Here is a 71,771-nt window from a genome sequence, read left to right as displayed (position 1 = left end):
GGGGCGTAGCGAGCAAGCTGCAGAAAGCGATCACGATACTCCGTGACCGACATAGTCCCCTGAAGTGACAAAAACAGATAGATATCAAAAGATTAACTCAAGGTTCATAAGGATAGAACAAGGGGCATTAGCTCAAAAGAAACCGCTGAATGATTTTATTTAAGATTACCTGCTTCAGTGCAAGGAACTCCTTCTGCTTCATCTTCATAACGCCCACTGGGACGTTGTGGCTACGGAACCGCTCCCGGAACTGGAGCCAGGTGCGAGCCTCGCGGTCCTGGACTGGGTGGGACTCCCACCAGTCCAAAGCTGCCCCTCGCAGCTGTCCTGCTGCGTACAAGACGCGCTCACGATCATCGCACTGGGCGATGTCCAGCTGGCGCTCCACTGCACGGAGCCAGTCGTCAGCCTGAAGAGGGTCAGACGTATGAGAGAACGTCGGCGGGTGACCCCTCAGAAACTCAGCATGCCTGTCGCGAGGCTGCGGCGGTGGAGGAGGCGGAGGCTGAGTGTGAGCCTGCTGAAGAGCCTGAACCGTGTTGTTCAGGGTGGCCATCATCTGCATCTGGAGCTGGAAGTACTGCTCCAGAGTCAAAGGCGGAGGCATCGGGATCCCGGTCCCCTGGGTGTTCTGACCCTGGTTGTTCTGCCCCTGCTGGTCAGAACCACGCCTGGTGTTCACCATCTGATTTTGGACAAAAGATTTCACGAGTAAGGATATTGCAGGAATAAATTCAGATAGATATGATAACTCTTTGCGGAAAAAGACTCAGACCTGATAAAGTAGATAGGATAGAGTTGACTGTTTTACCCCCAACGATCTAACTCATTTTATTAATTAGTTAACTTTATCATGAGAGAAATTTTCTCTAAACAAATTTAAACTACTAAGCTATGCAATCATTCAAAAATCCAAATCAAACATGTAGCATAATAACAAGCAGACAATTTTCACGACTTAGCCGAGTTTAACATACGACTCGACTAACACAACGCGTCGCAAAACGTGCTATCGTATTATTATAAAAGGGTCACCTAGCTATTACTCATGGTGGTCAGATAACTGATTTAGGCCAAGATCCTCGAAAACTATTCTTCAGAGAGAGAAATCAAGACAAGAAGGGTAAAAGTCATAGAATTCAAGGGGTATAATAGTAAAATAGTTTCAGCAGACAAGGATTGGAGAGAAGAAGTCCTAAAACTCGGCCGGTTCTATCTAGGCTTCGTCCTACAGTCGATACGGCTCTGATACCACTCTGTAACACCCGGTTTATAAAAGAACATAAACCGAGCAATCATATACGTGCCAGGATCAAGTCACACGTATATACAACAGAATGAACAGTATATCACAGCACATATCACGAATAAGACATAATAAAGCGAATACGAATGTTATTTATTACATTAATGATAAAATGTCTGATACAGCGGAAGCGAAGTACAAATACGGTAAAAACTCTCCGAAGCTGAGCAGGGCGCCATAGGGACGTCGACTGGGAGACGAATGCCTAGAAGTCCTCGTAGTCCTGGTAGCGCTGAACGAACTCCCTCGTGTCGGCAATAACTGAGCAGCAGTTGCGTATCCAAGAGGAAAAAGTAGAGAAGAGGCAAGAGTGAGTACACAACTTGTACTCAACAAGTATAACACAAACTATGAGGCTCTAAGGTTGGCTGACTCAACTGCATTAGCTTTTAAGTCTTGGCAAAATTTTATTAAAGCTATTTACTACGAGTTGATAAATTACCATTAACCCAGTTACATAGTAATTAATCAGAATTAATTCAGAAACTACTGAGTACCAAACCAAACCAAGCCACCCGGGGAAACCTGCCTCGTCAAAGGAAGATAACCCCACTAATCAAAAGGAGGATCTGGGCCGCTCATAACCGTGAGCACGGCTAGTATACCAGTTTTATACTCTGTAGAGGTTGCACATCTTTACCCACAAGTCGTGAGCTACGCCAGTTGTTCATCACACTTCCTTAGGTGAGATGGCTAGCGACTCACTACGAGGCCGTTACAAAGGACACGTTGGTAAGGTGTAACCGCTAAGGATTCAGTCAATGCAATGATGGTGCCCACCTCGAGGGGGTACAAGACAACACAGACCACCCTCGTAGCCTGACCACCATTGAAGCTCGACTCCCCTCTTGCCCCGTCGGTAAGTTACTCCCGAACCAAAATGACCTAATTAGTAAGCCAAGACCGTCCCATTCCAGTCTTATGGTAGCGCTGTTGTCCCAGGTTGTCGCTCTATGAACCGGTCCTTATGGAGAGTGGCCAACCAAGCACTAAGCACCGTGCTGGCCCCCTAAACCAAGTTTCTAACAAAACATATTTTAACGAGACGTGAGCCACTCAAGCCACACAGAGGGCCACTCTCAGAATTAAGTTGCATATACCATTAATCAAATTAATTAAAAAGGACCAAGTGTGTTATAGCGCGGCACCTAGCACAACTAACCAAAATGCAACCCAAAGGGTATATATAAAGGATATAAAGTGGCTAGGAAAGTCCTTATAGGCATACAGTATTAAAATGCAGTATGAAATTGTATTTAAAAGTGATAGGTTGTTCATGTTATACTTGCCTTCCTCGTACTGCTCCTGCTACTGCTCAAAGTGCTCGGAAGATGGCTGCTCCGGGTACTGGTACTGGGGCTCCTCAGATGGATCAGCGTCTACTCACGAACACATGGCCAAAACAATGCACAATAATAAGCATACAAGCAAACACTATCATAAACTAAGAAACAGTACATCAATACATAAAAACAGCACACTAAACTAGTCTAAAACTATTCTACTCGTTACAACGATCGCGTGGACGTAAAGAACGCTTAAAATGGAGTTAAAACGCAAAATCTAGGCCTAAAACAAGTTCTAGGGGCTTATATGCGAGAAAAACTAAGTTCCAGGGGGTTTTCTGCAAAAACCGGGGACTAAAACATAAATAACCATTAAATCTAAGGGCTAACAGGCAAAACTGACGGCTCTGGACGGCGGGTTATATTCTGAGAAAAGCCAGGGGGTTTTGTGCAAAAATCTAGGCCTAACTGGAATTAGTTTTGAACTCAGCTGGACTGCGGGTTAATTTCAGTAAAACCCAGGGGCTCTTTAGCAAAACGTGCAAGGCGAACCGGTATGTTTGATTCAGGACGCTTGGATCTGGATCTAACGGTGCTAGGTGGCTTGATCCTAGATCTAATCTAGGCCGTTGCATACGGATCTGGCGGTCCAGGGCAAAGGAACGCGGGGGCGGCGGCGGGACGCTACCGCCGGTGACGAATCCCGCGGCGGCGCGGCTCAGGGCTCGCCGGAGTTCACCAAGAGCGGTGCTCCGGGGGTCGCTTCGACTCGTGCTTGGGTCGGGTGTGTCCAGCGCGTTACGCATGATGCACCTGGGCCAAAAACAGGGTACGGCGGGGCTCTGCTCGCCGGGCATGGCTGCCGCGGCGGCTCTGCGCGGCGGAGCTCGCCGGCGCGGCGCGTGCGGGCTGTGCCTGTGCTAGGTTGTGGGCGCAAAGGGGTCAGGGAGGCTCTACGTAGCAAACGCAAGACAACGCGGGGCTGTGTGGTGTTGCAGAGGCGTGGCCATGGCGGAGCGGCGGCGGGGGAACGCCGGCGGCGGTGTTCTGCCAACCGAGTGGCCTACGGCCCAAATGTCTTGGCGCAAAAGGAGGCACGGGGCTCCAGGGTGCTCACCGAGGGGTTGCGGTGGACGGAGTTGCGGCGCAGGGTAGTCGTCGGCGAAGTCCGGGCGGTGGTCGCGCGCGGCGCTCGCGGAGAAGGTCGCTGCAGAGGTTGGAGTGGAGTGCAGCGGGCCCGGGGAAGCTCCAGAAGTCGAGGCGGAGCCGGTGCGCTCCTCGGCCGGGACTCCGGTGTGGCGGAGCAGCGTAGCCGTGGCGGCGCAGAGCGGCGGCACGGCGGAGTGGGGCGGTGCGGCGGCAGCTAGGTTTAGGGGCGGTCGCAGAGGTGGAGATAGGGTTCCTGGGGTGCGGGCTGGGGCGTTTAAGATGGCGCCGGGGATCTTGGGGGGGCGCGCCCGTCGTGATCCTGGCGGGGATTGCGGTCGGGGCGGTGCTAACTCAGAATCGCCCTAAGGTATGTGTTCTCATTCTCCAAGTTGGCTTTCTCTACCGCAAGATTATCCAAATCAGAAATCAAACCAGGGCAAACAGAGCAATCAACAGGTGGGCTAGACTCAACGACCTTAGTCTTTCCAAAAGACTTGATCAAAGCGTTCTTCTCCTCTAGCTCCAACCTAAGCATGGGACAAAGCTTACAAGCGCCAAGCAAATCAGGCCTAGATCTAAGCTCCTCTAGTTCACACACAACAGTAGCAAACTTGGACTGCAAAGAAGCTAGATCAGACTTAAAGATAGGACACTCATCGTATTCAAGCACATCACTAACAACGGGAGCATCCTTGACAAGTTCAAGCTCATGCTTGGCCTTGGCTAGCTCGCGAGACACGTCAGAAAGCGAAGTCTTAGCAACATCTAAGTTCGCGACGTTCTCATCATGCTTGGCACGGAGAGCAACAAGATCATTCATGTGAGATATGCAACCAGCGCAATCATCCTCACTAGATTTCTCCCTAGCACAAGCCAGCTCAGCTCTAAGCTTTCTACGCTCTCTAGCTGCTTCCTTAAGCAGCCTCTTCTGGTTGTCGAGAGCGGCGTACAACTACCTAACCTCTGTATCAAGCAGGTCGATCATGGAGTTTACCTCTGAATCACTCTCGGATCCAGGAGAAGAGCCGGAGTGCGTCGGTGTAGCATGTCCACCTGAAGACGCATGAGCACCATCGGCTTCGCCCGCCATGGTGCAGAAGCTCTTGCGCCGACCGGCCGCCAAGCAAAGGCCAATGAAGCCGTTGGCTTCCATGTCCTGCTTCTTCTTCTTCTTGTCGTCGTCGTCGTTGGAGGTCGGTGAAGAAGAGCGGTCGGTGTCGGAGCTCTTGTCGAGGTCGCTGAGCTGCGCCAGGAAGGCCTTCTCCCGCTTCTTGGCCTTGTACTGGAAGCGCTTCTTGAGTGACTCCTTGTCGAAGCATCCTCCCCCATCACGACTGCGGTGCTTGTGGCACCGACGCTCCTTGTTAGAGCCTCCCTCATCGCGGTCGCGGTGACGGTAGTAGTCGAAAGAGTTGTTCTGACCACCGCCGGACTTCTTGTGGCAATCGGCGATGAAGTGGTTCAGATCGCCGCAGTTGTAGCACCCGGGGTTCTTCTTCCTCTGCCTGTTGCGGTTGACGCGCTGGAACTTGCTGATGAGGAGGCACAAGTCGTCGTCGCCCAGCGTCTCCAGCTGCTCATCTGAAACAGAAGGCAAAGAGGCAAGAGAAAAGCCAAGAGCAGAGTTAGCGTTAGAGCTCGATCCACCTGGGCCAGTCACAAGAGCGACGCTCTTGGAAGGAGGGGCACCATTGAGCTTGGCTCGTGTCTGGTTATCCACCTCCATGGCCTTGAGCTTGCTGAAAAGCTCGTTCACGGTCAGAGTCTCATATCCTGCAGACTCAATGATCGTGTTCACCTTGAGATCCCACACAGAGCGGTCAAGTGCGTAGAGCAACTTGAGAGCCTTCTCGTGCTCTGTGTACTCAAGGGCACCCGCAGATCTGTTCGCATCGACTTTATTCACAATCGACTGAAAACGACTGAACATCAAGTCAATGCTCTCACCCGGCTCCTGTGTGAAGTTCTCGTACTCACGCCGGTGAGTTTCGAACAGTCTGGCCTTCAACTGAGGTGTACCCTCGTGGTAGTTCTCAAGGCACGTCCAAATTTTGTGGGCTTCCTGAAAACCCTGGACGCGTGAGAACTCCGCATGAGAAACGCCAGCGAACAAGGCATTGACGGCCTTGGCATTAGCCTCGTGCTGGGTCACCTGAAGAGGTGTGGTCCGAACAGCAAGCACTTCGTAAAGCTGGTTCGTGGTAATTTCCCAGACATCGGCTCCCATGCTCTGCAGGAAAGCTCTCATGCGAACCTTCCAGTAGGCATAGTCTTCGCCGAAAAACACCGGGGTCTTACCAAGACTCGCCATGGTCGCCATGGTATTGAAAACCTCAACCGAGCTTTGATACCAATTGAGGGACCGAAGCCGGCGACCAGAAGGGGGTGAATGGGAGCCGATCAAAATTTCATCGAAATTCGAATCGTCGGCCTATGTCCCAAAATCACCCAAGCCCTCAAGCGTTCTGACCAAAGTTTGGAGTAGCTATTGAAAAGCTAAATCGGAAAGCAAATCGGAAGCGAATCGAGAGAAACCGCAGAACTGATCTGCTAGGACCGGTCTGGCCGGTGCACTGGACCGGTCTGACCGGTCTCGGCTGTTTAAAAACTAGCAGACCGGTCTGGCCGGTCTAACCTACCGGTCTGACCGGTCTTGCCTACCGGTCTGACCAGTGGCACCCAGAAAACCCTCGAAATCCAACCTTCAAACCGCGAATCTCGAGCAAATCGCGTTCAAATTCAATGAAACTCGGAGGAAAGCTTCGTTCCTACCCCAAGAACGTATCCCCAAGAGATCAAAAGGGATGGGATTTTCTCAAGAACTCAAGAAGTCGAATTCGAACGAGCTAGTGATTCCAGAGAGTTTGGGACAAGGCTAGAAGCACGGGAATCACAGCAAAGAACTTGTGAAACCATCGCAATCATGTGCACCAAAAACGAAACCAAAATCCACCACAAACGGGCACAAAAACGATGAGATTGAATCGATTCAAAAGCCCAGAGGGCACGAGGAGGATAGGGCCTCCTTTCCCAATCAAATCCCACACAAGGTCTCAACAATCCATCAACTAAATCTACCCTAAAGGGAAGAACGGGGGGGGGGGGGAGAGACACAGGGGCGGCGGCCTGGAAGAATAGAGAATTCACGGACAAGTTCTAAAAGCCGCTGTTAACCTAACACAAGTGAAGGGGTATTTATACCCGCGGGATCGGTCAGACCGGTACGATGGACCGGTCAGACCGGTTGGTTAGACCGGTCAGACCGGTGCCAGGGACCGGTCAGACCGGTTGGCCTGCAGCACCCCCTGTACACAATCTCATCCGACGGCGGAGCTTCTTTCTTCGACTCGAAGTCTTTGCTGCGATGCCGCCATCTTGATGAAGATCAGGTCCGCGGTTTTGAAGGGTCCGCGAAACCCGGGTAGGTGGCCGGTTTTGAGAAAACTGCCAAAACCTCACGCGCGGGAAGATTCCCGCCTCCACGCCGTGGCCCTAGACGCCGTTCCCGCCTCGGCCTTCTAACGGCCCTAGACTCCGCCTGACGCCCGTCACCTCCTCGCCCGCAGCGAGGCCCTAGACGCCGTCGACGCCCGTCGCCTCCGTCAGTCCCGAGACCGATGCGCGTGCCTCCACGACTTGGCGTCTTCAACCGCCGTCCGCCTCCTTGGTTTTGTGGCGCAAACCAAGATACCCGCCTTCCGTCGCCGCTTGCGCCCTCGATCCAGGAGTGGACGCCACAGCTGCCGCCCGGTCCGAGCTCCGGTCTCGGCTGCCCTTCACCGCCGTCCACCGCACGGTCCATCGGCCACAGCACCTCCACGGCAGCTCCCCGTCGACACTCGACGTCCGTGTACCTGCAATCCAAAGACCAAGCGCACGATCACACCGCACGGTTGACAATTCACTCATCACAAGCAGGATAGAGTACTCAACATTCCTCAGTTTGTGAAAATGGATGATGCTCACTTTCGGTGATAACAGAGGTAGCAGACTGTGCAGGATGTGTGTAACACTTGTTCTAAAGCACCACCTCCTCGCAGCAACTCTGAATGGCCGTGTTGCCCTCCACTTGCGGTGATTGGTGGACAGGTTTCACTATCCCTGCAGCCTCCTTTTCGTGCAGCCCAGAATCTACATCAGAACAGGATGCATGAGGTTGCGAACACAAATTTAAATCACCATAAATCCGAAAAAACAAAGGATGATCCAGAATCCGGTCTAAAACCCATTTTGGGTACAGTCACCGCAATCGGAGGCAACTTATCATCCTTTTTAAAAAATTCTAATGGTTTCGGCGGAGGGCACGGACGTCGTTTTCCCAACGGTGACACAGCAATGAGATGTTGCACTGGAGTAGGACCGGTACTCCCTGACTGAGGTGCTGAAGAATCCGTCTTGCTATCACGTTTAAGTTTCTTTGCCGCCACCTCACTTTCTGGATTCTCAGTGCCACCATTCCCAGCCCCGAAATCATCTTGATCCATGGGGTCAACATCCTCTACTGTAACCGCAGCTGGTACGAACAGCTCATCCTCCAAAGTATAAGTGATAAGGTAACCTTCAGTGCCAAAAACCAAGTCTGTAGTGAGTGGTAATTGAGATTTGTCTAGTAACCCCACTTTGACTCTAATTATTCCCATCTTCCTGTAGGTGTTCATATCCACCTCCCGTGTATTTCCAATTACTATATCAAGGGCCCAGAAAACAAGATAGTTCCTATAAGCATGTGGCACCCTGGTAATGTGTACCTAGGCTTCCTCCAATTCATAAGTCGGAGTGATATCCTGATTGTGATGCCATACTGAAACAGTAAGGGTGACACCATGATTCTTCAAATGGTAACCAATATCAACCATACTCAGCAACGCTTCCGCGCTCGGGAATGCGACCAGGTAAGAATCCGCCCCTTGTGGTATAGCTTCCCACCGCCAATCAGTCCTTGTAATCCTGGCAAGCTCACTTTGAACAACATCGGCAGTGATCTGTGCACCAGTGACAGTAACCAAACCCGTGGGCGCACTATCAGTTGCTTCTGATTTGTGATCCTCCTCAGCAATCTGAACAAAAGCCAATTCCTTTTTCCCAGACCCAAAAAAAGATGAACTGGGTTTTGGCATTTTTAGAATCGGACACTTGGAGGATAAATGCGGATTCTTCTTGTTGCACACAATACAGTCAAGGTTGGCTTTGCAAACTTCATTGACATGTCCACTTCATTTGCATCTGAAACAAAATGGCCTTTTTTTTTCTTTAGATTACCTTGTTCACTTTGCTGCTGGGACGTTTGCTGCTGTTGAACGTTCCGATCTGCCCCTTGCTGGCTGGATTCAGCGGCCTCTCGGCCATGAGGCACAGGTGCGAACTTGCGTTGTGGTTGCCAGCCTCGACCTGCACCCCTGTTGCGCCACTGTTGCTCACTCCTATCTCTGAAAGTCCCATCAGCATGATCACCATAGCCATAGCCCTGATCGCGCGCAACATCATGTCCTCGGTTGTGGACGTCGACGTGCCCGCTGCCGCGACCAAAGGTATCATCACGACCAGGGCCGTGGCGACCGGCACCAGCAACCGGAACCAGCATAGCCGGCGACGTTGATTGTCCCCCGGCTACGTTAAGAGGTGTTTTGGAATAGGGACTTAAAAAATCCCTTTTTAGTATTTAGAAGTATTAAATAAATATTAATTATAAAACTAACTGCAGAATCCTGAGGCTAAACTGCGAGACGAATCTAATGAGGTATATTAATTCATGATTAGCGAATAGTTACTTTAGCATCACTGTAGCAAATTATGAATTAATTAGGCTCATTAGATTCGTCTCGCAAAAAAGCACTCAGCTGTCAAAAAACATTTATAAACAGATTTTATTTAATACTATAAAATAGTAAGATTTTTTTTGATGTGATAGGGACTTCTGAAAAAAGTTGGAATCCAAACAGGCCTAAAACGGGGGTCGACTCAATGATTACTGTGGGGGCTACCCGATAGTACAGCCTTTCTACGGCCGTTTTGCGCCGTACTGTCGCAGCATACGGGGCCAGTAAAAAGGACCCGATTGATGCAGACCTGCAGCCGCCATAGATGGAGGCCCTGTTTGGTTTGTCCTAGCACAAATAGCACAAAAACTTTGACCAATAATTAGGGGTGCTAAATAAAGGTAATTTACAAAACTAACTCCACAGCGCTGTACTACTTCGCGAGACGAACCTAATGAGGTCTTTGACCGCACGATTAGAGGATAGTTACTGTAGCATCACTGTAGTCAATCATCGATTAATTACTATCATTAGATTCGTCGTGAAAAGTTATACCCATCCGTGAAAAGGTTTTGCAAATAAATTTCGTTTAGTACTCCATGCATCGAAGATTCTTTTCTCGGGAAATGTGTGCTAGTAGTACTACATGTAAACCAAACAGGGCCGGAGCTGGCCTCCTGCTGCACAGCTGCAGCCTGCCTGCAGACGTGCTCTGACTCCCGAGGCAGCCCCGCCCGGCCGTCCCCCCGGCGGACCCGACCCACGTGCGCCACCCGTTCGTCGTTCCCGTGCTATCTTCTAGATTTCACCGGTGTTTGTTCCATGAGGCCGTGTTTGTTTTCCAGCAGCATAGCATACCACACATTTCTCGAGAAAAGAATCTTCAATGCATGAAGTACTAAATAAAGTTTAGTTGCAAAACCTTTTCACGGATGGGTGTAACTTTTCACGACGAATCTAATGATAGTAATTAATCGATGATTGGCTACAGTGATGCTACAGTAACCATCCTCTAATCGTGTGGTCAAAGACCTCATTAGGTTCGTCTCGCGAAGTAGAACACGTCTGTGGAGTTAGTTTTGTAAATTACTTTTATTTAGTACCCCTAATTATTGGTCAAAATTTTTATGCTACTTGTGCTAACCTAAACCAAACAGGGCCTGAATTTCCCCCGCTGCCTCAGGATGAAAATCTTTCAAAAAAAAAGTATGAAAAACCTACCATAGCTTCGTTCCCAATACTCGGGCTCGGCGGATGTTTCCAAGCCAGCGTCACGCTCCCTTTTGCGCATGGACGGAGAGGGCCAGTAAAGACAAGCAGCGAAACGTGAGCGAGACGCGGCCTGCTCATCACATGAACGCCGAGATTCAATAGCCGTCACGGGCCCAACATTCATTCCTCTTCCACTTAGGCCGATGCCGTAAAGGTAAAACACAAAAATTTTATAAATCACTTTGCATGGTGTATTAAATATTGTTGAAAAATAAATCACATTATAAAAATAAACTGTAAATCGCGAGACTAATCTAATGAGACTAAATCGCCCGACTCAATATGCTCTAATGATGGATTAATTAGACTCATTAGATTCGTCTCGTAGTTTACATACGAGATTTGTAATTAATTTTGTGATTAGTCTACATTTAATATTTCAAATATTGAAATTTCCTGACAAAAACACAAAGTGATCTAAACACACCCTCACTCCGTGAGTGAAGGGAGGAAAGGAACCCGATGGAAGCGCTTTAGACGTACGCATATGCATACGGTGGGTGTGCCATCTCTTTCGCCATATGCGTTTTACTCCTTGCTTACTGTCAAGTGCTGCCACTGTTGGGTGGTGAGTTGGTGACGTACAGTAAAGAGCTCAGCTGGAAGCATGGTAAGTACAGTAAAGAGCACAGCGCTAAGTACTAGGCGGGCGCGGTCAAAGAGCACTTCCTCCGGTAATCACCTCCAATCGGCATCACTCGTCAGCATCCGAATCAAATACTCGTCTCGTCGCCGCCTAAACCCACCACACTCCTGCAGTGCTGCGCGGCGCATGCCGAGGAGAGCACGCTCTTAGGCAGGGGCACTCCCCACTGGGAGCGGCGGCAGTCGGCAGGAGCCGGAGCGAGAGGCAGGCAGGGCAGGGCAGGCGCCAGCGCCATGGGGGTCCGCTTGGCGGCGACGAAGCTGCACATCCCGCCCTCGGCCGCGCGGCGCCCCACCTTCCTGCCGTTCGTCGCCGTCCTCCTCCTCTGCTCCGCCTCCTACCTCCTCGGCGTCTGGCAGCACGGCGGCTTCGCCTCCCCGTCCGAGTCCCCCGCCGTCTCCATCGCCACCGCCGTCGCCTGCACCACCACCGCCGCCGCCGCCACGGGGAAGAAGGCCCCGTCCGCCCGCGCCAGGCCCCGCTCCTCCCCCTCCCAGCCATCCCGGGCCCTCGACTTCTCCGCGCACCACGCGGCGGCCACGGACGAGGCGCTCGCCTCCTCCTCCTCCTCCTCCGGCTCCTCCTCCTCGTCGTCGGCGTCGCCGCGGAGGTACCCCGCGTGCCCCGTCAAGTACTCCGAGTACACCCCGTGCGAGGACGTGGAGCGGTCGCTGCGGTACCCGCGGGAGCGGCTGGTGTACCGGGAGCGCCACTGCCCGGCGTCGGAGCGGGAGCGGCTGCGGTGCCTCGTCCCGGCGCCGCGCGGGTACCGGGTCCCGTTCCCGTGGCCCGCCAGCCGCGACGTCGCCTGGTTCGCCAACGTGCCGCACAAGGAGCTCACCGTCGAGAAGGCGGTGCAGAACTGGATCCGCGTCGACGGCGACAAGCTCAGGTTCCCCGGCGGCGGCACCATGTTCCCCAACGGCGCCGACGCCTACATCGACGACATTGCCAAGATCGTCCCGCTCCACGACGGCTCCATCCGCACCGCGCTCGACACCGGATGCGGGGTACGTACGTCCTCTTGCTCAAGCTCGAGTACTTGCAGCCAATAAGATCCGTAGAAATAAAGTGGATTGGGATGAACTGGTTCCAAATGGGCAAAGGCAAACTGACGAATGCTGACTGGATTGGAACGGTGAGGATTTCCCTAGGCGCGCGCAATCAATTTCTTTAACCAATTATACACAGTCCAATTAAGCAATGTCTGCACCACCAAACATAGGAGTAGTTGACTGTCTTGTTGGAATCGGGAAATTTTCCTTTCACCTAGTAGAGCACTGCTTCGAGATTCGTTAGTTTCTGAAATTTCTAGTAATTGTTTGGTAATTGTTTTCCCGCTTCGAGGCTGCATTGGTAAAGTAGAAAAAGGTGTTTGTCGCTTGTCAGTCGATTCTACCAAGTTCAACAAAACATCCTCCGAGTTTTTCAAGATTGCATCGCAAAGCTCTAGCTAATACACTAGTTCCCCGAGAACATTTGACTGCGGAAACATATTCACCATTTGCCTACACTTTCTAACACATTGCGCTTCTTGTCACTCCAGTTTCTACACCTTTTTTTTTTTGGCGAAAGTAGTTTATACACTTTTTACCCCAAAGGACAAATTTGTTCTTTATCGGTAGCGCGGATGCTCTGGTGTACTTTGCAAAATATTCTGTCTTCACGTGCAACCATATGGAGTAGTACATGGGTGAATTTGTTTTACTCGCGCTGATTGCGAGCAGAAATGTTGGTATGCTGCTAATTAGAATTGCACGTAGAAATGTTTTACTCTGCTTGTTTCTGACGAAGACTTTGGTGTTCCGGCGTGGGGCTAACGCGGGCGCTCGCCGTTTCGCAGGTGGCGAGCTGGGGCGCGTACCTGCTGTCGCGGGACATCCTGGCCATGTCGTTCGCGCCGCGGGACTCTCACGAGGCGCAGGTGCAGTTCGCGCTGGAGCGCGGCGTGCCGGCCATGATCGGCGTCCTCGCGTCCAACCGCCTCACCTACCCGGCGCGCGCCTTCGACATGGCGCACTGCTCCCGCTGTCTCATCCCCTGGCAACTGTACGGTACGCACGCCCAGCCGCGCTCCCCCTTCTCTGGATTCCGACCCTGTCCGAACGCTGATCCCCTCGAGTGCCGGTGCGGGCGCGCGTGCAGATGGACTGTACCTCATCGAGGTTGACCGCGTGCTGCGGCCGGGAGGGTACTGGATCCTGTCCGGCCCGCCGATCAACTGGAGGAAGTACTGGAAGGGGTGGGAGCGGACCAAGGAGGACCTCAACGCCGAGCAGCAGGCCATCGAGGCCGTCGCCAGGAGCCTCTGCTGGACCAAGCTCAAGGAGGCCGGCGACATCGCCGTCTGGCAGAAGCCCTACAACCACGCCGGCTGCAAGGCCTCCCGCAAGGCGGCGCCCAAGTCCCCGCCTTTCTGCTCCGGCAAGAACCCCGACGCGGCATGGTACGAAACCCACCCGATTGCGATGCAGCAAGTTGCGCATGCACGCGTAGCTGTGACTGTGAGCCTGTGACCGGCCGTGATCTCTTCTGATCTGCACCACGTTCGCAGGTACGACAAGATGGAGGCCTGCATCACGCCGCTCCCGGAGGTCTCCGGCGCGAACGACGTCGCGGGCGGCGCGGTGAAGAAGTGGCCGCAGCGGCTCACGGCGGTGCCGCCCAGGGTGTCCCGCGGCTTCGTCAGGGGCGTCACGGCCAAGTCGTTCGCGCAGGACACGGAGCTGTGGCGGAGGAGGGTCCGGCACTACAAGTCGGTGGTCAGCCAGTTCGAGCAGAAGGGCCGGTACCGCAACGTGCTGGACATGAACGCGCGCCTCGGCGGCTTCGCCGCGGCGCTGGCGGCGGCGGGCAACCCCCTGTGGGTCATGAACATGGTCCCGACGCTGGGAAACACGACCACGCTCGGGGCCATCTACGAGCGCGGCCTCATCGGGAGCTACCAGGACTGGTGAGTTCGCTGGCGCGCGCAGCTTGCCCGCGTCCGATGTCCTCCGTCGGCCAGTGGGCGGTGATTGAATGGCGACGGCGTGGTGTCGTGTCGTGTGTCGGTGGCGTGGTTGCGCGGCGGTCGGTTTCACGATCTGACTGATGCATTCACTGCAGGTGCGAGGGCATGTCCACCTACCCGAGGACCTACGATCTCATCCACGCGGACTCGGTGTTCACCCTGTACAAGAACAGGTAGATCGACAGCCCAACCTGCATCAGCAACTGGTGCATGATAGCGTGTTCCCTGCCCCTGGTACTGATCGTCACCTCTTGTTTGCATTGTGAAGGTGTGAGATGGACAGGATTCTGCTGGAGATGGACAGGATCCTGAGGCCCCGGGGCACGGTGATCATCAGGGACGACGTGGACATGCTGGTGAAGGTCAAGAGCGTAGCGGACGGGATGAGGTGGGACAGCCAGATCGTCGACCACGAGGACGGCCCGCTCGTCAGGGAGAAGATCCTCCTGGTTGTGAAGAAGTACTGGACTGCCCAGGACCAAGACCAGTAGCAGCAGGAACGTGAAGTGAACTCCTGTATGTTGATAAGCACATTTTTCGTCGTTGGGTCGCCATTTCTAGCTCCTTTGAGCTAGTGTTTTTTTCTTCTTTACGTTCTTATATGCTGTTCTTTTCGGACGGTAATTTCTTAGATAGGAAAATTGTCTCTTGAGGTGTAAAAGGGGGCAAATTGAAGGAAGGGTGAAACACCTGAGCCCCCTGCAAAGTTTTTACTCGAATTGTCAAATTGTACCAAGTGGTAAATAGTGAGTCATCCTGGAATCTTCTTAACCTGTGGCCCAGATCCCAGATCTATATATGAAAGATCGCAATTCTGGTCCCAGATTGTAAAGAGGAAGGCCCCAACCAACGTGACGGCCAAATGGGCCTCTGAATTCATTTAGGTGCAGACCATTGACGGGACAGCAGGCCATCCAACAGGTCTGATCCCAATCCCCAGACTGTACCAAGAACGGAAGAAGCGTCCAATAGCTTACAGCCAAACCCAGCTCTTCGTACTTTATGGAGGTAATTAGAACAGCAACAGATGATTCCAAGATCTACATAGGATTCTAGCAAGAGCAACTTCAAGAGACTATTTCTTTCTTTATTATTAGGAATAGAATTTTGATGGAAAAATATCCTCCAACAAGTTCTCTAGGTGGTTATAGAAAAATATATTGGAGAGTGCAAAATTTTCTCGCTAGCTAAAGAAAGATAACGATTTTTTTAGAGTACACAAGATATAGAAAATATATTGGAGAGTGAAAACATTTATAGAAAGCGAATTTTATGTAAAAAACTCTCCAAATGATAATTTAGAAAATGAAACTTAGAATGACTTTTGGAGATGCTTAAGCCCAGCAGTTTTACAGTACATAAACAAGGTATTTTATTCAGTTAGGCTGTTCGGCTGATCCAGTGAATAGTATTCGGCTGGTAGAATGAATAGTATTATGTGAGAGGAGATAAGCCGAGACAAGTCGAAATTGGATCAGCCGAACAGCCCCAAAAGGAGATGACACAAGTTGTCAGCTTGTTGGACCTCACGCTGCTAGGAAAATGTGCATCATTCCAGGAAGAGCTGCAATGAGATATTCAGTTATTTGTACTCGATCATGTTAACTAATAGGTTTACTTACTTGCACAGCATCCTGATTCATTAATGATGCTTAATTTTTTTAGGGACTTAATAATGCATGAAGGTGTTGAGCATCAGCAACCTCTGTAGATCACTTTCTCAAGATGTCTAATTGCTCGAGCATTGGTTGGTTTTTGACGCATCTCCCCTTTGCCTGCTCTATGGTGAGATGAATATGCAGTCCACACATCAGCATCTCCCCTTTTGCAACTACATTCTTGTCTTTTTGTGCTCTTCTCTTTTTATGGCGCTGGCATCAAGAAGATGGATCTACTGGACATTCCCCCTGTGATTTCAATTTCAGAGAGGATGGTCTTCATTGGGGAACCTGTAGTTGCAAAACAGTTGTGCCTGGATTAGTACCTTGCGGAGCCGATTCCTCCACGTCCAAAATGTGATGTATGGAAGGGTGAAGCGTCATGGGAAGTTGAGGCTCTAGCATGGAGGTCCTCACATATCCCCATCTTATAGCTCTGTCTTTTCCTTTCAAAAAAGAAAACTCTGTCTTTGCTTGAGATTCGGGAACTAAAAACTACTGCCACCAAGAGGAAGATATCTATGAAAAATGGCGTGATAGTTCCTTAATTTGCGATTTTTTTTCTACGTACCATGTCAGAATTTACATCACGGTCATGCTATGATGTCACAAGTTACAATAAGAGTAAATTACACAAGCAATCCCTAAACTTGTTCTAGTATGTCATCTAGATCCCTAAACTCTTAAAATACATTTTCAGATCCCTGAACTTGTTCCAAGATGTCACATAGGTCCCTAATCTCTCAAATTGCATTTTTAGATCCATAAACTTATCCTGCGGTGTCATGCAGGTACCTAAACTCTCGAGATGCTAATTTTAATTTAATATAGATGTTGTTTTACTACTTTAAGTTAATAAAAAAGTATTTTACTACTTTAAATTTAATAAATTTGCTATTTTAATTTTATTGGAAATGAGAACAAATTGTCTTAATTAATATCCACTGTTAACATCAAATGATCTGGATTAACCCATGATGTATGATTAATAAGTAGCTAATTTAGAATTAAAATGGTCTTAGTGGATTTAGTGGTAACATTTCTAAATGAATAGGCTGGAAAAAATAGTTTAATAAATGGTCTATTTTTAATACAATTAATTAGTAACAATTTCTAGGATATGAAAATTCACCTTGAGAGTTTAGGGATAAAAAAATACATTAAGATAAGTTTGGGGACCTGAAGATGCATCTTGAGAGTTTATGGACCCGAATGACACCTCCGAACAAGTTTAGAGATCTAAAAATGCATTTTGAGAATTTAGGGACCTAGAAGACATCTCAAGACAAGTTCAAGGATGACCCATGTATTTTACTCTTACAATAATTCTGAAATACTACATTGTTGTATGTTTAGTTTGAACGGAATGATGCACAATCGATGGTGAAGCTTAGTCAGATTCCTCAAACCATCACCTAAAGCGATAAGTAACCGTGTCCTAATTTTGTTAAGGCGAAATAGGCATTTTGATCCCTCAACATTATCCCGAGGGTCAAATTCGTCCCTCAACTTTTAGATTGGTCAATATAAAACCTCATCTTTTATTTTATTTTAAGGTCAAACTCGTCCTTATGCTAATATTATGCTTCATAATAACATGAGATAAATGCAAAAAGTTATTTTTTTTATCCTTGGTTCCTTTTTCCCCTCCTCAATTTAGTGTCACCATTCGCTCAACTTTGTGCAACATTTTATATGGTTGTACATAGTTATGCAAAGTAGCTATAATTTTACTCTCCATAAGTCTACAATACAATGATGCATGCGTAAACAAAACTCTATATTTCAAATTGAACACTTTGTGATGTTCAGCTGCTAAATGAATTTAGAAGGAGTCAATGGCAAAGAGGATTTTTTTTTGCGCAAATCTTGTGTTATGGAGTATAATATCAGCATAAAGATAGATTTGACCCAAAAATAAAAATTGAGAAACTATACTGGTCTATTTAAAAGGTGAAGGATGAACTTGAATCTCAAATCAAAGTTAAGCGACTAAAACACTTATTTTGTCTTTTGTTAATCGAAAACCATGCTCATGTCGGCAGTGTTGGATTGTCTTGTTGCTGTGGCGTAGTGCATTTACTGGGCCGTCTTTTGAAGCCCGTATAGCATCTTCATGTTTGGCCCAGGAAAAGAAGCCCAAATAAGCTGTAACTTCATGTTTGGCCCGTTTGTGTTTGCAACATTGAGGGCTGGCAAATAGCTCGTCAAATATGACTATTTTGGATAAGTAAGCACGGCCTGCAAATTCGGCAAAAACACCGGAGTGCCAAAGACCGACCGTTTTTAGGGTCAAACATACATCTACATCTGTTGGAGGTGCACATTAGATTTTCTAAGGCTAAGGATACTTTTTGTGTACATACAAAAGAGATCCGAAATAGGAGTTTAAGAGCTTGTTTATGAGATATATGGATTTTGTTGCAGCATCTAGGAATCTGTTTGTAAATCCCAGAGTCCTTCTTATAATATTCGACCCAAACTAATGGAATAAATGTAAACGACCGTCTCATCCTCCCTATAAATAAAGCTCCATGGGCTGAAGGGACCTTTTACTATTTACTCTCTCACTCATTTGGCTTGCTCTTTCTCTCACTCTAGGGTTACTACATTGAGCTTTGACACTCTCTTACTTTTTCTGTTTATGGTGTGTTTAGTTGGTGAAAAAGTTTGAGTTTTGACACTGTAGCACATTTCGTTGTTACTTGACAAATAATGTACAATCATAAACTAATTAGACTTAAAAGATTCATGTCGTGCTAATCAGTTAGATTGTATAATTAGTTATTTTTTCAACTGTATTTAATGCTTCATGTATGTGTCCGAAGATCCGATATGACAGATACTATGCAAATTTTTTTAGAAACTAAACAGAGCCTTAGTTTCGGCTCGTCCGAACCCAACAGCATCAAACGAACTTTAATTGGATGATCAATACTCAAAGAGCGGCTAGCTTGAAAATTGTTCAAAGTGAGTGACTTCACTAAGTGCTGCAAACCACTGCTGGCACAACTCACTTGCAAGTTGCATTTGTTCCTTCAAGGGAGTGAGACGAATGATGCGTCCGAGGTTTGAATTGACCAAGATCTCGACGAGCCCTGCCACGAGCCGTGATGGCCCTTGTGGTCAAGTCAATCTATCCCTTCAGGAGCATGCTACTTCGCAACTTGGACCCGCTGCCACTGAGCATCCAGAAAAAGGACAAAATAGGGGCAGTATCTTGACAGCGTGTTTACATGAAACGCAAAAAAATTTTGTGATGGAATCTTGCTAATTTGGAGTACTAAATGAAATCTATTTATAAATTTTTTGTACAGATGGGTTGTAAATCGCGTGACGAATCTAATGATGCTAATTAATCCATGATTTCATAATTAGCGGATGGTTACTGTAGCATCACTGTTGCAAATCATGGATTAAGTAGGCTCATTAGATTCGTCTCGCGATTTACAGCCCATCCATGCAAAAAGTTTTATAAATAGACTTCATGTAGTACTCCATGCATGTGTCCAAACATTTGATGTGATATTTTTTTCGTTTACGGGATTTACGGGTTGTGATCTAAACATGGCCTGAATATGGCCTGAATGGGATGCTTAGCTAACTTGTCACTTCAGATAATAAACTTTAAACGTTTTCACCATCAGGATCGACGGAATATGATCTGAATCAATGTCGATCTGTTGTTACAACTCTCTGTTCATGCTGACTGACTGATGGCAATGTCAACTGCCAAAAGCTATCCTGCTAGCTGTTCCGTTAGTCCATAACCGCAGATTATCTGGTAGGTAATACCTGTTTGAATGGGTGAAAGAGAATCCAAGGCACGAGGCATCTCTAAGTCAAAATGCCAATTGGGGTGAAAAAGAACAGCACATATGGGTGCCTGCAACTGCAAATTGTGTTAGTTTTCGTTCTCCCGAGGCTGTTCGATCATTGGCATGCACGTCCGAGGTTCGCTTTGACGAATCCTGCAACAATATGTGCCCCGAAACATATATAGAGTACTAGGTGATATCCCGCGCATTGCTGCGGAATTTCTTAAATAAAATTTTAACGTGAAATTTGAAAGTAGAAAAATTAAGATGCTTGCATGGCAACATTCACAAAAAAAAATCGGTGGACGGTGATATGGCATTTGATATAATGGGTTCCTATATGATGCGGATAACTTACATGTTAAGAGAAATAGAATTAATGACTTTAGTAGGTGTCATCTATATAGGCTATATAGATGATATGAATTTTACTTGCATATTATTTTTTATCAGGACCCAGCAGAAATCGATAAACTAATAGAATAAACATCAATAGAATATTTGATCACATTATAGAAGAATAGGTGCTCAAAAAATAGAGTATGTATATGACTTTACATTAAAGATTAAAAGTATTGCAAAAATAGAGTATGTCTATGACTTTACATTAATAGATTAAATATTAAAAGTATTGCACATAGTAGAGATGATATGGACATTTTTTGTTTATTGAATCTCGTAAAAATCGATAAGCTAATAGAAGAAACACCAATAGAATATTTGATCACGTTATAGAAGAATATGTGATGAAAAAATAGCATATGTATATGACTTTACTTTAGTTAATTAAAGATTAAAAGTATTGCATATTGTAGAGATGACATGGACATTTTTTGTAATTAATAAGGTAGTTGAAAGTTAGTGGGACACTTAGTGGAGAATGATGTGGACACTTTACATGAAGAGAGAAATAGTTAGTGGGTGCCATCTATATAGAATATACTAGTTGAATACCCCGCGCGTTGCTGCGGGATTTGTGGACAAAAATGTTGAAGTTGAGTGTATTGAAAAGATGGAGATATGAAGTTGTAGTCAATTTTAGCATTAGAGATATATGGCATTGTTGTATATAAGATATGCTTAAATACTAAAATTGAAGTACATATAAAAAAATTCAAGTTGATGAAACTGATAAAAAGAGAAATTGTAATTGGTATGGTAAGATCGCTTTAATTTTATTTTAGAAGAAAATGGAAAAAGTCTGCATCATTTTGTGAAGTGATTCGACTTTGTATCGACTCTTTGGCTAAGCGAAATTTATGCAAATATTTTTTTTAAATGAAATGTGAGGAATGCAGTTGTGTGTGAAATGTTGATAATTAGAAATATAGTTGTATCAAACAGTAAAATATTAAGGAGGAACCAAACATAGTATCCATATCAGAACATAATGAATGAATGTGTAACATTGAAGAGAAGAGACCTGGAACAATCCTTCACGGTGCTCTTCCTGCATGCCACAGTGATGCAAGACAAAATTTAAGAGTAGCAAAACAGCTGGGGAAGGCAAGGAGCTACCAGAACAGAATGGAATAATGGAGTCGAGAGTGTGTGTAACGCTACGATGGCTTCAACTAAGCAAAATATATAGAGTGTTGGGTTCTACAGATCATGAGAAAGTGGAAGGGGTGGTGGTGGTAGTGTATTGTTAGATAGAGAGACTTAAGGAAATGACAGTTTGGATGATCAAGTTACAAACATGAGAGAAATGAAGAGACATAGTAAGGTGGATGAAGGAGTGCTTCTTCCATTGTTTGTGGCTCAATGGGGATTGAGAGAAATATAAATTAACATTTTCTAGTGGGATACATCAATCTTAGAAGACAGAAATACAATAGGAGACTAATTGTTTTTCTTTTTGTTAACATTTCCTAGTGGGATGCATCAATTTTAGAAGACAGAAATACCATAGGAGACTAATTGTTTTTCTTTTTGAAACAAATGTGGATTTATTTATTAATATTAGATAGACTAATATTTAATTGATAAATGAAAATAATGTTCATGAGACAATAATAAAAGAAAATAAAGGGAGGGAATTTAACATATGTATATTGCATAGAGTAATATTTAATTGATAAATAAAAAATTTGGCTGTTGATCTTCTTTATTTATATTTTTGATGAACCACAACATATTGAAAAACATGACTGAGAGAAATAGAAATTATGACACTTAGTGGGTTGATGACATAGCAACATGGCACTTAGTGAATTAATGATGTGGCAGCACGAGGATTGAGAGAAATATAATTATGACACTTAGTGGGTTGCATCTATATAGAATATATAGATAGATATATATATCTCAATGTCTTGCAGCTGCACACTGATCGCGAGACCTACCACTAGAAAATAAAAATGGGGGCATCTCTTGTAAGCTGTTTCCTACTTTGGCCGTGTTTAGTTCTTTACGTGTAAAAATTTTGTGTTAGAATCTTGATAATTTGAAGTACTAAATGAAATCTATTTACAAATTTTTTTTTGCATAGATGGATTGTAAATAGCAAGACGAATCTAATGATGTTAATTAATCTATGATTAATCCATAATTAGCGGAAGGTTACTGTAGCATCACTGTTGCAAATCATAGATTAAGTAGGCTCATTAGATTCGTCTCGCGATTTACAGCCCATCCATACAAAAAGTTTTGTAAATAGACTTCATTTAGTACTCCATCATTTAGTACTCCATGCATGTGTCCTACCATTCGATGTGACGGGTAAAGATATAAACAGAGCCTTTATGAGTTGTCTGTCACTCGAAAGCTCAAATTCGGCGCTGCCAACAGCGCCCAATGCCATAGCGAAGAATACAACAAGTTGCATGGAGGCATGCACTGGAAGCATGGGCTTAACTTGCCACCGGACTGCTGGTGCATGGGGCAGCTAAATACAAGCCCGTTGGCATATTAACTTCGAATAGTGCATGTTGGCCAGTTGCAGTGTGGTCTGAAATTCTGAATCTGGTGGACTGCCGTACTAACCATTCAGCAGAGATCAGCAACTCCGTTGTCGACTTGTCTCTGCTAAGTCACAACTATGTTCTACTAGCATGGATCAGTCTGCTACGTGAGCTACTGCAAGCTCCAAAAGGTGCCAACGCAACAGTTTCAGAACTGCATTCAGAGATGTCGCCCTATCATTGAGTGCTTACCCCAGCGCCCCAGCCTGGCGTATCGACAAGCAGTGACCTTTTAGGTGAAGATGTACACCGAGCAGCCCACAGTGTCCCGGCCTGTTTGCTTGTCTTGCAACTCGCGGTTTCCCGCCAAGATTCTGTATCCGCTACAAGCCTGCAAGTGCATCATTAGTTGTTTCCTGATTTGGTTAGTTCTTTCGATCAAACAAGTGTAGTCAAACACAGACAGTCCTTCGATGCTGCACCTTTAGCTTGTAGTACTCCCTTCACGCCAAATCATCAGTTTTTTTGGTAAAAAAACGTTAAACCATTCGAAGAGTCCAGTAAGCTATCTATTGAGTCAAAAAGCTCCATGCAATGCTTGGAGAGTGCTGCGCCTGCGCAGCGCTTGCCTACAACAGAACCGAAAAGAAGCTTCGCACTTCTACATGCATTGTGCATGTTAACGTTTTCTTTTTTCCTTTTTGTGAAAGTTCGTTCCAATTCTGTTCTCCACTCTGATTTGGTTAGTATCCCTGCAATACGTTGTATTACTCTGGAACGTAGTTTTTTTTTTTGAAATGCTTGCAGGATTGCAGGAGCACTGCAATGTCATTTAAGAGAGGAGAAGCAAATACTGAGTTCTTACAAACTAAGTACGATATTACATAAAACGAAATGAGCTCAAACTCTAGAAAAGCAAACTTAAGCATTAAATAAAACTATAACTCCAGGCCACCGCAGGCTAACTTCCTATCATTGACTTCGCGCTTTACTCCCTGCAAAACCTCATGTGGTGTGCCAAACTTCTGATGAAACACCCGGCAATTTTCTCTTTCCAAATATTCCAAGTCATTAAATGCCCAAGACGAATTTGAAGGCATAAAACAGAGTTGTGGTATTTAGGATCTGTTTGGAACGTTCCACTCCAGGCGTACTACTCTCTAGTTCAAAAAAAAAGGAGGTGCCACTACTGTATGAAGTTGGCTTCTTCAGAAAAGGAGTCGGGGGTGTTTGAGACTGTTGCGGTAAATCCACGGTGGAATCTTGAGTTGGAACAGTCCCAAATAAACCCTTAGCAGCGGGGCTAATTTTAGGGTTTCGGAGTGGTTGGTCCACTGGCTAGAGTGGATGTGAATGATGCTAGCAGATTTATCACAAATGTTATTTTCATAAAAGTAATCATTTTAACATATATTAGGTCTCTTAGGTCCCGTTTGGATCCAAGAGTTAATAGGTGAAAAGTGCTAAACTTTAGCACGAGTTCATCAACAGAAGTGCAAATATGGTGGGCTAAACTTTAGCCAAGATTCAAAAATTTAACATGTGTATGAGTGCTAATATGTCTTAAAATTGAGCACTCAACTTTAGTTCCTCCAAACACAACTTTAGTAGTATACCTTCGTCAGGATGTCGGACCTTGATTTTTTATCTTTTATTCTTTTTGTACTAGAGTGTTGCTACCTTTGTATCCAAAGGTGTGTGCTGTAACCCTCCCTGGCATGCGGTTGTCGTATAAAGGGTTGTTTGAATTCATGTGCTAATATTCAAAAGTGCTAGTAAAATTAGCACTAGTCTATGTCCATCCAAACAGGAGTAGTAGGATGGGCTAAATTAAACTTTAGTCAAGACTTAAAAATCTAAGTAAATATATCTATACCTATATTTATATACTTATTTTTAAAGTGAGTAAGACTTTCACCTAAAATTTTAGTTTGGTCCATTTGGTTTTAGCTTTGTCTCGTGTCATTGACATGTGAGTCTTAGTCCATTACGTATGTGAGTCGGATCAGCTCCCTCCGTCCACGATTCGATCATATAGATCCCTATAAATTAATATACGGACACATATATGTATCCGATACTTATATCAATTTTGTTCGTAGCAACACATAGGTATAATTGCTAGTAAATGTTAAAATATTCTAAAATTTAGCACCCAACTTTAATCCGGACCTAACTGTACATGTAGCGATTACGAATTGAACGCAGACGGTACACACTTCAAGTGCGCTTTGTTGATCGGCAATAACCTACGAGCAGATCGGCAGTTGACTTTGACCATTTGACTGGAAGGAAACTTATCGACGTGGCTACGCAATGAGAGAAGCGTGTACTACGTCATCAGTGACAACTGGCTCAAGATCCAACACCCTTATTTTGTCCCTTTAAGTTGGGTCGTGTTTGGTAGTGGGAGAAAAAAATTCACGAATTTTTTGTCATTGTAACCATTAATTAGAGATATTAAATGAAGTCTAATTATAAAATCACCTCCGCAATCATGGGTACTGTAGTAATACTGTAGCTAATGAGACTTTTGACCGTGCGATTAGAGGAGGATTAGAGCATAGTTATTGTAGCATTACTATATCTAATCATGAATTAATTAGGCTCATTAGATTTGACTCGCAAAGTTGCATATATATGTGAAAAGATTTTGCAAATAGACTTCGTTTAATACTCCATGCATGTAAGATTCTTATGCCAATCGGCTCCTCATCAACACTGCGAAAAAGTTTTACACTTATTGTCTAAAAGGAATCGGGTGCTCGTAGCCTAAGAGGGGGAGGGGTGAATTAGGCAAACTAAAAACCTTAACCTGAAGCTCTAACTATTTGCACATAAATTAAATTAAGACATACTATCTAGATGTGCTACTAGTGTTCGTCTAGTGTGAAAACCCTCATCCCAAAAGAGTTATGCAAACTATATCCAATCCTATCAAGGTTCTACACTATAAAGGTAAAGGCACACAAAGATTGCAATGAGTAAATGCAGAAGCTTAAAGGAGGGATGAGAGAAAGCAAACTCTTTGACACGAGGATTTATCCCGTGGTTCGGTTAGCCACAAAGACACACCTACATCCACGTTGTTGAAGCACTCACAAAGAGTATTGCTTCTCGGACACCAAGTCTCTTCTGTGAACACAATCACGATCACCTTGGCCTCGAGTTCCACTAAAGAGTTTCACCAAAAAGGGTGGGGGTCTCCACGTCCTCTGCACAAAGATGTCGTCGCTGCTCCACACCAAGTCGGAGGGTCGATGACGTTGCCGGAGAGCCACCAAGACTCCAAAGAGCCGGCACACCGAGTACAAGATGTGGTTCTCTCCTAGAACCAAGGCATAAGGCACACAACTTTGCTCGCTCACTCACTCAAGAGCTAAACTAGTACTAAACCTAAGGATGTGATCAATTTGCTCTTTGATTGGCTTGGAGATGTTCTTCAATGTGTCTAGGGTTTCTCTGAACTCCAGCAACTGCAAAATGGCCAGGGAGATACGCTTATATAGGACACCAACTCAGATTAGCCGTTATGCCTTTTTTCTGCGTAGGCGTCGGATAAACCGACCTGTCCAATGATCAGGGCATCGGATCATCCGACCCCACTGCGATCTCCACGATAGCCGTTAAGTTTTAAAACATTTGCTGACATCATTTGTCCGACATATTGGTCCGACGCCATTTGCATAAGCCGTCGGATTATCCGGTGCTTAAGGCTGATTTGAATTCTGAGCCAACGTCTCTGATCATTGCTCCTGTGCATTAGTCCGACGATCCACCTTGACAGCGTCGGATCATCCGATCCTCAAGCAAGAAGTCCAACTCGAGAAAACATCCTCTCTGGAGAATAGTCTGACCTTTAGTCCGATGTTGAATTTCCTAGCGTCGGATTATCCGTCCTTGAAGGGATTCTGAGCTCTGTGGAGCATCCTTCTCCGAAGAATACTCCAGTCATTTGTCCGACTCTTCTTCCAACCCGTCGGATTAACAGAGTGCATTGGTCGGATAGTCCGACCGTAGGGTCGTCGGATTATCCGAACCTGCTGAGATTTTCCTATTTCTCTGCTTTTTCACTGCGATTTGATATCTCTACGGTGGATTGAACACCTCGTCTCGACGGTGCATTAGACATCTCGTCTCAACGGTGCATTGGATATCTCGTCTCGACGGTGCATTGGACGTTTCGGATATTGCTTGGACTATCCAAGGGACCTAAAGAATCCTACAAATAAGATCTTATAAACTCGTTAGTTCCATTGATTGCGTTGTCATACGATCATCAAAATCACTCGAAATGGCCTAAATAAGGCCATGTTGGTTACATTGTCGAAATGAGGGCATGGCAAAGCTAGCTAGCTTCTCTTTTCTGGTTAGGTTCGATGATCTAGCTGCTGCAAATGGCATCGACAAAATGCATGGAGGACGAGGCGATCTAGCTATAGGTTAGCTCCTTGTCGCCATCCGTGTGGCGATGCTTACCCGCACTCGATCGATCTCGGTCGATGCATGTCAAATGATCATGTCAACCTGCTGCACAATATAGTAAGCCAAATGATCATGCATGTCAACCGATGTGCCGGTTTTGGTGCAGCGGCACATGGGACATGGTGTAGAGCCAAAGGCCAAAGCTAGATATCGCGATGCCTGCAACGCGGGAGCTCCGAGAAGACGGGATCGAGCTGTAGCTAGCCTTGGAGCTAGGACCGGCATCCAGCGTGCAGGTGTGTCCAGCAGATCTAAACGAGCAGCAGCAGCAGCAGCCACGTTCCCTTTCTCCGAGCCTTTTGCTTAGCTTTGTGGCAGGGAATTTTAACTTCGTTGAGCCATCCTAGTCGGGGCGAGATGCTACAGGTTGGAGCTCAGATACGTCGAATATCTGCAAGATTTGGGTGTAACTGGGAATGATTCTCTGGGATTGTAAATTATGCACGCCCGCATTCTCTTAGTTTATCTCGTATATATCTAGCCGTCAAATCTTGTGGCAGCTCTTAAACAAGAACAAATGGGCAGAGGGTCAGAGGAAGTTGGGAGCCAGGAAAATAAAGTATAATAGTATAAGCAGATTCTTCAACTCTAGCTTGCTCAGTTGCTTGTCCATGCGCAGAAAGAAACTGATTTACAACCAGGATTGTGTGGAAACTTAAATAAGGTGGAAAATCATTTTGGGGGGGGGGGGGGGTTCTCCTTTTTATATACATTATTTTTTCGAGCAGTTATGTACAATCTTATTATTTGGCCAACAAATCGAGCCTCCACGTTCACTCTTAAGGTCTAAAATTCTCACGTTAATCGGAAAAAATAAAAAAAATAAAAATTACCCACCACTGCCATTATGATAAAAAGTAACCTAAAATACACATGTGCCTAATTAAAAATCACACACCACTACCATTATGAAAAATTAAATATAAATACCATTTAACTATGTATCAGTTACAAACATATACTATTAATAAAAACTAAAGCTAGCAACAATCAATCAAAATAAAACGAAAATAAGAATAATTATATGCATAATATTATTAAAGCTCAACAAATCAAATTGTTATTATAGGTAGATCATATTTGAATTGTTTTAACCAACGATAAGATATAATTTACGATAATGAATAGGGTGATGTATGGTAAAAATAGTATAATCTTTAAAAAATAGTAAGGATACAACGATATGCAAATTTTTGAATTTTCAATACTAGCCGCGCAAATGCGCGGGCCATACGCCTAGTATTTATTTCAGTAGCAAGGATGTGATGTTCAAGACGGCAAGTCAAAAATACGCTAAAGGCTAAAGGTAAAATAATGCGTGAAATGAAACTTCATCATATAGGCCTTGCACTCAATGTATGAAAAAAAATTAAATTTGAATTTCAAATGATACATTGGACTCATTTTACCATGGTGCCACGTGGCTTATGGGGGGGTGAAGCACATGTAAAAGTACGATATTTTAAAATTATAGTTAATTTGGTTTTTTGGCGTCCTTTCTTCTTCTTGGTTTATTTGAAGCTTCTAATTCTTGTTTCATGAGATTTTCATATCTTTTACAACATCTCCAGCAGGCTCTCAAATTAGACCCTCTACTTCTTGAATAAAGGCTCCCTCTATTTTGAGGGCTAGTTTTTAACCTAAACACCAGCAGTGGCCTTTAAATCTCACCTACTTCTTTTAATCTAAATGGTGAGATCCATTTGTCAGTGGATAGATGGCTCTCTAGAGACCCTCCAGGAATAGAGGGTGAAAAAAAAAGATTTGGAGGCTTTCCCAAAATGCGGGCTTTAGTAGAAGGTCTGCTGGAGTGTGGTTTTTTATATTTCACCCTCCAAGTTTAAGATTGGGGCTTATTTAGAGGGTCTGCTAGATTTGCTCTTAGTCGGTTGTATCCTAATGTACTATCCCCAAGGTTTTCTTTGGATTTTTTTTCTTTGAATTCATAAAGATATTCTTCAACCGAAATTCTATTTCAAAAGGCAAAGAAACCCTAAATCAAGATCATCAAGCCCAGGTATCTTTCAAAGGTGCTCATAGGGATATGGTTGTGTGTATTCATAGTGGTGAATGTGTGTGGATGTATGTGAGCATCTACGTCTGTAATGTGTTCTGCAAAAAAAAAACAAAGGAAAACCTAGTGGGGACTATGGTGGCATGCGAAATAGCCGCATAGGCAGTCGGGGTGATCTGGTCCGAGTTAGGCTTACTTCGAATTTTGGATCTGAGCAAGTTTAAACTTTTGAATATGCAATTTGTTTGTGACGGGATCCGGCTAAATCTGATCATTTATCTGGTTGGGTAAAAAAAAATTGGTATTTTTTCATCGGCCCGAAACCGGCCCGGTCTAACCATTGGGTTGGATTTTTTAGCCCAAGTCCAACCCAACATGTGGTCACGTTGGGTCATACTCGATTTTTTTTTAAGTTTCAGATTGGGTTGGGTTTTGGGTAAAAAATCAGCACCTGGCCTGAGTTTTGGGTCGGGTTGAAAATTTCGTCCCACGCCCGGTCCACATATTGATCGGGTCAGGTTGGGTTGGGTTGGGTTTATCATGTCGTGCAGCCTATGATCAGGTATAGGTCCGACACATCCAATAAATCATTGTTCATAAGGGAAACCGCTTCTTGGTATTTGAGGCGTGAGGCCGTGAGGGTACGATTCTATCTACTAAGTTTGCGGCACTGCATGTATGAGCATCCTTGTCATCAAGAACACTCTTTTTCCTTGAGAAAGAGATTGCACACCGTACCATACGTTGTTGTTAGTTTCTTACGAGCCTCGTGGCTAAAATTAAACGAGCTTTTTTTTTTTAAAAAAAAGGAGCTTGCTAGCCATATCGCAACAGCCATCATGGAGATCTCGTTAAGAAGCTATGCAGACATCCATTGTGATTCACCAGTGTGGATGCAATCTAATCTAACAGTCGTGCAACTGAGGCATCAAGAAGATCTGGTGGCGGAATTCTTCTACCACTATAGATCACTTATTGCACTGGCGTGAATCCTCTGCCGTCATCTGAGCTCTTTCCTCCATTTTTTTACGATCACACGGTGGTTGGGGAGCAGACTCTACCGGCTGCCTTCTGATCGACCAATCGGCCACCAGCGTATCTTGGCGAATCCACTGCCCGTGGTTTAAACTCCTCGGCCGGCGCTAAAAAATTAGTAATGATGCGTTAAAGAACGGCGATCATGCATGGGCGCAGAACACACTGCCACTTGTACCGTCGCCATGGCGGACCACTCGTCACTCGATCGTCAGTCGTTGCGTCCTTGCAGGGGTGAAGGGGAGCAGGTCGTCCGGGGCTCCCTTTTACCGGCGGCGGTGCCTTTCACTGAGGCGGATAATAACGGCGTGGTTCGGCTCGGTCTCCGGCCGTCGGCAGCGCCGGTCGTCGCTCCCATCTCCATGATTTGGATCTTAATCCACCGTCAGTCGGCGGCAGGCTGGACCGGTCCATCCATCATTGCTTTCTAATCTGAACCTTAGTACTGACCTCGATCAACCCTTCGAGTTGAATGATGATCTGGCGAAAAGGAAAAGCTCACGACGTCACGCGCGCCTACGTGGCGGCACCTTACCAGCGCCGGGAGCAAATTAAACAAACCGCTCCGGCGGCCGGGGTTTCATACCTCCGGTGGTCGTCGTCAACCTCCCGCCGGCAGGGACGACGGTGCGACGACGTACGCAATCAATGTCGCCTCATCCTGGGATGATAACAACCAACACGTGTGCGGATGATGATGGCTCGATCGATCATTGCGAGGTGCATGAACTTCCCCGACGCACGCACGCACGGCTACCGCGACACCGACGAGACAGGCATGCGGACAAGACGGCGGCAGGAGCCAGGAGCCGGATGCGCGTGCGAGCACGTATGAGCCCCCAGGTGCCAGAGTGTGTCCGGGTCGATCGCCCTCCGGCGTGGCGACTGGCGAGCGCGCGCGAGAGTTCACGCGTGATCCCTGCTTACATTCGCGGAAGATTCGGCGATCCCGGCCGGCCGATCTAATCCTCTTCGTCTAATCGACCCCGTGCAAGCCTGACGCTCCGTGCTGTGCTGGAGTCAGGCTTGCACGGGCAGAGTCGCAGAGATGAAATGGTCCGGGGACAGGGAACGACGCGTGCTGCTAGCTAAGCTGGGGGCTGGACGGATGGGGTCTACCGCACCTGCGATGGCGACGGCCTACTCGATCAAAAGCGACCGAAAGCGACCTGGTTAAGCACAGACCAGGACTAAACTACAACCGCATACAAACTTCAACTCAGCATAGTACTTTACAGTTATTGGGTGACGGTGGATATTCAATTCTTTCATTGCACAGTTTCCCTGTTCTGTCGTAGACTGCTGATAATTGTATCCTGGAGTTTTAAGCAGGCGCATCAATTCTAGTCTCCAAATAAAAGAGTAGTGTGGTTTTCCAAAAAAAAATAGTTAGTGCTAAAACCTATTATGACCTTGACATATATAGTCTTCAGTGTAACGAGTAAGCCAAAAATATATGGAGAAGTCCGATTTACGCCCTTGAACTATCACAAAAATCCGATATTCAACCTTCAACTACGAAACTGATAACAAAGACCTTCCAACTGTTGAAATCGAGCAAATTTGCCCCCTTAGGTGGTTTCGAAGGTGATTTTCCATTTTATGATAATTAAAAATACTCAAATTTAAACTAATAATATAATAAGTAATTTATTTTAAATCAAAACAATATGAAATGGGTATCAAAAGTTTTCTAAAAATGTAACCTTTCTATTGGCACGATACATGTTAGTTATCCGGATCTAAATTTTTTATGTTCATAATATTTGGTTGGTTATAGTTATGCCTATTATTTTTGAATAACCAAGATTCAAGTTAAGCAATAATAGATAGTTTACACTTTTAGAAAATTTTTGTTACTAGTTTCATATTTTTCTGATTTACAATAAATTTGTTTTGATTTTCTAGATCTAATAGAATTTTCTAGGAATACAAAACCACCTTTCGAAACTACCCAAGGATCAAATTTGTCTGGTTTCGACAATTGGATGGCCTCTGTTATCCGGTTTTGTAGTTGAAGGTTGAAAATCGGACTTTTGCAATCAAGGGTGTAAATTGGACTTTCCCAAAAATATATTATACATTGTTATGAAATTCTTCTTATTATATTTCTTATTATAAATCTAATAGCATCATTTTCATGTTATCGATCGATGTGTATTCTTAAATATTGATGGCTATAGAAAGTCTTGACTAAATAGAATTGTAAATGGGATTTGGTATTGGTGCAGCAATAACATTGTTCAGAAATTGGTCAGTTTGGGGCATTGACACAAGTGCTGCTGCACTCTACAAATTCCGGCACTTTTATTTTTCAAACTGATTCGAGTCTGTTGTCTGAAAACTGGGAAAATAATGCCCGTGCATATGGGTAATTGGGTACTAGTACAGCCAAAAGTAGCTTAATTTCTTCTGATGGCATAATCTAACTGGGAGAGAGAAGGGAATAATCCCTGGTCTGGAGAACAGCCGGCAGGCCATCGCTGTACATGTCTTAAGGCTAAACAACTTAACACAGAGCCAGGGCGGCCAGCCATAAACAGGCAAACCACGCTGAAAAAGCTCATAACACAACAGCCTATTTCCTGTGGCATGTACCACAATCTTCAGAACAGAACAACCCAATGCGAGCTTCTTGGTGGATTCTTTTCCGTCCAAAAGAAAAACACTTGCAGCGATTCTGCGGCAACAATTCCCTCCTTTTGTTTTTTTTTTATGTTGTCTCTCTCAGCATCTGGAAGCCTTCGATCGACTTCCTTTATATAAAGCGAAGCAACCTCCTGCTATAACAAGCACGCAGCTCTCGGTCCTGCAAACATATCTTGCGGTAGCTTCTCTTGCCTCACTGCAGCCTGCACCGCCATTAGGCAGGCAGCAAGAGCAACCAGACCTTCTCTTTCCTAGCTTCCTCGGCAGCCATGGAATCGCTGGTCTGTGGTGCAGTATGGGCTGCGACCTTGGCCATGGTGATGGCTTTCATCACGTGGGCGTACAGGTGGAGCCATCCGAAAGCGAGCGGCCGGCTGCCTCCGGGCTCCCTCGGCCTCCCTCTCCTCGGCGAGACCTTGCAGTTCTTCGCGCCGAACCCTACCTGTGACGTCTCCCCATTCGTGAAGGAGAGACTGAACAGGTACTCAATCAGTCGTCACTTGCTGTCAACACAAACAAAGCAGATGATTAATAAGCAGACTGATACTGATTCTGATTTTACTGTCTGCATGCATTGGTGAATAGCACTAATGATTTGCATTGGTTGTGCATCATCAGGTACGGGAACATCTTCAAGACGAGCATCGTCGGGCGGCCGGTGGTGGTGTCGGCGGACCCGGACCTCAACTACTACGTGTTCCAGCAGGAGGGGAAGCTGTTCGAGAGCTGGTACCCGGACACCTTCACCGAGATCTTCGGCCGCGACAACGTCGGCTCCCTGCACGGCTTCATGTACAAGTACCTCAAGACCCTCGTGCTCCGCCTCTACGGCCAGGAGAACCTCAGGGCAGTGCTCCTCGCCGAGACCGACGGCGCCTGCCGCGCCAGCCTCGCCTCCTGGGCCGGCCGCCCCAGCGTCGAGCTCAAGGACGCCATCTCCACCGTAAGAAGATACATGGCACCGTACTGTATCTTTTTCAACTTACCATCAGGATTCAGGTTAGGTTGTGAAACTAATTTCCCTGCAGATGATCTTCGATCTCACCGCGAAGAAGCTGATCAGCTACGAGCCGTCAAAGTCGTCCGAGAATCTGAGGAAGAACTTCGTGGCCTTCATCCGCGGCCTCATCTCCTTCCCGGTGGACATTCCCGGCACAGCCTACCATGAGTGCATGCAGGTACATCACATATGCTGCAGAACCGCACATGCATGCGATCGATGGATGCAACTTGAGCAACGTAGGGAGCAAGACTACACAGGCAGACAGCGCACACATGCAGATGTCAAGTCAAACAAACGATGATCCTTCATCACTCACATGCACGCGGTCAAATGATTCTAGAGGAACCTACCTGTTCCTCTAAGCTTCTTGTTACGGACCCGGCCCCAATATAATGCAACTATGCATGCTGCTGCTAGCGCTGCGCTTGTGAACTGATCCTAATAAAATTTCATTCCTTTAGCCGTATTTAGATCCAAAAAATTTACACAAAAAAACATCACATCAAATGTTTGGACACATGCATGGAGTATTAAATAAAAATTATTTACAAAACTTTTTGCACGGATAGGTTGTAAATCGCGGGACGAATCTAATGAACCTATTTACCTCATGATTTGCAACAGCGATGCTGTAATAACTATCCATCCATGTGAAAAGTTTTGTAAATAAATTTTATTTAATACTTCTAAATAGCAAGATCTTTTTTCAGAAAATCTAAAATTTTACCAAAAGATCTAAACACGGAGTTAATTGTTAGGGGAGGAAGAACGCTATGAAGGTGCTCAAGAAGATGATGCGGAAGCGGATGGCGGACGCGGGGAGGCAGAGGGAGGACTTCTTCGACGTCCTGATCGAGGAGCTGAGGAGGGAGAAGCCCGTCATGACGGAGGCCATCGCGCTCGACCTCATGTTCGTGCTCCTCTTCGCCAGCTTCGAGACGACGGCGCTGGCGCTCACGCTGGGCGTCAAGCTCCTGGCCGAGAACCCCAGGGTGCTCCGGGCACTAGCGGTTAGTATAATCCTGCACAAAAAACTGCATGGACCAGCAAGATTGTGGCGATTGTTTTCTAGTAGTCTAGTACCCTCGACGTACGTGGTGTGTGTCTGACGAAGCAGGCAACAAAGTCTGCCTTGTGCCGGAAACAATTGACCAGAGATGATTCTGTGCTGTGTGGCCAGGAGGAGCATGAGGCGATTGTCAGGAGCAGGAAGGACAGCGATGCTGGACTCACGTGGGCCGAGTACAAGTCCATGACCTTCACATCACAGGTGAGCCTAACCAGGTCTAGCTAGCTAAGATACCGCACGGATGCAACTTGAACCCTTAAGAAAGCTTGCGCAACATGTCTTACAGACACAGTAACTAATGGCGCATATGTAGCTTTGACAGAAAAATGCGATTGGGCAAGTGTACGATCAGTGTTTCGTGCCTGTGAAACCAAATGCACGGTCTACAAGCAACGAGGAAGAAGATATTTTAGTTAGCTTAATAATTAAGTAACTAGTAAAAATGCAATGAAGGAATAGAACAAAAAAAAGGATCGGATTTGAGTATCTAGAAATGCAATCTATCTTCTATTATCTTATTATTTGACCAACAAATGGAGCCTCCACATTCGCTCTCAAAACCTAGAAATTTCCACGTTAATCGGAGAAAAATAGAAAAATAGAAATTACTCACCACTGTCATTATGATAAAATTAGCACAAAATACCCCTGTGCCTAATTAAAAATCACCCACCAATGTCATTATGAAAAATTAAATATAAAATATCATTTAGCTATGTATTAGTTACAAACATATACTATTAATAAAAACTAACGCTAACAACAATTAATCAAAATAAAACAAAAATAAGAATAATTATATGCATAATATTATTAAAGCTCAGCAAATAAAATTGTTATTATAGGTAGATCATATTTGAATTGTTTTAACCTACAATAAGATATAATTTATGATAATGAACAGAGTAATGTATGGTAAAAAATAGTATAATCTTTAAGCAAGGATACAAAGACATATGAATTTTTGAATTTTTAATACTAAACGCACAAATGCGTGGGCTATACACCTAGTCTATTATCTTATTATTTGGCCAACAAATGGAGCCTCCACGTTCGCTCTCAAGGCCTAGAAATTCCCACGTTAGTCGGAGAAAAATAGAAAAAAAGAAATTACCCACCACTGCCATTATGATAAAATTAGCCTAAAATACCCCTATGCCTAATTAAAAATCACCCACCAATACCATTATGAAAAAATAAATATAAAATATCATTTATTTATATATCAGTTACAAACATATACTATTATAAAAACTAAAGGTAACAACAATCAATCAAAATAAAACAAAAATAAGAATAATTATATGCATAATATTATTAAAGCTCAACAAATCATATTGTTATTATAGGTAGATCATATTTGAATTATTTTAACTAACAATAAGATATAATTTATGATAATGAACATGGTGATGTATGGTAAAAAAATAGTATAATCTGTAATGATACAACGACATGCGAATTTATGAATTTTCAATACTAGCCGCGCAAATGCGCGTGCTATACGCCTAGTTCTTAATTAAACTGACAGCCCGGTTTGTTTGTTGTTCATGAAGGTCATATTGGAGATAGTACGATTGGCAAACATTGTGCCGGGGATTTTTCGGAAGGCCTTGCAAGACATTGAGTTCAAAGGTACAATTATTTACCTAAAATGATAATTAACATGGTATTTTTGAGCAGGGATTTTTTTTTTACTTTTGGGAAAACTTCATACATCCGGTGGATGCAGGCTACACCATACCGGCAGGTTGGGGAGTGATGGTGTGTCCTCCAGCAGTGCACTTAAACCCCGAAATCTACGAAGATCCATTGGCGTTTGATCCTTGGAGGTGGCAGGTTTGTGCCCTTTTCTCAGTATGCAAAGCTGAATTGAAGTCTATCTACTACTCCCTCCGTTCCAAATTATAAGTCATTCTAAGAATCTTGGAGAGTCAAGCCATCTCAAAGTTTGACCAAAATTATAAAGAGAAATACAAAGATTTATGACATAAAATAGGTATACTATGAAAATATAGCTAACAAAGAATTTAATGATACTTAATTGGTATCATAAATGTTATTATCTTGTTATATAAAAGTTTGGTCAAATTTGAAAAACTTTGACTCTCCAAGATTCTTGGAATGACTTATAGTTTGGAACGGAGGGAGTATCTCGCTGTGAAAATTGAACTAAATAGTCCCTATAACACTTTCAGTTTCAGACTTCAGGATTTTCTAATTTGACAGTACTGCCCATGCCCATCGAACCATGCATGCATAAATCTACCTGAAGTAAAACGGTTGCTGCCACATTTTATTTAAGTTGTATCAGCATTTTAGCAAACTAACCTGCTACTAGTATAAGTCCGGATTAAACCTGGCGAAGATTGCAATCGGTGCATGATATATGCCTGAATTCTGGAGTTCTTTTCATGTTGTAGCTTACTTGGAAGGATAAGAAGATCCCAGAAAAAGTATAAACTAACACATGCATGGTATAGCCGAAAGTCGTCCTAGATACTGACGAGCTAGCCCTGTCTATATATTGACAAACACTGCACCAATCACCTTGGAGGAGGACAAATGTTAACATATATATTTTGCATGGGATTCTGACCACTTGGCAATGTGTCTACGTTTTAGGGTTCTATCCTGACAGTTCCTCAATGCAGCTGGTGAAGCATGTGGTATATATATCACATAGTACCAGTGATAAGCAGAAAAAGAAATGTCAAGGGGACATAACAGTATAACACAGGAGTAAATAATCCTATCTTGCCTGTGAACAAGGGGATGAACCAGGAAGGGGCAGTAACAAGCTCAGTGCTTTGTTTGTAGATTGCTACCTGTTACGTCTACATTGGGATGGTCAAGTCAGCTTATGGGACAGCATATAGTCAAACGTTACTTAATATGCGCTGCTCCGTTAAAAAGAGACACGCAGCTGTAAAGAAATGAGGCAATCTTAGAGCGATATATAACGATTGAGACATTGTTCGCACCAAGAAAATAAAACTGCAGCAACTTGGAATAAGATATTCTCGTAACTAGAAGCCTCCTAAGACAAATTGCATGGACATGAAAAATACAGTGTTCAGTTTTCAACTCATCAGTTTATCTGAAGTCTGAACAATTCTTGTGGGTATGTATATCTTGAGCAGGACAAGGCGGAAATCACCGGTGGAACAAAGCAGTTCATGGCCTTCGGTGGGGGTCTCCGGTTCTGCGTGGGCACCGATCTCAGCAAGGTCTTGATGGCAACTTTCATCCACAGCCTGGTTACAAAATACAGGTACCAGTGCGCGTGAATACATAACATTGTTTTAGTAGATTCTTCTGAAAATGGTGGAGTTCATGTTTAAATATAAATTTGCTCAATGCAGTTGGAGAACTATCAAAGGAGGGAACATAGTCCGTACCCCGGGCCTCAGTTTCCCTGATGGATTTCATGTTCAGCTATTCCCTAAAGAGCTGACGCCTTCTTCTGTTCTGAACACAGCGTGTTCTGTCTGACTGCTGTCTGGTCAACGTGGTCGCTTGCAGCCAACATATACAGGAAATAAGTGAAAATTAAAGATGGCATATTTAGGTGACGAAGTAGTATTATACATACTTGAGGTCATTGTAGGGATCTCCTTGTTAGTGTAGTATATATAGTCTTGAGACCAAAGTATATATTTAGGCCTCTGGATCCAAACAAGAGGTGTTTGTACTTTGGGTTCTCTCTTTGTTTCCCGTGTGGTTAGTGGTCTATAAGGTCTACCCATATGGTGTGTCATCTAGTGTTCATCTGTCATTTACAAGCGTTTAGCGCTTCCTATATATGCAGTCGCCATGATGTTTCATTGTTTTGGCATGGATGCATGCATTGTTTCAACAGTTATGATACACGTAAGATGCTTGGTTTTGGCTCAAGTTTGAGCCAACTTTTGGGTGCATTGTATTTGTATATGCATAGAGATTGATAAATATATCTTGTAATCTAATCAATAAATCAGAAAAAGTGAGGAACCAGCCCAAATTAACCCCGCCTAATCGAGTCATCGTCCATTGATCAACTCAATTAGAAAGGGTTAATCCCAGTAGTCCTTGGAATGTGTCATGAGCAGCGCCCATGATTTAAACACACTCCACTAGCACAATAATAACACCATTACATAAGCACATCCACACATTAGTTCATATTACAAAGAGGTTCAAGTCCATTACATTAAGTTCTCTGAGTTTGCAGTGGAAAGTCTACGACATAAGCACTCCATACATAACGCAAAATAAGAAGGTAAACACTATATACCGATAGTGCCCTTCTCGTAGCCATCTACTCCCCACTCGCACCTCTGTCAGCGGGGTAGAAGTATCCAAACACGGCCTCCGGCTGCGTGTCGCCTGCAACAACTTTAACAATAGCACCATGAGTACAAAGGTACTTGCAGGACTTATCCGATATGGATATATACTTGCCCGACCTCAAAGAAAATGCATTTGGTTAGTAGCAAGAATTGGTCAAGGTTTGTAATTTTTGCATAAAGCATTGAACTTTGATCAAGTTATAATAAGCAAAAGACAAAGCATCTATAATCTATATGTCATTCATTAATACAATTGCATAACTAAAATGATCATATGTAACTTGGGATTAATCTTCCTTGAACTCTATAACGAGACTCTACAATGGGGCCAACCTCAAAGAGCGTGCTCACTGCCCGAGAGCGCGGCTATTATAATAGATTAAAGACCCTGTAGGGGTGTACAACTTTACCCACATGAGGACAAGACCAACGACCATACCCATGGCCAAGGATAAGCATTGATTTGTAACACTCGAGTGTTAAACTTGGGATTAACTAGATACTTAGAAAGTAATTCGTTTCGTCGCAAATCGAGTCACAAATCGAATCAAAACTCAGATTTATTTTCTGGAGTTGGGTGGACCCGGATACTCCGGGTTTTAACCCGGAAACTCTGGATTAACTCGGATAATCCGGATTTTCTTCCGGATAGTCCAGACTTGAAATCCTATATCACATGTTAGGGTCCTTTTACTGTTTCCAAACGGCAAAACATCAGTTTTTCTCTCTTCCTCACTCCCCCACGAGCTCTCCCTCTCTCCTTAGCCCTAAACTCCAAATCCTTCCTTACAAATCCATTCCAAGGCCCAAGAAGTTTCTACCGGCGTGGGGAATAATCCTTTCTATGAGCTTCACCTTGGGGTGGCTTCGGTTCAAGCTCTTGGTGCAAGGGAAGCCTACTCAAGGTACTCGAGCTAGGGTTTAAGGGAGTGATCGTTCTCGGATGTTTTAAGCGATTTATTTTGGGTCAATCATCTCCATACGAGTCCCTCTACTAGGGTCTAGAAGGGTTTCGATTTTTGTAGGTTGGTTTTGCTAGAAATCAGAATTTCAATTTTGGGGGCGAAAGCTGTGCAAAACCCGGATACTCCCAGTATTAACCCGGATACTCCGGAAAATCCGGATATTCTGGATATAAAATCCGGATAATCCGGGTTCTGCAGAACTGTTGGGCGTCGGGTTGTTCGGTTAGCAGTGTTTATGATCGATTAAGGTTTATTTCAAAGATACAAATTATTTTACATGCATTCTCATATCATTTGCATACGTGTAGACGCTACCGCCGAGGGAGCCATGTACGAGGTGATCGCCGGGCTACAGGAGCAGCAGGGGAAAGTTCAGCAGGAGAATTGTGAGCACCCGGCCCAAGGCCCAGCTGAGCTCAGTGTCGAGCAGCAGCCCGAAGGCAAGCCCCGGTGCATGTATTATTAGTTCAACTTATGATTCACTATATATATATATATATGTATGTATGTATATATGTATTGCTTGTGCATTATGTTTTAGGAGTTAATTGGAACCCTAGTTGCATGATTCATAGGATACCTTGAGTTTATACTAGTATATAGGGGTCGCTAGCGATGCCATGCTTAATAGGACTCGGTAGAAGCCGAGTGACTTCTTGTCACTCGCGAGATGTTTAATTATTTATGTACTTCAGTAGTGAGTTGTGGAATGCAAATGTAAAGTTGATGGAAACTTGAGACCGGACAGGGAATGAAGATGGTGTATAGGTATGGCAGCAGGATATGGTTCCTGGTTTTCTTAGCCCCGTCTGTGTCGATTAAGGACCGGTCGTTGTGGCAATGCTGATCGGGGATTGAATTGTACTAACCGCATGCCGGGAGTAGGAGGTAGTCGAAACCGGTAAGCCTAGTACTGCCTCGCTTCTGAGGAAGGTGGAGTACTTACTCCTGGTTGTGATGAGTGAATTGTCAACCGTGCGGTGTGATCGTGTGCTTGGTCTTTGGTTGCAGGTACACGGGCGTCGAGTGTCGACGGAGAGCTGCCGTGGAGGTGTTGTGGCCGATGGACCGTGCGGTGGACGGTGGTGAAGGGCAGCCGGGACCGGAGCTCGGGCCGGGCGGCAGCTGTGGCGTCCACTCCTGGATCGAGGGTGCAAGTGCCGACGGATGGCGGGTTTCTTGGTTTGTGCCACAAAACCAAGCTGGCGGACGGTGGTTGAAGACACCAAGTCGTGGAGGCACGGGCATCGGTCTCGGGACTGGCGGAGGAACGGGCGTCGACAGCGTCTAGGGCCTCGCTGCGGGCGAGGAGGTGACGGGCGTCGGGCGGTGTCTAGGGCCGTCAGGAGGCTGAGGCGGGAACGGCGTCCAGGGCCACGACGTGGAGGCGGGAATCTTCCCGCGCGTGGAGTTTTGGCGGTTTTCTCAAAACCGGCCACCTACCCGGGTTTCGCGGACCCTCCAAAACCGCGGACCGGATCTTCATCTACGTGGCGGCATCGCGGAGAAGACTTCGATTCGAAGAAAGAACCTCGGCCGTCGGATGAGATCATGTAGATATTTCCGGTTTAGCCCCTACGGGCGTTTTAGTCTCTAGTTTAAATTTAAGGGTATTTTGGACCCCTGTGTGGGCACCATAAATACCCCCCTCTCCTCTCTCTCTCTCTTTGCCTGGCGCCCAGGCCGCCTGCCCCTTCCTCCCATCGCCCTCTCTCCCTCTCTCTTTGTTCCTCCCTCTTCCTCTCTCTCGGGTAGAATTTCATCCATGGATTCTTGAGACTTTGTACTAAGATTGATCGGGAAAGGAGGCCCTCTCCTCCTTATGCCCTCGGGGCTTTTGAATTTGAATCAATCTTGTACTTTGAATGTCTTTTGTGTGATGTATTTTGGTTCTCCCGTTTTGTTCTTTGTGCATGAGATTGAGGGCGGTTTCTAGATGATTTTGTGACTCCTTGGGGTGCTTCTAATCCATCTAGCCTAGTGCTAAATTCCGCGGAATCACGAGTCTCCACGAATCGAAGTTTTTTGCGTTCTAGAGAAAACCCCGCTCTTGCTCTGATTTCTTCCGATTCCTCTTAATCCGTGAGGACTTTCGTTGAAATATTTTGGGGATGTGTTCTTGGTGTCATCATCTTCATCTCCCCAAAATTTGAGCTCCTTTGGGCTTGATTTGATCCCCCAATCATCAAGATTTCCAAAGGTCGCGGGCTGGAAAAATCGTTTCTGGGCACATGCAAACTTTTTTCCTATAACCGGTTAAACCGACGCTTGTGATATGTTGCGTCGGTTCAACCGGTGAGTTGGTTTTTCGCACTTTAGGGTTTTTGGACTTTCTGCTTGGTTACACCAGTGCTTTAGTTTCACGAGCATCGGTTCAACCGGTGAAGCTTTACTAAGCTCTTTCTGGGTGCTGTTTTTGCTTGTTGCACCGGCGTAAAGAAGTTCATCAACGTCGGTTCAACCGGTGCTCAGTATAGTTCGTTTTGTTGCTTCTCTGGACAACTGCACTGACGCTTGAGTTTGATTTTGTCGGATCATCCGGTGTACTATCGCCGGTTGAACCGACGCTGTTTAAACCATAGCGTTGGTTTAACCGGTGAGTGGTTCTTATCTGCTGCCGGCTCTGTGATGTCGGTTGAACCGGTGAAGATTTTCTTCGCACTTCGGTTTAACCGGTGTTCATATATCGTGCTATCTTTGCTGCTTGCTCTCCGCTCTTGATCCGATCTCTTCGCAGCTTGCTCCTAGAGTTTTTGCTTGGTGTCTAGCTCAGCTATAGCTACACTTTGCACACTCTAGAAGAGAGGGTTTGGGTGTACTCTTGGGACTTGACGAAATCGGTTTCGCTCGTGAATTTTTTATTGGCTCCCATTCACCCCCCCTCTGGTCGCCTTTTCGGTCCCTCAATTAGTATCAGAGCTTGGTTAAGGTTTTCATTACCCTAACCGGTTCGAAAATCATTTGGCGACCATGGCAAGTCTTGGTAAGATCCCTGTGTTTACCGGCGAGGACTATGCTTACTGGAAGGTTCGCATGCGGGCTTTCTTGCAGAGCTTGGGAGCCGAGGTTTGGGATATAACCAAGAACCAAGCTTATGAGGTGCTTGTCGTTCGGGTCACTCCTATTCAAGTGACCGAGCACAAGGCTAACACCAAGGCTATCAATGCCTTGTTCGCTGGCGTTTCTCGTGCGGAGTTCTCATGCGTCCAGGGTTTTCAGGAAGCCCACAAGATTTGGACGTGCCTTGAGAACTACCACGAGGGCACACCTCAGGTTAAGGCTAGACTTTTCGAGACTCACCGGCGTGAATATGAGAACTTCACACAGGGGCCGGGTGAGAGCATTGGCGACATGTTCAGTCGGTTTCAATCGATTGTGAACAAAGTCAGTGCTAACAGATCTGCTTAAGCCCTTGACTACACAGAGCATGAGAAGGCTCTCAAGTTGCTCTACGCACTTGACCGCTCTGTGTGGGATCTCAAGGTGAACACGATCATCGAGTCTGCAGGCTATGAGACTCTGACCATGAATGAGCTCTTCAGCAAGTTCAAGGCCACTGAGGTGGATAACCAGACACCAGCCAAGCTCAATGGTGCCCCTCCTTCCAAGAGCATCGCTCTTGTGACTGGCCCAGGTGGATCGAGCTCTAATGCTAACTCTGCTCTTGGCTTTTCTCTTGTCTCTTTGTCTTCTGTTACAGATGAGCAGTTGGAGACGCTGGGCGACGATGACTTGTGCCTCCTCATCAGCAAGTTCCAGCGTGTCTACCACAATAGGCAGAGGCGAAAGAACCCCGGGTGCTACCACTGCGGCGATCCGAACCACTTCATCGCCGACTGCCCCAAGAAGTCCGGCGGTGGCCAGAACAACAACTTCGACTACTACCGCCACCGCGACCACGACGAGGGAGGCTCCAACAAGGAGCGTCGGCGCCACAAGCACCGCAGCCGTGACCGGGACAAGGGAGGGCACTTCGACAAGGAGTCGATCAAGAAACGCTTCCAGTACAAGGCCAAGAAGCGGGAGAAGGCTTTCTTGGCGCAGCTCAGCGACCTTGATAAGAGCTCCGACACCGACCGCTCTTCTTCATCGACCTCCGATGACGATGACAAGAAGAAGAAGAAGAAGCGGGACAAGGAAGCCACCGGCTTCATCGGCCTTTGCTTGGCGGCTGGTCGGCGCAAGAGTTTCTGCACCATGGCGGGTGAGACCAATGGTGCTCGTGCGTCTCCAGGTGGACATGCAACACCGACGCACGACGAATCTTCTCCTGGATCTGAGAGTGATTCAAAGGTAAACTCCACTATCGATCTGCTTGATACTGAGGTTAGGAAGTTGTACGCCGCTCTCGACAATCAGAAAAAGTTGCTTAAGGAAGCAGCTAGAGAGCGTAAGCGGCTTAGGGCTGAGCTGGCTTGTGCTAGAGAGAAATCTGGTGAGGATGAGTGCGCTGGCTGCATATCTCACATGAATGATCTTGTTTCTCTCCGTGCCAAGCATGATGAGAACGTAGAGAACTTGGATGTTGCCAAGATCTCACTGGCAGACGTGTCTCACGAGCTAGCTAGGGCCAAGCATGAGCTTGAACTGGCCAAGGACGCTCCTATCGTTAGTGATGTGCTTGAATGTGATGAGTGCTCCATCTTTAAGTCTGATCTACCTTCTTTGTAGTCTAAGTTTGCTACTGTTGTGTATGAACTAGAGGAGCTTAGGTCTAGGCCTGTTCTGTTTGGTGCTTGTAAGCTTTGTCCCACGCTTAGGTCGGAGCTAGATGAGAAGAACGCCTTGATTAAGTCTTTGGGGAAGACTAAGGTCGGGGAGTCTAGCCCACCTATTGATTGTCATGTTTGCCCTGGTCTGATTTCTGATTTGGATAATCTTGCGGTAGAGAAAGCCAACTTGGAGAATGAGAACACATATCTTAGGGCGATTCTTAGTTGGGTTTCTAGTAGTGAGCCGCAATTGGGCATGATGTTCAAGCAGTTTAAGCGTGGTGATGTGTTTGGGGTCGGTTACACCTACACGAAGTCAGACTTTGACATGCTGTATGGTAAGATAGGCAAGGCTGCTAGAGTTCCAAGTGCTCTAAACACTGCTAGTACGAGCACGCAGCCTTCGCTTGTTGACCCCATGGATGGTGTGCTGAAAGAACCACAAAAAGCACCTCCACAGAAGCAGGTTTGGGTTCCAAAGCCCAATGAGCTGAGGAATCCCCTTGATACGCTCCCTGCTGCCACAGCCCAGGTTGCCCAGAAGAAGGGGGCTGCTCCTTTCCATCCAAAGGCGGGGCCTCCACCTCCCAAGAGAGAGGTGAGGTACCACTGTGAGTACTGTCATAGAGACGGTCACTTGGAGGAGTTTTGCTTCAGGAGGAAGCGGGCTGTGAGGCGTGAGCAGGAGAGACGTAACTCGGACATGTACTCTGCTCGAGTACATGGTCCTCCTCGGCGTGGTGGTAGGCAAGATACTAGGGCGCGCCGTGTAGGTGGAGGACAGGGAGACGGTGGTGATTACCGTGCTCCAGCGGGTGGTCGCTTTGCCGTTCGTGCTCCTGGTCGTCCTTAGTACGGCTATGGACCACGGGACCGAGGCTTTGGAGGAGGTTACGAGACACCATATTTTCCTCGCGGTGGTGGTCGTCAGCCTCGCGGTATATGGGACGGGAGATACGCTTTGCCTGATTTTGCTAACCCTTCTGTAGAGCAAATGGCTCGACACTAGTTTGCTTCACACTTTGCAAACTCCAGTGTTGAGACATTTGCTCACCCTTTGTCTCGCTACTGATGTGCAGGCTGGAGGCTTGGAGAACAGGTGGATCATGGACTCCGGTTGTTCGCGCCATATGACCGGGAATGACAAGTGGTTCTCCAGCCTCACCCCGATGCGCTCAAAGGAGTACATTGTGTTCGGGGACAATGGAAGAGGAAAGGTACGTGGAATTTGCGCTGTTCGTATTTCCGATTGCTTTACCCTGAGAGAAGTTGCTTTGGTTTCGAACCTTGGGTTCAATTTGCTCTCTGTTTCGCAACTTCTTGATGAGGGGTTTGAAGTTCGCTTCAAGGAGGGTTGTTCTCGTGTTTTAGATTCCAGATGAGATTTGGTTTGCCGGATTTTACCTCGCGATCGGGTTTTCTTGGTTGACTTCTCTGGAACTTTTTTTTGGTCCTTCTTGTTGCTTGTTGGCTGGTCCTTCTTCTGATTTGTGGAAGTGGCATAGGAGATTTGGACATTTGAGCTTTGACTTGTTGTCGAGACTTAGCTCACTTGGCCTTATTCGAGGATTGCCCAAATTAAAGTTTGAAAAGGATCTTGTTTGCCACCCGTGTCGCCACAGGAAGATGGTTGCCACCTCTCATCCGCCAATTAATCAAGTGATGACCACTCACCCTGGAGAGTTGCTACACATGGACACAGTTGGTCCTTCTCGGGTGATGTCGGTTGGTGGGAAGTGGTACATTCTTGTGATCGTGGATGACTTTTCTCGCTATTCTTGGGTATTTTTCATGAGAACTAAGGATGAGGCTTTTGAGTTTGTTCGAGACTTGATCTTGAGGTTGAAAAATGAGCTACCCCATGCCATGAGAGCGATTCGCAGTGACAATGGCACAGAATTCAAAAATGCTCGTTTTGACACCTTTTGCAGTGATCAAGGTCTTGAACACCAGTATTCTTCCCCCTACACTCCACAGCAGAATGGAGTTGTAGAGCAGAAGAATCGAACGCTGATTGGGATGGCTAGGACAATGCTCGATGAGCATAGGACTCCTAGAAAGTACTGGGCTGAGGCGGTTAACACAGCTTGTTATGTGTCCAATCGTATTTTCTTGCATGCTTTCATGCACAAGACTTCTTATGAGTTGCGATTTGGACGCCAGCCCTGTGTTGACCATCTCAGAGTTTTCGGTTACCGGTGTTTTGTGCTGAAGAAAGGAAATCTTGATAAGTTTGAGTCTCGATCTTCTGACGGTATTTTTATCGGTTATGCTTCTCACTCTAGAGCTTACCGTGTACTGATGATTGATACTAACATCGTCAGAGAGACTTGTGAAGTCACTTTCGACGAGACTGCACCGTGCAATTCTTCTGTCTTTGAGGTTGCAAGAGATGATGAGCTCGGCACCCCCATCTTTGAAGATGAGGAGGAAGAAACTGCGGAGGGTGATGCTGAGGCTACCACGCGTGCTGTGGACCCAGCTGCCTCCACCACGAGCTCGGACGATGATGACGGCCCCGACCCGACTACATCCACTTTCCGGGGGCCGATCGAGCAGGTGACTCAGCCTTTACCAGATGCACCTGAGGAGACACCAGTTTTGGTTGAGGAGGAGGCGACTTCGACAAGGGAAGCACCGCGACACGTTCAGTGTCGTCATCCACCTCAACAGATGCTAGGTGACCTCAACGAGCGAGTCACACGGTCCAAGGTAACAAGTATCGCTGGCTTTGCTCATTCAGAGTTTGTTGCCTCTTTCGAGCCCAAAGATGTTGGACACGCACTTTCTTACTCTAATTGGGTCAATGCCATGCTTGAGGAACTCGAAAATTTTGAAAGGAATCAGGTTTGGGTTTTGGTTGAGCCTCCGCCAGCTTGTAACCCCATTAGAACCAAGTGGGTTTTCAAGAACAAGCAAGGTGAAGATGGGTTGGTAGTGCGGAACAAGGCTCGACTTGTAGCCCAGGGGTTTTGCCAAAAGGAAGGGATAGATTTTGAGGAAACTTTTGCCCCGGTAGCACGCTTAGAAGTGATTCAAATTTTTCTTGCTTTTGCTGCTTACAAGGGTTTTAAAGTTTTCCAAATGGATGTGAAATCTACCTTCTTGAATGGTTTTATTGAAGAGGAAGTTTATGTGAAACAACCCCTGGTTTTGAAAATCCCAAGTTTCCAAACCGAGTTTACAAACTTCAGAAAGCTCTTTACGGTTTGAAACATGCGCCTAGAGCTTGGTACGATAGGCTTAGAAATTTCTTGCTTGCTCAAGGTTTTAAAATGGGATGTGTTGATAAAACTTTGTTCCTCATGCGCTCTGGCCCTGACTTTTTGTTGGTTCAGATTTACGTGGATGATATCATCTTTGGTGGCTCTTCTCATGCTCTTGTTTCCATATTTTCTGAGCACATGTCCAGGGAGTTCGAGATGAGCATGATGGGTGAGCTGCAGTTCTTCCTCGGGCTGCAGATCAAGCAAACTTCCCAGGGCACGTTTGTCCATCAAGCCAGGTACACCAAGGACTTGTTGCGGAAGTTCGACATGAGTGACTTGTCTCCTCAGCCGACTCCGATCAGCACATCGACTTGGACGGCGAGGCAGTGGACCAGAAGGAGTACATGAGCATGATTGGCTCCCTTCTGTACCTAACGGCGACCCGGCCGGACATTCAGTTCGGGGTCGGCCTCTGTGCGCGGTATCAGGCTTCGCCGCGCACCTCCCACAAGCAAGTGGTGAAACGTATCTTCAGGTACCTCAAGTTCACTCCTAAGTTCGGTGTTTGGTATTCTGCAGATTCATCTCTTGTCTTGGTTGGCTTTTCGGATGCCGATTTTGGCGGGTGTCGGCTGGATCGCAAGTCGACTTCCGGCAATTGTCACTTTCTCGGTACATCGCTGGTTTCGTGGTCGTCTCGCAAGCAAGCTAGTGTAGCACTCTCTTCCACAGAAGCCGAATACGTTGCCGCTGCTAGCTGCTACTCTCAGATTCTTTGGATGAAACAAACCTTGCAGGATTGTGGGTTGTGTTTTGGTAGGGTTCCCATCTTTGTAGACAATATGTCTTCCATTTGCATTGCAAAGAACCTAGTGCTCCACTCCAGAACCAAACACATAGACATCAGGTTCCACTTCCTGCGAGATAACCATGAGAGAGGCCACATAGACATGATCCATGTACCATCCGAGAGGCAAACCGTAGATATCCTTACCAAACCACTTGAGCTTGAGACTTTTGCTCGCTTGCGAGGGGAGCTTGGGGTTTGTTACCCCTTTTAGTTGCTAGTTTTTCTTTGGTTAGCTTTGTAGGTCTTGGTTCTTTTTCTCTTCGTTTTTCTAGGTTTGGTAGCTGCATTTTGCACTTGCATTGTACATTTCAGTATTTTTGCATTGCCTCACTTGCACTAGCATTCTTGTATACATTGCTATGACCTCCTAGTGCTTGCTAGTGTGAGTTTATAAACGTGATCATGAATATCTTGCTCCACTGTGTATATGATATCCTCTGAGTTAAGCTATTTTGATTTGAAAATTCGAAAACATGGTCACTCTGTCTTGGCTACTAGCATGATAGGGTGTGTTGATATGCTTTGCTATCTTATTCATGCTAGTGTAGCTTCTTGATACTTAACTTGTTGCGACGCATCCTGGTTCAGCAATTCATATTTGACATGATCTAAAAATTGATAAAATTGCTTGAATTGTGCTTGAAATGGAATGGGAAGATCCAGATGGGATTGCTTGTCGCACTGATCGAGCTTTCGGGACGGCTCACTTTGCACTTATGAGAACCCGGGCAAGGCTGTGCATGACTGAAACGAGTGTCTTAAGCTTCTGATTGTCTTTGGCATAGGCTTGGCCTCATTGCTAAGTAAAGCTTGACAAGCTTTCAACCCCCCTGGCATTATCATTTGCTTGATATAATTTGATTGCATAATGGATGTTCGCAACATGCCTTGGCTGTTTTTGGCTCACCTGTATGAGTTTGATTAGCACTGATTTCCATTCCCTACTTGTTAGTGCTAGATCATGGGTGATGCTTTTATTTCTGCTAAACTGAACTTGCTAAGCTCTAGACATGATTTGATATACCCTGTTGAGCTAGATGCAGGTCTTGTTTATGGATGCACACGTACTTGTGATGCACAGGGCCTTGAGAGTGCATACATGTGGTGAGAGTTGCACTGGTGAGGGGAATGCATTTCAGGGGGAGTTTCAGGGGAGTTTCGGCCTTGTTTGGCTCCTAGTTTTCCTGGTTTTCCCTCCGCTTCTGGCATGACTATGTCGAGCCCTGCCTCTGTCTTTGAGGAGTCATGTTTGTGTTTGATCGATTATGTCGAGCCGTTGCCCTTGTCTTAGGGAATCGATCTTTGCTTGGTCAAGTGACTTGTTCCTGATTCTTTCGAGCCTCTGTCACTTGTTCAAGTTCTTCATCTTCTTTGTTCTTCTCGGTTTTTACTTCTCTCTTAGTTCGTTTTTATTTCGATTGTGGTGTGTTGACAATGCACTCATCAAGGGGGAGATTGAGGAATGTGGAGTACTCACTCCTGGTTGTGATGAGTGAATTGTCAACCGTGCGGTGTGATCGTGTGTTTGGTCTTTGGTTGCAGGTACACGGACGTCGAGTGTCAACGGAGAGCTGCCGTGGAGGTGTTGTGGCCGATGGACCGTGTGGTGGATAGCGGTGAAGGGCAGCCGGGACCGGAGCTCGGGCGGGGCGGCAGCTGTGGCGTCCACTCCTGGATCGAGGGCGCAAGCGCCAACGGATGGCGGGTTTCTTGGTTTGCGCCACAAAACCAAGCTGGCGGACGGCGGTTGAAGATGCCAAGTCGTGGAGGTACAGGCGTCGGTCTCGGGACTGGCGGAGGAACGGGCGTCGACGGCATCTAGGGCCTCGCTGCGGGCGAGGAGGTGGCGGGCGTCGGGCGGCGTCTAGGGCCGTCAGGAGGCTGAGGCGGGAACAGCGTCCAGGGCCATGGCGTGGAGGCGGGAATCTTCCCGCGCGTGGAGTTTTGGCGGTTTTCTCAAAACCGGCCACCTACCCGGGTTTCGTGGACCCTCCAAAACCGCGGACCGGATCTTCATCTATGTGGTGGCATCGCGGAGAAGACTTTGATTCAAAGATAGAAAGTCGGCCGTCGGATGAGATCATGTAGATATTTCCGGTTTAGCCCCTACGGGTGTTTTAGTCTCTAGTTTAAGTCTAAGGGTATTTTGGACCCCTACGTGGGCACCATAAATACCCCCTCACCCCCTCTCCTCTCTCTCTCTCTCTCTCTTTTTGCCTGGAGCCCAGGCCGCCTGCCCCTTCCTCCAGTCGCCCTCTCTCCCTCTCTCTTTGTTCCTCCCTCTTCCTCTCTCTCGGGTAGAATTTCATCCATGGATTCTTGAGACTTTGTAATAAGATTGATCGGGAAAGAAGGCCCTCTCCTTCTTGTGCCCTCGCGGCTTTTGAATTTGAATCAATCTTGTACTTTGAATGTCTTTTGTGTGATGAATTTTGGTTCTCCCGTTTTGTTCTTTGTGCATGAGATTGAGGGCGGTTTCTAGATGATTTTGTGACTCCTTGGGGTGCTTCTAATCCATCTAGCCTAGTGCTAAATTCTGCAGAATCACGATCTCCACGAATCGAAGTTTTTTGCGTTCTAGAGAAAACCCCGCTCTTGCTCAAATTTCTTCTGATTCCTCTTAATCTGTGAGGACTTTCGTTGAAATATTTTGGGGATGTGTTTTTGATGTCATCATCTTCATCTTCCCAAAATTTGAGCTCCTTTGGACTTGATTTGATCCCCCAATCATCAAGATTTCTAAAGGTCGCGGGCTGGAAAAATCGTTTCTGGGCACAGGCAAACTTTTTCCTATCACCGGTTAAACCGACGCTTGTGATATGTTGCATCGGTTCAACCGGTGAGTTGGTTTTTCGCACTTTAGGGTTTTTGGACTTTCTGCTTGGTTACACCGGTGCTTTAGTTTCACCAGCATCGGTTCAACCGGTGAAGCTTTACTAAGCTCTTTTTGCGTGCTGTTTTTGCTCGTTGCACCGGCGTAAAGAAGTTCATCAACATCGGTTCAACCGGTGCTCAGTACTGTTCATTTTGTTGCCTCATTGGACAACTGCACCGACGCTTGAGTTTGATTTTTTCGGATCATCCGGTGTACTATTGCCGGTTGAACCGACGCTGTTTAAACCGTAGCGTCGGTTTAACCGATGAGTGGTTCTTATCTGCTGCCGTCTCTGTGACGTCGGTTGAACCGGTGAAGATTTTATTCGCACGTCGGTTTAACCGGTGTTCATATACTATGCTATCTTTGCTGCTTGCTCTCCTCTCTTGATCCGATCTCTTCGCAGCTTGCTCCTAGAGTTTTTGCTTGGTGTCTAGCTCAGCTATAACTACACTTTGCACACTCTAGAAGAGAGGGTTTGGGTGTACTCTTGGGACTTGACCAAATCGGTTTCACTCGTGAATTTTTAAATTGGCTCCCATTCACCCCCCCCCCCCTCTGGTCGCCTTTTTGGTCTCTCAATTAGTATCAAAGCTTGGTTAAGGTTTACACTACCCTAACCGGTTCGAAAACCATTTGGCGACCATTGCAAGTCTAGGTAAGATCCCTGTGTTTACCGGCGAGGATTATGCTTACTGGAAGGTTCGCATGTGGGCTTTCTTGCAGAGCTTGGGAGCCGAGATTTGGGATATAACCAAGAACCAGGCTTATGAGGTGCTTGTCGTTCGGGTCACTCCTCTTCAAGTGACCGAGCACGAGGCTAACGCCAAGGCTGTCAATGCCTTGGTCGCTGGCGTTTCTCGTGCGGAGTTCTCACGCGTCCAGGGTTTTCAGGAAGCCCACAAGATTTGGACGTGCCTTGAGAACTACCACGAGGGCACACCTCAGGTTAAGGCTAGACTTTTCGAGACTCACCGGCGTGAATATGAGAACTTCACACAGGGGCCGGGTGAGAGCATTGGCGACATGTTCAGTCGGTTTCAATCGATTGTGAACAAAGTCAGTGCTAACAGATCTGCTGATGCCCTTGACTACACAGAGCATGAGAAGGCTCTCAAGTTGCTCTACGCACTTGACCGCTGTCGGTACCCTGCAGCAGGGATACCCACTCCTACTGCAGGAAGGCAGGGCCTACGTAGTTATTCGCAACTACTCCCAAAGGACGGAGCAGCCAGGCCCCACAGGTCAGGCTGTTACCTCGCCGGGCCAACGGACCCGGACCCGTTCCCCGCTTGGGATAGGTCCGGAGACGCCACGTGTCCCTGAGGAAAGAAAGCTCCGAGCTGGTAGACAGGGCCTCGGACCCCCCCATAGGGGTCTGGGACCTCCCGCACCCGTCTGGACATTCCGTGCAGTAGAACCAACATCCCGCCAGGGGGTCCGGAGCCGCCACGTGTCCTAGGGGCACGGGCGAGGGTTCGGGTGCGAGCCTTCCACTGGAAGACTCGCCCTCCCATCGCAATCAATGCTGGTGGTTGAGGCGTGCTCTGCCACCACAGCACATAGGACAGCCTTTGCCAGACCTCGCTATGCACCGCGTATTACCAAGGTACATAGTGTAGCCACCTGCAACGCACCCGCGCAGAGCCCGTCTGCCGCATTAATTGGATACGACAGCACGGCACTTTTCCATCATGCCACCTACGCCGCAAGCTACACAGCCCGTTCAGATACGTGGCAGGTGAAGCCGCTGGCTATGCCTGGCACCGTTCCGACAATACAGCGCCTGGACATGCTGAACGGGGGACTCCAGGAGCAGGCAAAGATATCCGGAGGAAGATCTCCTTTGCCTGCGACGATGTAATATATGAACAGTATGTTATTTTATACTACATCACTGGGCCCACCTGTCGGGGCCCCAGCAGTCATGTACGCGCCTCCCTTGAGATATAAAAGGGAAGCGCTTGCTGTACAGGACAGGCTCTCTAGATCACATACTCAGGCTCGCCCAAGCACTCGCGGACTCTCTCGAGGCAAGGCAATACAACACACAGTGGATGTAGGGTATTACGCTCCGGCGGCCTGAACCACTCTAAATCTTGCTGTGTTCATCGTGTTCTTGAGTGAGATCGAACTAGGACTAGCTAACCCCCGAGTACACTCTCTCTGGGCTTAGGCGGGTGCCCTCCGCCACCCGGCTGTGGTTTGCAGCACCACGACATTTGGCGCGCCAGGTAGGGGGGCATTTAGCTGGTCGCAGTTCATCTCTTCTTCGTCTTCAAGGTTCGTGTCGATGACGTAGAGATGACGGAGGGTGTGGCGTCCTCCACGCCACACGCCTCTCGTGTTCTTGCTCCAGGGGCAACTGTGCCTGTGGAACAGCCACCGTCGGCGGCGGCGCGCGCTGCTCGCCGGCAAGAGTCAGGGCGCCCATCAAGGGCCCCCTCACAAGCCGCGAGATGCGGAGCGATGGCGGCGGCTAGGGAGTTGCTTCGTAACCCCCCGACTGCTGCAGCCTCGCCAGACACCCTGAGGTAGTGGCGGGACGACGTTGACCGTCTCCTCCACCTGGCTCAGGCCTCCCCCAGTTCTGCAAGGACTGGGCAACGACCTCCGCCCGGCAATGCGGTGGTACCTTACCGCCAGTGTCAGGGCGGTGCGTCGGCATCCGTGCGCTCCCCCACCGTGAGGGGTGCACGAACAGAAGACCTGCGGGCGGAGCTCAACCGCCGGCGCGCTGGAGAGGATGCCCGCATCTCCGTGGAGAGGGCGCGAGAGCGCCGTCTCAACATCGAGGGTTGCAACCTCAACGCTGATCTGGATGTGGTGGCACCCAAGCCTCCGGTGAATGCCCGTATACAGTCGGGTGCCCCGGTGGCTGGGGTGGGCTGTGCTGCGCTCGCGGATCACCTCCGCGCAGTGGCATGGCCGTCCAAGTTCCGCCCGCACCTGCCAGAGAAGTACGACGGTACCACTAACCCGTCGGAATTCCTGCAGGTGTACGTTACCGCCATCACAGCAGCTGGTGGTAACGGCGCCATCATGGCGAGCTACTTTCATGTAGCCTTGTCTGGGCCAGCCCGGACTTGGCTCATGAACCTCACACCTGGGACGATCCAGTCCTGGGAGGAGCTCTGTGCGAGGTTCACAGCGAACTTTGCCAGTGCATACCAGCAGCATGGTGTGGAGGCACACCTTCACGCCGTAAGGCAAAAACCCGAAGAAACGCTCCGGGCCTTCATCTCGCGCTTCACCAAGGTACGGGGTACCATTCCTCGTATCTCCGATGCATCTATTATCACTGCTTTCCGCCAGGGGGTACGTGATGAGAAGATGCTCGAGAAGCTGGCGACCCACAAGGTGGAAAGCGTTACTACGCTTTTCTCCCTGGCAGACAAGTGTGCCAGGGCCGCCGAGGGCCGCGCATGGCACTCAGCCCCCCAAGACGGAGATGCCAAGGCTGGTGGCCCCGGTGCTACCGCTCAGGGCGGTGGAAAGAAGAAGAAGAACAAGAACCGGAGTCGCGGGGAGCCGCATTCTGGCGGACCAGTCGTTGCAGCAGCAGCGCCGGCAGCGGCGCCGGCTGTAGCAGCAGCGGCTGGGAGCCCGAATGCACATGGTAGACGCCCTCGCCCGCAAGGTGGAAGCGGAGGTTCATGCCCAGTGCATCCCACCGCTCGCCACAGCGCCGCTGACTGCCGCGAGATCCAGAAGCTCGCGAAGCGGGTCAGTGGGCGGCGTGAGCAGTCCTCCAAGGATGGTTCACCCCCTCCTCGCCAGTGGCCTGGCAAGGAGAAAGCCTCCGACACGTGGTCGTGGGTTCGGTCTCCATGGTCGGCGCCAAATGTCGTGGGCTTTTGGGGGTACCCACAGCCGGGTGGCGGAACGCACCCGCCTATTCCCCGAGGGGGAGTACTCGGGGAAGTGCAAAGCTATTAGGCCGATCTAGCTTGGGGGCAAGAACGCAAGAACACACAGATTTAGAGTGGTTCGGGCCGCCGGAGCGTAATACCCTACGTCCACTGTGAGGTGTATTGCACTAGGTATGAATGAGTCTATCCTCTGCCCAGCCGGGCTTCTCCCGGGCCTGAGTCCTTCTCTAACGGGCGTCTCCCTTTTATAGAGCAAAGGAGGACGCGTACACAGGCGTTGGACCCCGACAGGTGGGCCCAACAAGGATGTATACTATAATGGAAAGATACTAATGGTGCTACAGTGGTTGCTGATCTCTTCTCGGATACGCTTCCTCGTCTGTAGACTCTCTGACCGAGGGGAGTCTTTATTTGTCCCATCGGCGAGGCGCCCGTTGGACCAATGTAGCTTGCGGCGTAGTCTGTCGAGGCCACCGTGTAGGTGCCTTAATGGGCGAAGCCGTGCCGTCGTATCCAACTGGCATAATAGGATGACATACGCGGAGTAGGCGGCGCCAGCGACTGCTCTGTGCTCCTTGGTAACATGCAACCAACAGTGCAACCTGGCCAAAGCCGCCTCGGGCTTTGCTATGGCAGTGCGCACTTCCGCTTACTGCATTGAATGCGGTAGGTAGGCGAGTCTTCCAGTGGAAGCCTCACGGCCCTGCGTGCGGGCACGTGACACGTGGTGGTTCTGGACCAGCCCCAGGCGGGGTGTAAGTTCTACTCCGCTGAGGGGTCCGGATAGTGTATGAGGGTCCGGGACTCCGCGGGAGGTCCGGGGCCCCCAGCTGTTTTGGCTGAGGGCTACCCCCGGGATACGTGGCGCCACCGGACCCTTTCCAAGCGGGGAGCGGGTCCGGGGCCGTTTGCCGGGAGAGTACGGCTCCGGACCACAGGGGTCCGGCTGCTCGGTTGTTAGGGCGTAGTTAACGATAACTACGAGACTCTTGCCTAGACTCAGCAAGAGGGGGTACCCGGTCCTGGGGTACCGACAACTCTTGTCAATGAAATCAATGCCTTAGGTCTCAATCAAGTTAAAGATGAAGAAATTAACCACAAGATCCTCCGAAGCCTTCGCAAGCCCGATTATGACATCATCAATTCTCTCTTGCAAAAAGAAGACTTGGTCAAGATTACACCCAACCAAGTCATCAATCAAATCATCGCCCATGAGTATAGTATGGGGATGGCAAAGAAGAAGGAGCAAGATTCCACCTCTTCTTCAAGCCACAAGAGTCTCGCCGCCAAGCACTCATGCAAGCACCAACCAAGGCGACAAGACTCATCAAGCTCAAGTGAACAAGAAGAAGAGGATGAGGAAGATAGTGATGACGAATCAAGTTCAAGTGACGAAGAATATCTAAGGGCCATGCTATACCACCACCGCAAGATTGCCGAGCATGTACATGAGCTCTATGAGCTTGGGTACAAAACACTCATTAGAGGGAGTGCGGTTGGGATGGAGAAGATGGCGAAGAAAAAGAACAAGTAAAAACCCCAAGCTCTCTCCGCCATCTACAAGCCCAAAAAAGGTGGTGAAAGCTCAAGTAAAAAGAACAACAAAAATTCCAAGAGCTCCACCACTCATCGCCCTCGGAGGACATCACCACCACCCATGTGTCTTATGGCACTAGTTAATAACGATGTAAGTGATGACTCCTCCTCCAATGATGAATCCGATGTTGAAACTGATGAAACTAGTGAGATGACGACACTTCTTTATAATCAACAAGAACATCTCACTAAACAAAATAAAGAAATCAAAGCTCTCAAGGCTAAAGAAAAACTTCAGGCTTCATTTGTCTCAAGATATGAGAACTTGCTAAACAAATTCAATTTGTTAGACAATGAGCACAAAGAACTTAAAATAAAATATGAGAGCTTTGAATCTAAAAGTGAATCATCATCGGATAAATCATTTCCTTGCAATATTCCTTGTGCTATTCCCATTGTCAAGGTAGATGTGTCTACCTCTTGTGATCTAACCCCTTGCAATGAGAATATGATTGTAGAAACATGTGATGATCTCATTGCTAAGGAAAATGATAAGCTCAAACAAGAGGTAGCAAGGCTAATGGCAGACTTAAGGCGCCTCAAAGGAAAGTACACTCAAGAGCAAGCCCAACCTTCTCAAGATAACCCCCTCACGGGCATGAAGAAGCTTGAGAAGGGAGAAACCGTGACTTGCTTCAAGTGTTGCAAAGAAGGCCACAAGTCCTACCAATGCAAGGAGAAAGAGTGTGAAGCAAAGGGCAAAGAAAATGGCAAGCCCAAGAACTTGAACAAGAGCAAGAAGGGACACAAGAAGGCTAAGGAGATCAAGAAAAACGCATCTCCAAACTTGAAGGCGTCATACATGTACACCAATTCCAACCACAGGAACAAGCAAAAGAGCAACCAATACATACTTGAAAAGAAGAAGAATGGCAAGGTGGTAGCTCATGTCATGGAGTGGAGAACATATGGATGGAACTGGCCTATTTGGCTGCCCAAGGATATTATTCATACCATGGATGGCTCTCAAAAGGTTTGGATCCCTAAAACTTAGGCGCCAAATAAGCACTACGGGAATTTGGAGGCTTGGCAAGGTTTGTGATGCATGAGTAGGGATGCATCATGCAAAGTTGAATTAAAGCCAAGCTATGGATTAAAGATTAGTGACCCAAATTCCCCTCCCCTACATATGAGGTAATGAGCAAGATAAAAGGATGATCTCAATTCATTTGATATCCTTCATGCATCATTGTAGCTCAATGCCTCTCTAGGATTGCATGATCTTATCTTTACTATTGGTATCTTTCATTTGATATGTCTTCCTAGAAATTTCACATGGTAGGTTATCCATGCCTTATTCATATCTTGTTGTAACCTATATGAGCTTAATTGATTCTCTCACATGGCATATGTCTTTCATAGCATATCTTGCAATTTGATATCTCTCATATTCGTGGTAAAAATGCTTTTGATATCAATTGCTTGCTTATGATGCCTTGATTAGCAAGTTATGAAGTTAAATCCCCATTATGTGAATTACAAGTGCATATATTTGTTTAAAGTGATTCAAACACTAATGCACACATTTAGGGGGAGCTAACTCTATAACTTACGTTTGTGTGACTAATATGCTTTACAAGTGCTACTTGTTGTAGTCACATAGAGCTATCTCCATGAGTTCAAATTTCTTTTGAACACTACCCCTACAAGTCACAATTGGCATCACAATTGGTGTTAAGATGAGAAGTGCCACAAGCTTTGAAAAAGGGGGAGCTTGTTCAAACAAAGGGAGATATGCCAAATTTAGTGGGTATAACACTCTATCACTAGTAAATTCTTTTTGCTACTAATGCTCCTTGTTGTTAGTGGTTATGAAGCTTTTAGGTGTTTGATGACAAAGGGGGAGAAATGTACCCTAAAAACAAGCAAATAGTTTGGAGTAAATGATGCCATTAGCAAGGGGGGAATGGAAAAAACAATGCAAAAGGATGCATGGTGATAGGGGGAGGTACTTAGTCAATATAGGGGAGAAGTGCAATTTGATGATCCCATGGACTAAGGTACAAAAATTTTCATTGCTCATATAGTTCAAACCACACAATTGTCTTACATTGGCCACAAGCCATTGTTTCACAATTGTGATCAAGCCGGAAGCATTTCGTCCCATGGACTAATCAAATGCCGGTGGCTTTTAAAATGAGCATTGAAATGTCATCCGAGCAAGCCAAGTAGCTTCTAACTTTTTAATTTGGTACCAATTTCTTATTCTTGCAATTCATCTTGCTTGCTTTGGTTGTGTTGTCATCAATCACCAAAAAGGGGGAGATTGTAGCGAAAATGGCCTCTCATGCCATATTTCAATATAATATTTTGGCGATTGATGACACACACAACACTTGGACTAATATATGTGTTAAGATGATCATTATCAGGCTTATAGGTCCAAGGGATGAAAAGATACAAAACCCCGAAGAAATCAAGTTGAAAGGACCAAGACAGAGGTAATTTGCACTCACCGGTTAAACCGGTGTGAGGCAAATTACACTCACCGGTGCAATGGGCTCAGTAGAGACCAAGTCAACAGAGTGCACCGGATGAACCGACGATGGGAGAAGATGTATCATCGGTGCAACGGATCCAGAAGCTAAGCCTAGGGTTCATCACCGGTTAGACCGGCGATGCTCAAATTGAGTGTCGGTGCAGTTGTCCAGAGACTCCATTTTTCGGGGGTTTCTGAGCTTGCACTCACCGGATAAACCGACGATGATTTCAAGAGCGTCGGTACAATTGATCAAGTAGCCGTTGGAGCAGTAACGGCTAGTAGCTGGGAAAAAGCATTCACTGGTTGAACCGGTGATGACAAAACTGGAGCGTCGGATCAACCGGCGTTCAGGAATTCTGTCAGCTTTTCCCAACGGCTCTTTTGGGGTGTGTGGGCTATATATACCCCCCAAGTCCGGTTGCTGCATATGGTTGGAAGCCTCAAGAGCTGAAGAAAGTGCTGCCCAAGCAAAGATCCATCACCAACCATCCTAGAAGTGCTTAGTGCTATATCTAGCTTGTGAGAAGTTTTGAGAGAGTGCTTTGTGCACTTGTATAGGCTTAGTTCTTGATAGAGCTAGCTTAAGAGAAGTCTTGCCAAGGCAAGCAAAGCATTCCCGTCGACGACCCTCCGACTTGGTGTGGAGCGGTGCCGACACTTTGTACGGGGGAAGAGGAGACCCCCTCCTTGGTGGAGAAGCTCCGTAGTGGATTTCGGCCAGGTGACCGAGAGAGACGGTGGCGATGCACGATACTCGGTGTCTTGTGGGCACTTGCCTTTGCTTGCCGGTGCGCCTTGATGGCCTAGTGCAAGACGGTAATCGGAAGAGTCTCGGTGTCCCGTGGACGTAGGCATTTGAGCCGAACCACATTACATGACCATGTCTACTCGGAAGTTTGCATCCCTCTTGCCCTTACCACTTTACTTACCGTATTACGCTTCGCATTTACTCTATCTTGCGTGCCTTTACTTTCCTAGTTAGTTTGATTATGATTGGCTATAGGTTGCAAGTCTTTTGGGGTAAGTTGAGAGTAGCATAGATAAACCTTGGTAATAACTAGCATGTGTAGGACGTGTTAGGTTTATCTTATGCAAATAGTTTGAGCCTTAGGTAAGAAAGCGATTAGCGACCCTATTCACCCCCTCCCCTCTAGGGTCAGACACCCCGGTGATCCTTACAGAGTCCAAGTTCACCCTGCACCCGTATGATGATGGGGACAAGGCAGGATTTGCAGCCCAGCAGCTCAGGGGTCCCGCACGCACTTGGTGGGACAATCACGTGGCCATGTTTCTCGAGGGCACTCGGTTCACCTGGGCCCAGTTTAAAGAAGCATTCAGGGCACACCACATTCCAGCAGGAGTGATCAGAAGGAAGCTCACCGAGTTCTTGGCCTTGAAACAGGGTAACAACAGTGTTCTACAGTATTCCCATGCCTTCAACAATTTATCGCAGTATGCGGGATATCACGTAGACAATGATGAGAAGAAACAGGCGTGCTTCAGGCAGGGGCTTAGCAGCAAGCTCCAAAATTGCCTGGCGATGATTAAGTTTGACACTTTCAGTGAGCTAGTCAATGGGGCTATCATTCAGGAGGACGCCCACCTAGCTCACAAGGCAAAGAAGAAAAGAAAGGCGCCGGCAGCGGGATCTTCAAGCAGCGCTTCCCAGAGGTTTTGCTTGGTACAGTCGGGCCCGCAGCGAGCCCCCTTTCAGCACCAGCCACAGCAGCAGTGGGGTTATCGTCCACCTCAGTACCCACCGGCACAGGGGACTGTCAGACCTCCTGTTCCTCAGCAGAATGAGCAGAAAGTTTGGGTGTAGTCGCTGGGGATGCGCCCCAATTTCTTTCCATGTTACAACTGTGGACAACCGGGACACTTCGCCCATAACTGCCTAATGCCACCAAAGCAAGGCCAGCAATCTGGTCAACAAAATCAGAAGAACAAAGTGGCTCACTTCAAGCCGGGGCAATTACACTATACCACCCTTGAGGGTATCCCAGAAGGAGCTCCAGTGATGGCGGGTACGTTTTCAGTAAACGATCAACCCGTTACTATATTATTTGACTCTGGTGCGTCACACACATTCATTAGTAAGGAGTGTGCCGATAGGCTGTGATTGAAAATAGAAAACATGTCAAGTTTGTACAATATTCACTCGCCAGGGGGGCAATTAATTACCAACCAAGTTGTCAGACGAGTGCCTCTTCAGTTACAAGGAAAAGATTTCAGTGCACACCTTATAGTTCTACCAACTCAAAAAGTGGATATTATACTTGGCATGAACTGGATGAAGGAACAAGGAGTTCTTTTAGACACTAATTCACATTCTGTGCACATCAAACCTTCTATTCAGGGTTCTATGACCTTAACTCTTAGGGACCATATGCCCTCGACACTTACTCTGAACCAAGTTGAGGTCAAGAGCCTGGCTGACATACCAGTAGTATGTGAGTACCCGGATGTATTCTCGGATGATTTACCCGGTATGCCCCCAGATCGTAATGTTGAATTCGTCATTGAGTTACAACCGAGCACCGCACCGATTTCTAGAAGACCCTATCGGATGCCACCCAATGAGCTGGCAGAATTAAAGAAACAGTTGCAAGAATTGCTCGATAAAGGCTATATCCGTCCTAGCACGTCGCCTTGGGGCTGTCCTGCACTCTTCGTTAAGAAGAAAGATCAAAACCTCAGGTTGTGTGTGGACTATAGACTTTTAAATGCTGTCACCATCAAGAATAAATACCCGCTTCCCCGGATTGACATCCTGTTTGATCAGCTATTCGGGGCCCGGGTATTTTCAAAAATTGATCTCCGCTCGGGTTATTATCAGATAAAGATTAGAGCTGAGGATATTCCCAAGACGGCCTTCTCCACCAGATACGGGCTTTATGAATATCTGGTCATGTCTTTTGGGCTAACAAATGCCCCTGCTCATTTCATGTATCTCATGAACTCAGTGTTCATGCCTGAGCTAGATAAGTTTGTCGTGATTTTCATTGATGACATTCTTATATATTCCAAGAACAAAGAAGAGCATGCAGAGCATCTCCGCATTGTGCTTCAGCGCCTGCGGGAACACAAGCTGTATGCCAAATTCAGCAAATGTGATTTCTGGCTCAAGAAAGTCCAGTTATTGGGCCACATCATCTCAGACAAGGGGATTTTTGTTGATCCTAGTAAGATTCAGGATGTTATGAATTGGAAAGCTCCCACCTCTGTTCCCGAGGTTTGGAGTTTCCTTGGGCTAGCAGGTTACTATCGCCGGTTTGTACCGGACTTCTCAAAATTGCTAAGCCCATGACTGAATTGCTCAAGAAAGGGGTGAGGTTTATATGGGACGACAAATGCGAGCGGGCCTTTCAGACCCTAAGAAAGCTGTTGACGTCGGCCCCTGTTTTGGCCCAGCCAGATATTACTCGGCCCTTTGACGTTTATTGTGATGCATCAGGCACCGGACTCGGCTGTGTTCTTATGCAAGATCAGCGGGTGATTGCTTATGCCTCCAGAGCTCCTAGACGATATGAAGAGAATTATGCCACCCCACGACTTGGAACTAGCAGCAGTGGTGCATGCATTAAAGATCTGGCGCCATTATCTTCTGGGCAATCCAGTACATATATACTCCAACCACAAGAGCCTCAAGTATATCTTTACTCAGAATAAGCTGAACTTGCACCAGAGACGGTGGTTGGAATTGATTAAGGACTATGATCTGGAGATTCATTATCACCCGGGCAAGGCTAATGTTGTAGCCGGTGCCTTAAGTCGCAAAGCCAGTAGCAGTTGCATCTCAGCCACAATGGTGTGTGCAACTTTATGTCAGGAAATGGAGAAATTAAATCTAGCTATTGTACCTGAAGGCACATTTGCCAATATCACCCTCATACCTACGCTACGAGATCAGATTGTTGATGCATAGAAAAATAATGCAGGCATGGAGAAGATCAGACAAAGGCTTATGGAAAATGACCCTAGGGTTGCATGTTTTCACCAGGACAGTGAGGGTGTTTTGTGGTTTGATAATCGCCTGGTCATACCTAAAGATTTAGAGCTACGGAAGCGAATTCTTGATGAAGCTCATCTCTCGAGGTATTCAATCCACCCAGGCAGTAATAAAATGTACCAAGATTTGAAGCAGCGCTTCTGGTGGACAAGGATGAAGCGGGAAATCGCCAGATATGTGTCGGAGTGCGACACTTGTCAGAGGGTTAAAGCGAGCCATTTGAGATCAGCCGGCCTTTTACAACCCTTGAGTATTCCATCCTGGAAGTGGGAGGATATTAGAATGGATTTTATTGTCAGCTTACCCAAAACTTCCAAGGGTTATGATTCAATATGGGTTATTGTGGATCGTCTCACCAAGTCAGCACATTTTCTGCCGGTAAAGATAACACATACGGCAAAACAATACGCCCAATTGTATATGGACCATATTGTGAGTCTCCACGGGGTTCCAAAGACAATCATTTCGGACCGGGGTACTCAATTCATTGCCCGGTTCTGGGAACACTTTCACGCTGCTCTTGGTACACAACTGATCCGCTATTCAGCCTATCATCCTCAGACAAATGGATTGACTGAGAGAATAAATTAGATTCTGGAGGATATGCTCAGAGCGTGTGCGCTCACCTATAGCCAGAAATGGGATGAATGTCTACCCTTAGCCGAGTTTGCTTATAACAATAGTTATCAGGAGAGCATCAGAATGGCTCCTTTTGAGGCATTATATGGGTGAAGGTGTAGGACCCCATTGAACTGGTCAGAAGCCTGAGAAAGGAACTTTTTCGGACCCGATATTGTTTGCGAAGCTGAAGAACAAGTCCGGGTTATTCAGGAAAATTTAAAGATTGCAAAATTCCAACAAAAGAGTTACGCGGATAAGAAACATCGATCTGTCCTATTTCAAGTGGGAGATCATGTCTATTTGCGGGTGTCTCCCATGAAAGGGGTTCAGCGATTCGGCGTAAAGGGAAAACTTGCACCTCGCTATGTTGGGCCTTTTCCTATTATTGAGCGATGTGGGCCAGTAGCATATCGCCTAGAATTTCCCGCCCAATTATCTGCGGTTCATAATATATTCCATGTCTCTCAGCTCAGAAAATGCCTCCGTGTCCCAAGCAAAGTGATTGACATAGAGGAGCTACAAGTAGAACCTGATCTTTCATATCCTGTGCATCTTATCAAAATTCTTGACCGCAAGGACCGAGTTACCCGACGTCAAACTAGAAGGTTTTATAAAGTGCAGTGGAGTAATCACTCCGAAGATGAAACTACATGGGAGCAGGAGGATTTTCTAAATTCTCAGTATCCGGATTTCTTGAACATGCATCAAGGTACATCACATCTCACTTTTAACCTTGCACCTACGCTATAAATCTCAGGACGAGATTTCTTTTTGGGGGGAAGATTGTAACACTCGAGTGTTAAACTTGGGATTAACTAGATACTTAGCAAGTAATTCGTTTCGTCGCAATCGAGTCACAAATCGAATCAAAACTCAGATTTATTTTCTGGAGTCAGGTGGACCCGGATACTCCGGTTTTTAACCCGAAAACTCCGGATTAACTCGGATAATCCGGATTTTCTTCCGAATAGTCCGGACTTGAAATCCTATATCACGTGTTAGGGTCCTTTTACTATTTCCAAACGGTAAAACATCAGTTTTTCTCTCTTCCTCACTCCCCCACGAGCTCTCCCTCTCTCCTTAGCCCTAAACTCCAAATCTCCTTCCTTACAAATCCATTCCATGGCCCAAGAACTTTCTACCGGCATGGGGAATCATCCTTTCTATGAGCTTCACCTTGGGGTGGCTTCGGTTCAAGCTCTTGGTGCAAGGGAAGCCTACTCAAGGTACTCGAGCTAGGGTTTAAGGGAGTGATCGTTCTCGGATGTTTTAAGCGATTTCTTTTCGGTCAATCATCTCCATACGAGTCCCTCTACTAGGGTCTAGAAGGGTTTCGATTTTTGTAGGTTAGTTTTGCTAGAAATTAGAATTTCAGTTTTGGGGGCGAAAGCTGTGCAAAACCCGGATACTTCGGGTATTAACCCGGATACTCCGGAAAATCCGGATATTCTGGATATAAAATCTAGATAATCTGGGTTTTGCAGAACTGTTGGGCGTCGGGTTGTTTGGTTAGCAGTGTTTATGATCGGTTAAGGTTTATTTCAAAGTTACAAATTATATTGCATGCATTCTCATATCATTTGCATACGTGTAGACGCTGCCGCCGAGGGAGCCGTGTGCGAGGTGATCGCCGGGCCACAGGAGCAGCAGGGGCAAGTTCAGCAGGAGAATTATGAGCACCCGGCCCAAGGCCCAGCTGAGCTCAGTGTCGAGCAGCAGCCCGAAGGTAAGCCCCGGTGCATGTCCTATTAGTTCAACTTATGATTCACTATATATATATATATGTATATATATATATATATGTATATATATATATATATGTATATGTATATATATATATATATGTATATGTATATATATATGTACGTATATATGTATATATGTATATGTATATATATATGTACGTATATATGTATATATATATATGTATATATGTATATGTATATGTATATATATGTATATATGTATATATATATATATATATATATATATATATATATATATATATATATATATATATATATATATATATATATATTGCTTGTGCATTATGTTTTAGGAGTTAATTGGAACCCTAGTTGCATGATCCATAGGATAACTTGAGTTTATACTAGTATATAGGGGTCGCTAGCGATGCCATGCTTAATAGGACTCGGTAGAAGCCGAGTGACTTCATGTCACTCGCGAGATATAGGATGTTTCAGAAGTCGAGTAATTTCCGGTTACTCGCGAGACGTTTAATTATTTATGTACTTCAGTAGTGAGTTGTGGAATGCAAATGTGAAGTTGATGGAAACTTGAGACCAGACGGGGAATGAAGATGGTGTATAGGTATGGCAGCAGGGCAGGGTTCTTGGTTGTCTTAGCCCCGTCTGTGTCGATTAAGGACCGGTCATTGTGGCAGTGCTGATCGAGGATTGAATTGTACTAACCGCATGCCGGGAGTAGGAGGTAGTCGAAACCGGTAAGCCTAGTACTGCCTCGCTTCGAAAGTACAGGACTCCAACTCACCTCCTGGGGTAGTCGAGTAGTCGCGGAGAAATGGGATGTATGTATTTACTTTTGGTGGTCTCACGTTGAGCTCGGCTGACCATATGATGGTGGGGCGGTCCTGTAGTTCGAGGCGGGCAGGGGAATGGTTGGTGCGTGTGGTCCGACGGGGCTTATGCGTGCCGTGTTGGTTAGGTCCACCTTGCAAGGTTAAAATGGATCGATTCTCTATGTCTCGCGGATATGAGGGCCTTGATCTCTTTGTCACCTCGTAGAAATGAGCTAGAATGTTAGTGATACATGATGATACTAATTTGAATCATTATTGAATGCTCCAACATGCTTGCTTTAGATATGCAAACAATTGTTGATAGTCTATCTATATAAATATGCGGCTAAATCATGGAAAGTAAGGATCCACCCTATAGATGATTTTTCTGCAAAACAAACAACTAGCCAGATAGCCATGCATGTCTAGATATTGGGCTAAGTATACCCAATAGGCGGGTAAGTCTTGCGGAGTATTAGTTGCTCAGGGCTTTGCTGCAAATTTATTACAGGTACTTCCCATGTCGATTTATGTCCCTGCTATGCCAAGTTTATCCGTCGAGATGTAGAAGGTTGGGTAGTAGTTGAGCCTGAGGAGTAGTTCCTGGAGTTGGCGGGGTGCACGCTTTTGGTCAGTATGGAGGAGGGGTAGACCTTTTTTATTTCCAAACTTGGGTTTCTTATGTTGTAAAAATTTATAAATTATGTAAATATCTGTAAAACGGTATGTAAAACTTAATGTTTCATAATCGTATTGTACTTGTATTTTAAGTATTATGTCGTGTTTGTACCATCTGCGCTCACCTTCGTGTGAGACTACCGGTGATGTTTCGATCGGACCGTGGGTTGAAAAAAGACCATCAAATTAAGCCATTAAGCTAATGCACCTGATGTGTTCAAATGATAGTCATTACGCTTAATTTAGAGTTTTAATTTGGTGGTTTCATCACATGATTCAAGACTCAACCTTTCACACGAACACAACCGGCTATGAGCGAACGGCCGGGAAGGACAAGTGCACTGGAACCGCCGATCACACTCCATCACGAGTCGCACCAAATCCGATCAAGGCAAGGTGTGACTCAAGCTAGTTGGCTTACCTTCCCATAATTAAGCATGTGGTTCGTACGAAAAAGTGCTCAAGAGACCAGCGACCAAAGAGACGGTCCTTAACCAACTCAAGCAAGACTAACCATTTGGACTTCTTTCCATCATGGCCCTACCATTCTTGCTCAAGTCCGAATCATCATTCATAGTTGCTCACATTTTATTCATCAATAACTAGGAATGTAGAATTAATCAAACATCCTATAACTCGCAAGTGGTGGTGCCCTTTCCACCTCTCGTCTTCTACCGTAGCTAAGCATGGCTAAGCATATAATCCGTGACTCCTAAACAAGCATACTCACCTAGATGGTAGTGTTCTAATAAGGTTGGTAATGCATCAAATAGGTTCTAATCAAACATGGATACCTATGGACAAAGTATGATAACTCATGCGCAAGCAAGCCACATATACTTATTTGATCCAAAATAGGGAGTAAAGGATGCATAGGTGCTTGCCTTGGTTTACAAAGGAAGCATCGTCTCCCACGGGCTCCGGTTCACCCTCCTCTTGCTCCGGCGTCGCAGTCTCTACACGAAGGCAAATGATGCTTGAGATGAGCATGCTATGAAGGCGTGCAATGATATGCAAATGACATGTGAAGGTATGCTTTGGTAATGCAAAACTATAGCAAAGGAGGTTGGTGGGTTATAACGCACATAGGTCCTGTGTGTTTCTGTGTAAAGTGAAGAAATGAACCGCGGACCATCCGTTGGGAGGAAGCGGACCGTCCGGTCCTGAACGGCGGACCAAGTGGCGGACCGTCCGCCGGTCAACTGCGGACCGTTTTAGAGTGAAAACATGGTCTCTGTGTGTTTCTGTGTAAAGTGAAGAAATGAACCGCGGACCGTCCGCGTGGAATAAGCGGACCGTCCGCCTCACAAATTTTGAAAAGCTAGAAAATGTCCAGAGGCTCTGTTGGTTGGGTCGGGAGCTGGCGGACCTTCTGACCATGTTGGGCGGACCGTCCGTGACACTGCCGAGGTTCACCAGCGAGTTCGCCGCCGGCGATTGCGGCCATGGTTTAGGGCGGGGTTTGTTCCTAGAGGTTCCTGGGAGCATAGAGGGTTCACTTTGGTAACTAAACCTCACATGCATTAGGGTCTCGAAGCTCTAGGTCATCAATGGTGATTTGTGCTCTAGGTGGGGTCTTGGCCTCAAATCCTAGGGCACTGGGGACGGATCGGGAAGGGGGTGCACTCATCGGCAACGAGTAGAGTACCGGCAAGGGCTCCAAGGCGACGGGGAAGGCTTGGGGAAGCTAGGGGTCATCCTCCTTGCTTGGAGCTTGAGGAAGGGGATGAAGATGAGGAAGAATCTTGTTGGGGAAGCTCCTCCCCAAGGAAGAAGAGGAGGTAGAGGCGATGCAGCTCGCCGGCGTCGTTCTCCGGTGTCCTCCGGCGAGGTAGGGCTTCAATGGCAATGGAGGAAGGGAAGCTCCTCCATGGCTTGTTTAGAGAGAGAGGTTTGGGGAGAGTGGGAGGGAGAGTGAGCGAGCAGAGGGGTGTTCTGGTGACTGAGAGCTCAGGCTGACGGGTGGGGCCTGAGGGGTGTACGTGGCGCCAAGTCTCTGCACGCGTGACACACATCGGTGGTGCACTAACGGACCGTCCGCAAGTGGGGCCCGGACCGTCCACGGCTGCTGACGTGGCAAGGTGTCTGACTTGGTCGTGGTTGACTGGGGGCAATAGTGTGGAGGAACTGTGGATCGTCTGCCGTATAGGGGTGGACCGTCCGCCCCTACCAGTTTAGGGGGCTTAGCCCTATAGTTTAACCTCCCCTAAGTGCGAGTTAATCATGCTTAGTGCTTAGTGATACATATGATGACATGATCTCCTGTTAATTAACATAGGGCTATTACAAAAAGAATAATATGCATAAGAAAATAAATTCACTTTACAAATATACAGAAACCATTAGTTAACCTGATAAGATTTCAAGGGTTTCGATCTCATCAGAGCAGGGAGACTGTTCAATTTGAAATCTGAATGCATATATTTTCTAGACCTTTCTCAAAACCGAAAAGTCATTCCAGTTCCAGGACCGGTCATTTTCCCCCTAGGGTAACCTGTAACCGAAAATTTGTCAGCGAACAAGGTCCGTCTCCGTCTCCGTTGCACCATGTGGGTGCATGGAGTCAAGGAGAGCTTAATGCACATCGCCCGTCGTCCACGTCCGAGCATAAAGTTAGTAGATCTAGAGTCCTAGACTTTGGGTTCTAGCCGCGCGCAGCCCGGCAGCCGCCACTGTGGCGTTCACTTGTTCAATTTCGGCATCTCGGCGTGCGCGCTCGCCATGGATAGGACTCGACGTGCCTAGTTGCCGGCGGGTTCGTAGAGTTACGGGCTCGGAGTGGAGCTGCAGCCTACCATGCCGGCGCTCACAGCTCGTGGTTGACATCGGGGCTCCACAGTTTGGATCCAACGTTGGGGTCTTGCTCACTCGAGAGTTGACCACAGTCAATAACTTCCGCAAATCACCCCTTGAAACAGAGCATATGCAAATCTTGACGGCACAAGTCTGATCTAACGGCTGCGAGGGCCCCAGGCGTGGACGGTATTTCATTTACCGTCCACCCTCGGATGTTATTTCATTTACTGACCTGACCGTACACAGGTCGGTGCGTCACCAGGCACGCTGCGGCTGCAATAATCCACCGTGACCGCGCTCATAACCACCCTCCCTATCTGGTGAGGGTGACACGCCAACACTGGCTCAGTGTCGAGCAGCTCCTGGATGTGAGGAGCGCTGGGGAGCTCGGGGTAGACGTGCTCAGCGCGGTGCTGCAGTCGGCGGTGCCCGCGCTTGAGGCCACCGGGGGCGCGCTGGTCGGCGCGGACGAGCTCTCTAGGGCGCTCGGTGTCGTGGGCGCTGCCAGCGCCAGGACTACGCGGCCATCCTCGAGTTCCTGGATGGCAATGGCACCATCACCGTCGAGGAGTTCAGGCTCATGGCCGACCAGCTCTAGATCGAGGCTGGGGAACCTAAGCTGTTACACACACCTTCCCATGGAGCGGGTGTTTAGTTTGCTTGTGTGCCGTGGCGTCCATCTATACTGAGATCGACAATAATCGAGTACTTATTCATCCATGTTCCTCCATGGACTGTGCAACGTGCAAGAACACGCGACGCTTGCAACTGGTGAAGCCTACGATCGACCATGGAACAGAGGAGCAGTGGCCAGGCCTGATGCCTCTGGGCTCTAATGGTAGTGGGAAGCTTGAGGTATGGCGCGGTCGCATGGCAGGGGAACGGGGCGCGACAGTAGGATCACGCGAGGAGGTGCTCCAGGTCCGGACGTGATGAATGCCGCTCGCACCGGTGCGCTGCTGCAGTAGGCCATGCCGACGCTCCGTCCACGGCTCCAGGTAGCCGTCGGGCCCCGCCCGTTCGACCCAAATGTCGGGCACTTACTGCCCGTCGAGGACTTGTCTATGGTCAATAACGTCTACGAATTGTTCCCTCGAATCGACGGCCGGCTCAGCATCGAGGAGCTGTTGGACGTGACGAACGCCGGGGATCTCGGGCTTGGTGGTGTGCTGCA

The 71,771-nt window shown here is 46.9% G+C and overlaps 2 protein-coding genes and 1 pseudogene across 2 annotated transcripts; all 3 read left to right on the top strand.

Annotated features, from left to right (window-relative positions):
- The first annotated feature begins 11,464 nt into the window (after positions 1-11,464).
- On the top strand, positions 11,465-15,199 carry LOC120656786 (probable methyltransferase PMT15). The gene is made up of 6 exons (XM_039934967.1): positions 11,465-12,425; positions 13,259-13,469; positions 13,561-13,861; positions 13,970-14,368; positions 14,524-14,601; positions 14,697-15,199. The coding sequence occupies exons 1-6, from the start codon at positions 11,649-11,651 to the stop codon at positions 14,917-14,919; spliced, it is 1,989 nt and encodes a 662-aa protein (XP_039790901.1). The 5' UTR covers positions 11,465-11,648; the 3' UTR covers positions 14,920-15,199.
- Positions 15,200-33,168: 17,969 nt separating this feature from the next.
- LOC120653695 (cytochrome P450 87A3-like) lies at positions 33,169-38,557 on the top strand. The gene is made up of 9 exons (XM_039931380.1): positions 33,169-33,471; positions 33,609-33,933; positions 34,019-34,168; positions 34,752-35,003; positions 35,174-35,263; positions 36,619-36,697; positions 36,795-36,901; positions 38,206-38,336; positions 38,428-38,557. The coding sequence occupies exons 1-9, from the start codon at positions 33,260-33,262 to the stop codon at positions 38,555-38,557; spliced, it is 1,476 nt and encodes a 491-aa protein (XP_039787314.1). The 5' UTR covers positions 33,169-33,259.
- Positions 38,558-40,686: 2,129 nt separating this feature from the next.
- Positions 40,687-71,195, top strand: LOC120653694 (annotated as a pseudogene).
- The last annotated feature ends 576 nt before the right edge of the window (positions 71,196-71,771 follow it).

Source organism: Panicum virgatum, chromosome 1N, assembly GCF_016808335.1.
Source record: "Panicum virgatum strain AP13 chromosome 1N, P.virgatum_v5, whole genome shotgun sequence".
Taxonomy (NCBI): domain Eukaryota; kingdom Viridiplantae; phylum Streptophyta; class Magnoliopsida; order Poales; family Poaceae; genus Panicum; species Panicum virgatum.
The sequence above is the reverse complement of the archived record's forward strand: the minus strand, read 5'-3'. Positions and strand labels throughout refer to the sequence as shown.

What these genes read in the sequence shown, in the direction of transcription:
- LOC120656786 (XM_039934967.1), top strand. Translation starts at nt 11,649, where the DNA reads ATGGGGGTCCGCTTGGCGGCGACGAAGCTGCACATCCCGCCCTCGGCC. An exon ending in ATCGGGAGCTACCAGGACTG is followed by an intron (nt 14,369 to 14,523) that starts GTGAGTTCGCTG and finishes CATTCACTGCAG; the next exon opens with GTGCGAGGGCATGTCCACCT. An exon ending in TTCACCCTGTACAAGAACAG is followed by an intron (nt 14,602 to 14,696) that starts GTAGATCGACAG and finishes TGCATTGTGAAG; the next exon opens with GTGTGAGATGGACAGGATTC.
- LOC120653695 (XM_039931380.1), top strand. Translation starts at nt 33,260, where the DNA reads ATGGAATCGCTGGTCTGTGGTGCAGTATGGGCTGCGACCTTGGCCATG. An exon ending in TCAAGGACGCCATCTCCACC is followed by an intron (nt 33,934 to 34,018) that starts GTAAGAAGATAC and finishes ATTTCCCTGCAG; the next exon opens with ATGATCTTCGATCTCACCGC. An exon ending in GGGTGCTCCGGGCACTAGCG is followed by an intron (nt 35,004 to 35,173) that starts GTTAGTATAATC and finishes CTGTGTGGCCAG; the next exon opens with GAGGAGCATGAGGCGATTGT.